We start from the raw sequence: 72,089 nt of genomic DNA on the forward strand, positions 1-72,089 counted from the left end.
CCCTCATCAATCAAATATGATGAGGCAGTCAGGCAAGTGGAATACTCCTCATTTAAAGAATGCAGCGTTAGCCTCCCGACATGATTCTCAAGAAACAGCAAGGCTAGATGAAGATAGTGAACGTAGCTCTGTAGTTGATTACCGCATTTCCCCTACACTAGCATCGCAGGTGCTTGCTCTAACTTGGCAGCGTGATATGTGGTTGCATGTTGCATATGGTGTCTAGATTGTAATTCTTCCAATCTGGTTAAACTGCATGTGCTATTCTGCTTAGCTTATACATTATACCTGTTAATGTGACATGCCTTCCTGTATTTAGTACATAGTACATCTGTCTATTAAGCATGTCCTCACATAAAACTATTGTTTTTTTGTATCCCGCATAAATCAATATGACAAGACACCTTCAGTATATGCAGTGTGATATTAGTTTCATCTTTGATATGATTTATAGCATGCGCTGCTTCTAATTTGTTGAAATGCCATTTATGATGGGACACTTTCAACTTGGCAGAGTCATATTGGTTGCATCTTTTACGTGGTGTCTAGCTTGCATTGCTTCTTATTTGGTGAAATGGTTTCTACTTAGTTTACACAAATAGTTGTGAATATGCCATGCCGTCCTGTTTTTCGTATTATTCCATCATGGAATCATGTGTTTGCCTTACATCAAAGTAGTGATTGTCAGTATCATGCACGAATGAGTTCTAAAGAGTGAATTTTATTGCTTTTTCTTGTCGGTTTTACTTGACAATTCAAAATCAATAGAGCGGAAGGAAGTTAGCAAGGCAGCAGATGAAGGTGCTCCTTCCAAATGGAGGGCCTCTACAGATTCTACTCCTCCATCCCCCCAAGATGATTTTCAAGACAACACATGCATAGACACTCAATGTAGCTGTGTTGGTGATGAGCACGTCTCCCCTAGTGCACCATCAAAGGTGCTCCCTCTAACTTGGCACTGTTATATGTGGTTGCATGTTATATATGATGTCTAGCTTGTATTGCTTCTAATTTTGTTGAATTGCATCTGCTTACTTTACACATTATACTTGTGAGTAAGACACGTGTTCCTGTTTCTAGAACATACAATATCTGTCTATCACACCATGTTCTTACATCAAAGTACATTTGTTCTGAAGAACTAAACTATTATTTGTTTTTCTTGTTGGCTTGACTTAACATGGCACAGAGAAAGAGGAAGCAAGATAGAACGACAGGGAAAGGGAAGAGCAACAATCCTGCAGATTCTGCTGGTACTGATGGTGCAATAGAAGGTCAAAGTCCAGCGGAAAATTGTACCAACAGGGTTATCCCATGCTACACGAGCTGCAGAACAAGCCAAACAGAAACACATAGCTGCCACCAAACAAGCAGAGACAACCCTAGTTGTTGCAACACCTTCCACAGTACCACCAGCTGCACGATTTACTCGTTCGTCAACTCAGCTAGCAGCACATTCCCACGCTCCCTTGCCACCTGACACTACTTTCGAAGCACTCTTGACACAAGATGAGTTGGCAAGATCAAATGAACTTTGTGAGCTTCAACAGCAAGAAGGTAGTTGCTGGAGTCAAGTTACAGTTGCATGCTTCTTTATATGTAGTCTCACAGTTTGATGTACACTAACACTTCCTATGTTTGTTGTTGGACTAGCACCTAGGCGCAAGAGAAACAAACATCAGGGATAATGCTCGGTAGGTTAACTAAATCTAGAGGAGGAAGAATGGAGATCCGTTTTGAGGCAGGTTTAAAAAGGCCACGTGATGCTACAGAGTCAGCCAAGTTAGTATCAGAGGCAGCGGTTGCTGTTAGGTGTCATGTACGTATCCTCCCAACATGGATTCAGTACAGGAATGACAAAGACGAAACCCAGTTCAACACCTTCCTCGACCATTTATCTGTAAGTATGGTTATGTATGGAAACTAGTAATATCGTCTTGCTCTGTCCAATACTTTCTAGGTTGCTGATAATGAGACTCCCATAATTTTCAATAGATGAGGTTCAAGTTGGATAGCCAAGATGATGCAACTAGACAAGCTTGCACCCATGTTTTCAAGTCTGCTCTGCGACAGTATCGGTATAACTTGAGGAAAACTAACTTTGAAGGCAAGGCTAAAAGTGAACTTGCCCAAACATCTCCAGTGGAAAATATATCTGATGAAGACTGAGAGGCCTCGTTAAACACTGGTCTGATCCGAAGTATCAGGTACATTATATACTCCCTCTGTTTCTTTATATAAGGTGTATTTGTTTTTTGAAAAGTCAAACGAGTGCAAGTTTGACTGAGTTTTTAGAAAAAATATATCAACATTCACAATTCAAAATTTATATCATTTGATCCACCATGAAAAGTAGTTTCATATTTTATCTACTAGGTATTGCAGATGTTGTTATTTTATTCTAAAATCTTGGTCAAACATTCAAATGGTTGACTTGCATGGAAACCAATACACCTTATATTCTGGAACGGAGGGAGTATATGTCATCAGATCACATGTTGAAGTCCTATTTACGCATGTGCCACACAAATCTATCTTCTTGTAGGTGAACTGTTCAAAGAACAAGGCCAACCGTACGAAAGTGAAATTCCAACAGACGACAGGATCTCGTAGCTATATTGCACACTGTGAGGCTCTTGTAATTAGCTGTTGTTTCACCCTTTTCGCTGTACCATATTATCATATCTATATTGACTTGTTCCAAATGCAGAGGAAAGCCCGCAAGGACCAAAAAGTACCTGAACCAAATGTTGTGGAAATCTTCAAGGACTGTCACACCAGCAAGAAGAAGGGCATGACTACACCAGTCAAAGCCGTTGTTGTAAGTCCTTAATCCTCATGCCTTTTAATTACTACTTACTCTGACTTGTGCCTTGAACTGCATGGTTTGCAGCCAATGTCTATTACTCTTTTCAATTTTATACACAATTGTCTTAGCGTATCATTGCACCTTACAAGTTTTAAAAGAGAGGAGTGACGTTCCTTTGATCTTAACCTGTAATCTAGTTCCGCGCTGGACTTGCCCACACAACGTTACAATTGCCTATTTGTCTATTCTCAGTTGTTTTGTAATATGAATGATGTCATACTATGCTTACCGTATTATAAACTTCGTCTCTTTATCCTTAGCCCTCAATACAATGTGAAGAAATAGACAATACATTAGCGATGGTACATGGTCATATGTTTCGAACCTGGTTTTATTATGTACTTTGCAATAAAATACAACTATTATTTTACATGGGTTCACCAGAATAAGTTCTGTATATAGACCAAACCTATTTTGTTTGGTTTTGCTGCCTCCTTAATATCTTCTGTTCTGGTACTACTAATGTAAAACCACAACTTTTCAGCGAGCTATGGAAAAAATGGTGGAACCGCCACCTTCTGAAGGTGGCGAGGCAACTATAACCGCAATGTCAGCTCTTGCTGCAGTGGGTCAGTACCTGTCCACTAACAGTGCCAAAAGCACGTTCCTGCGTAATACTGGGTTGGTTGTTAAGGCAATCTCGTCCAAACTGCCTCATGATCAAGATATGCAAGCTCAAAACAATGTTGTATCTGCGCTCCAGACACAAGTCCATTCCCTAACAGAGACCGTTTGTGAAACAAGGAGAGACATTGTTCGATGTTGTCAAGATATGCATGGTTTTGAAACCAGACTATCAGACATTTGCTATGTTTTTCAGGAGTCTAGAAGAACTGAAGGCGAAGGTTATGGTGCTCCATCGGACAATACAGTATGAAAACGTAACAGTCAGGTCAAATGAACTGAGCTTCTGAACTTCTGGTGGTGCATTTATCTGTTAGACGGTTAACTTTTATGCCAACCTTCCTTTTGTTTTATAGTTGTAATTTGTTTTGGTGCGATACAAAATTTGTTCTTAACGTGCAGCCACCGGCTGAAGAAAACAGCAAGCCATTTTTGTATAGTGTAGGGTGTTCCCTATATTTGCACTGGTGGTGAACTTTGATGCCCATCGGCTGTAGTTAACATGGGCCTCCTACGGGCCGTAGAAACAATGGGCCTTCTAAGGGCCGTAGAAACAATGGGCCTTCTACGTGGCGTAGAAACAATGGGCCTTATACGGGTCGTAGACACAATGGGCCTTCTATGGGCCGTATCATCAATGGGCCTTCTACGGGCTTATGATCGGTTGGCCAAACATGGGCCAATAACAGCCCACATTATGGCCGTATATGGGCTAGAGTTAAATTGTCTGTTCATGGGCCAACCATAACGGGCCATCGTTAATCGGCCGTATTTTGATGACGCTATGAAAACGGCCCAACGTATTAACGGGCCACAAACGGGCCGACTGTAACCACGGGATGAATTTGGCCCACAAGCAGAAAATGACAGTAACGGGCCGTAAGTAAATGAATGTGGAAATGAGCCCAAGAATAAATGGGCCCCGAGAAGGCCGAAAGATAACATGGGCTGGAAACGGCCCAACGGAATAATGGGCTGTAATGGGTATAAAGTGATACACTGTTCATTACGGGCCAGTTTCACCACGGGCCGTACACTGTTCATTACGGGCCAGTTTCACCACGGGCCGTTAATGGGTATAAAGTGATACACTGTTCATTACGGGCCAGTTTTACCATGGGCCGTTAATGGGCTGAGAGTAATAAGGGCCTCATATGGGCCGAAAGACGTCATGGTCCATACATGGGTCGGAAGTTAAAACGGGCTAGAATTATATTGGACGGCCCAGATGACGCTACTGGGCCTAATTCGGTTAGGCCGTAAACGGGCCCTGGGTTAGCGGCTGTAAATCGGCTATATGCGAACATGCCGTTAACAGGCTTGCCATGGGCCGGCCCGCCACCTTTTGACCAAGTCAAACGGGCCGGCCTTTTCACAGGAATGGGCCTCTGTTGGGTCGTGCCATGTGTCGACGTATCATAGGCGCTTTGTGTCCAATGAATGGATGACATCTGTCCCAACGGTGAGCCGACACGTGTTTCCTCCAGCCAATGATGATTTTACACGTGGAAAATCCCCATTGGTCGGGGCTGTTAACGGGTTATCGGATCCAAAACCGGACCTGATAGCTTAACGGCGTTCCGTTACGGTGGATGCCCTTGACGAAAGCACTTCTATGACGCGTGATTTATCGTCATGGAAGTGGACACTTCGGTGATGATAATTTTGGTAATGTCAAGGAACACTTCTACGACAGCACAGGTATGACTATCTTGATTCTGTCATAAATTTGTCATGGATGTACATGCATGACAAAAAATGCGACCTACTGTGACAAACACGTATCATCACGGAAGTGTATTTTGTAGTGTTGGCCATGGACGTGGACAGTTCTGTCTCCCGCATCCTACTCTATGAGTCCATCGCCTAGCCGTGGACATGGACGATTCCGTCTCCCATGTCCTACTTTTCGTCTTAGTCTACCGCCTGGTTGTGGACGGTCTGGCTTCGTGGTCGTTGCGCCCAGGCGCGAACGACATGGAGTTACCGACGTTGGCAGCATTCCAGTCCATGATCGTTCGCACCGTCCTCGCGTCCACCTCCATCGCGAGCTAGCTGCTCGAACAGGATGCCACACTCTGCTTCCATGATGCAAAACCGCTACTGCTCACCGCGGATGGTGCAGGCGTTGCACGTGAACTCGTACACCGCTCGTTGCTTATCCACGAAGGCCAGGTTCTCCGTGACCTCCTTGCTTGCCTACTGGCCAGTGCTACACGAGAAGTTGCAGGCAAGACTGAGGTGCATAGCCAGTAGGGAGGCGAGCGTCACCCCCCCCCCCCCCCTCGGCCACCCTGAAGCTAGACTTTATTACTAAATAACCAATGTTCAGGTCATGTGGATGACCCACTCAAGTGTGGCCGCTTGATCTAAAGAAAGTGAATGTCAAGCTAAATTGTGAGCTTCGAAATTATTGTTTGTGCTTTCAAAACTAAACGTACATGAAATAAAAGAATGCTTCCAATCTCGTTGATAACCATTCCATAAGCAGCATACGATCCATCCTGGATGTCCTTCACCACCGACTTGCAATCAGATGCGACATATAAATTTTAAATGCCAAGGTCAGGGCACTATAATTTCAGTACTGGATTGTAACTTGTGATTAATTAGTATTGTCAGTCATCATTAGCAGACCCAACAGCTGGAAAAATTGAAATAAACCAGAGAAAAAGGGCTTGCGCGGGGTTCGATCCTTAGATTTGTTGCGCCGCTAGCCAGTAAGCCATCACTAAGTTCACGTTAGGTAAGTAGGACGCGAACAACTTGAAGTGACCGGATTTCCACTAGCTTTTCCGGTTTTCTATTTTGTTTTTTTCTTGTTTTTACCGATTTTATCCGTTTATTTTCTCCGCTTTACAGGTTTCTTTTTTTTCATAGGTTTTCTTTGGTTCTTTATCGTTTTCAATGGTTTTTTATTTTCTTTAATTTTTCTCTATATTTTCTTTTGTATTTTTTGTTTCTTTCTCATTTTCATCTATTTTTATTTTTTCTTTCAATGATTTCTAATACATTTTTATTATATTTCCAATACATTTTTATACATGTTTATCATTTTTCAAATACAAGTTTAACATTTTTTTAAATACATGATCAACATTCTTTCTATACATATATTTCTTAGCATTTCTCAAATTCTTGATTAACATTTTTCAAATACAAGATTAACATTTTTTTAATACATAGTCAACATTTCTCCTATACATTTTTCACATTTTCCTAAATGTTTGGTTAAAACATTTCAAATAAAATATTAACATTTTTTAATACATGGTCAATATTTTTCTATACACAATTAACATTTTCCAAATGCTTGATTAAAGATTTTCAAGTACGTGTTCAATATTCAAATGCTTCATTAACATTCCTGTATACATGATCAAATTTTTTTCATCATTTTTTAATACATGGTCAACATTTTTTCCCTACACATTTAACATTTTTCCAGTGTTTGATTAACATTTTTCAAATACATGTTCAACATATTTTTCAACTGCTTGATTATCATTTTTTTCAAATACATGATCAATGTTTTTCAAACACATTGTGTTTTTAATATATTTTTCGGACACATGATAAACATTTTCTCTGCACAGATTTTGAAGGAAATATGCCCTAGAGGCAATAATAAAGTTGTTATTTATATTTCGTTATATCATGATAAATGTTTATTATTCATGCTAAAATTGTATTAACCGGAAACTTGATACATGTGTGGATACATCAACAAAACACCGTGTCCCTAGTAAGCCTCTACTAGACTAGCTCGTTAATCAAAGATGGTTAAGTTTCCTAGCCATAGACATGTGTTGTCATTTGATGAACAGGATCACATCATTAGATGGACAAGATCCATCCGTTAGCTTAGCATGTTGATCGTTCAGTTTTATTGCTATAGCTTTCTTCATGTCATATACATATTCCTTTGACTATGAGATTATGCAACTCCCGGTACCGGAAGAATACCTTGTGTGCTATCTAACGTCACAACGTAATTGGGTGATTATAAGGATGCTCTACAGGTATCTCCGAAGGTGTTCATTGGGTTGGCATAGATCAAGATTAGGATTTGTCACTCCGAGTATCGGAGAGGTATCTCTGGGCCCTCTCGGTAATACACATCATAAGAAGCTTGCAAGCAATGTGACTAATGAGTTAGTTGCGGGATGATGTATTACGGAACGAGTAAAGAGACTTGCCGGTAACGAGATTGAACTAGGTATGAAGATGCCGACGATCGAATCTTGGGCAAGTAACATACCGATGACAAAGGGAATGACGTATGTTGTCATTACGGTACGACCGATAAAGATCTTCGTAGAATATGTGGGAACCAATATGAGCATCCAGGTTCCGCTGTTGGTTATTGACCGGAGATGTGTCTCGGTCATGTCTACATAGTTCTCGAACCCATAGGGTCCGCACGCTTAACGTTCAATGACGATTTTGTATTATATGAGTTATGTGATTTGGTGACCGAATGTTGTTCGGAATCCCGGATGAGATCACGGACACGACGAGGAGTCTCGAAATGGTTGAGAGGTAAAGATTGATATATAGGACGATAGTGTTCGGACACCGGAAGTGTTCCGGGGGTACCGGGTACGTATCGGGACACTAGAAAGGGGTTCCAGGCACCCCCGGCAAAGATATGGGCCGAATGGGCCAAGAGGGGAAATGCAGCAGCCAACTTGGGCTGCTGCGCCCCGCATATAGGCCGAACCTGGAGGGGAAGGAAAGAGGGGAAGAGAGAAAGGAAGGGGAGGGATCCGGCCTCCCCCTTCCTTCCCTCCTCCCTCATCCTTCCTCCCCCCTCCGGAAATTATGGTAAGGGGGGCCAAATAGGACTAGGGCCCCAAGTAGGATTCCTCCTACTTGGGCGCCCCCTTGGCTGCTCCGTCTCCCTCCCACCTATATATATGAGGGGGGAGGCGCCTAGAACACACAACAACATTTGTTAGCCGTGTGCGGCGCCTCCCTCCATAGATTACACCTCTGGTCATATCTTCGTAGTGCTTAGGCGAAGCCCTGCGTGGATCACTTCACCATCACCGTTACCACGCCGTCGTGCTGACAGAACTCTCCCTCGACACTTTGCTGGATCAAGAGTTCGAGGGACGTCATCGAGCTGAACGTGTGCAAAACTCGGAGGTGTCGTACGTTCGGTGCTTGATCGGTCGGTACGAGAAGAAGTTCGACTACATCAACCGCGTTGTCAAACGCTTCCGCTTTCGGTCTACGAGGGTACGTGGACACACTCCCCCTCTTGTGTCTATGCATCTCCTAGATAGATCTTGCGCGAGCGTAAGAATTTTTTGAAATTGCATGCTACGTTTCCCAACAGTGATATCCGAGCCAGGTCTATGCGTAGATGATATGCACGAGTAGAACACAAAGAGTTGTGGGCGGTGATCGTCATACTGCTTACCACCAATGTCTTATTTTGATTCGGTGGTATTGTTGGATGAAGCGGCCCGGACCAACCTTACATGGCCACCTTCATGAGACCAGTTCCACCGACAGACATGCAACTAGTTTTGCATAAATGTGGCTGGTGAGTGTCCGTCTCTACAACTTTAGTTGAATCGAATTTGACTACGGCCGGTCCTTGTTGAAGGTTAAAATAGCGAACTTGATAAATCACCGTTGTGGTTTTGATGCGTAGGTAAGAACGGTTCTTGCTAGAAGCCCGTAGCAGCCACGTAAAACTTGCAACAACAAAGTAAAGGACGTCTAACTTGTTTTTGCAAGGCATGTTGTGATGTGACATGGTCAAGACATGATGTGATACACATTATTGTATGAGATGATCATGTTTTGTAAAAGTTATCGGCAACTGGCAGGAGCCTTATGGTTGTCGCTTTATTGTATGAAATGCAAACACCATGTAATTGCTTTACTTTATCACTATGCATTAGCGGTAGTTGTAGAAGCAATAGTTGGCGAGACAACCACGACGCTACGATGGAGATCAAGGTGTCAAGCCGGTGACGATGGAGATCATGACGGTGCTTTGGAGATGGAGATCAAAAGCACACGATGATGATGGCCATATCATTTCACATATTTTGATTGCATGTGATGTTTATCTTTTATGCATCTTATTTTGCTTAGTACGGAGGTAGCATTATAAGATGATCCCTTACTAAAATTCAAGGTATAAGTGTTCTTCCTGAGTATGCACCATTGCGACAGTTCGTCGTGCTGAGACACCACATGATGATCGGGTGTGATAGGCTCTACGTTCACATACAACGGGTGCAAGACAGTTTTGCACATGCGGAATACTCGGGTTAAACTTGACGAGCCTAGCATATGCAGATATGGCCTCGAAACACTGAGACTGAAAGGTCGAGCGTGAATCATATAGTAGATATGATCAACATAGAGATGTTCACCATTGAAGACTACTCCATCTCACGTGATGATCGGACATGATTTAGTTGATTTGGATCATGTATCATTTAGATGACTTGAGGGATGTCTATCTGAGTGGGAGTTCTTAAGTAATATGATTAATTGAACTTAATTTATCATGAACTTAGTCCTGATAGTTTTTGCATATCTATGTTGTACATCAATGGCGCGTGCTACCGTTCCCTTGAATTTTAATGCATTCCTAGAGAAAGCTAAGTTGAAAGATGATGGTAGAAACTACATGGATTGGGTCCGTAACTTGAGGATTATCCTCATTGCTGCACATAAGAATTATGTCCTTGATGCACCGCTAGGTGAAAGGCCTACTGCAGGAGCAGATGCTAATGTTATGAACGTCTGGCAAGTTCGGTATGATGACTACTCGATAGTTCAGTGTGCCATACTTTACGGCTTAGAATCGGAACTTCAAAGACGTTTTGAATGTCATGGAACATATCGGATGTTCCAGGAGTTGAAGTTAATATTTCAAGCAAATGCCCGAGTTGAGAGATATGAAGTCTCCAACAAGTTCTATAGCTGCAAGTTGGAGGAGAACAGTTCTGTTAGTGAACACATACTCAGAATGTCTGGGTATCATAACCACTTGACTCAGCTGGGAGTTAATCTTCCAGATGATAGTGTTATTGACAGAGTTCTTCAATCACTGCCACCAAGCTACAAAGGATTTGTGATGAACTATAATATGCAAGGGATGGATAAGACAATTCCCGAGCTCTTCGCTATGCTCAAAGCTACGGAGGTAGAAATCAAGAAGGAGCATCAAGTGTTGATGGTTAACAAGACCGCTAGTTTCAAGAAAAAGGACAAAGGAAAGAAGGGGAACTTCAAGAAGAATGGCAAGAAAGTTGCCACTCCCGGGAAGGAGCCCAAGTCTGGACCTAAGCCTGAAACTGAGTGCTTCTACTCCAAAGGGACTGGTCACTAGAAGCGGAACTGCCCCAAGTATTTGGCGGATAAGAAGGATGGCAAAGTGAATGAAGGTATATGTGATATACATGTTATTGATGTGTACCTTACTAATGCTCGTATTAGCGCCTGGGTATTTGATACTGGTTCGGTTGCTCATATTTGTAACTCGAAACAGGGGCTACGAATTAAACGAAGATTGGCTAAGGACGAGGTGATGATGCGCGTCGGGAATGGTTCCAAGGTCGATGTGATCGCCGTTGGCACGCTACCTCTACATCTACATGCGGGATTAGTTTTAGACCTGAATAATTGTTATTTGGTGCCAACGTTGATCATGAACATTATATCTGGATCTTGTTTAATGCGAGACGGTTATTCATTTAAATCAGAGAATAATGGTTGTTCTATTTATACGAGTATTATCTTTTATGGTCATGCACCCTTGAAGAGTGGTCTATTTTTGTTGAATCTCGATCATGGTGATACACACATTCATAAAGATGCAAAGTTGATAATGATAGTGCAACATATTTGTGGCACTGCCGTTTAGGTCATATTGGTGTAAAGCGCATGAAGAAACTCCATGCGGATGGACTTTTGGAATCACTTGATTATGAATCATTTGATAATTGCGAACCATGCCTCATGGGCAAGATGACTAAAACTCTGTTCTCCGAAACAATGGAGCGAGCCACTGACTTATTGGAAATAATACATACCGATGTATGTGGTCCGACGAGTGTTGAGGCTCGCGGCGGGTATCGTTATTTTCTGACCTTCACAGATGACCTTAGCAGATATGGGTATATCTACTTGATGAAACACAAGTCTGAAACGTTTGAAAAGTTTAAAGAATTTCAGACTAAAGTGGAGAATCATCGTAACAAGAAAATATATTTTCTACGATCTGATCACGGTGGCGAATATTTGAGTTACGAGTTTGGCCTTCATTTAAAACAATGTGGAATAGTTTCACAACTCCCGCCACCTGGAACACCACATCGTAATGGTGTGTCCGAACGTGATAGCCGTACTTTATTAAATATGGTGCGATCTATGATGTCTCTTATCGATTTACCACTATCGTTTTGGGGTTATGCATTAGAGACAGCTGCATTCACGTTAAATGGGGAACCATCTAAATCCGTTGAGACAACTCCATATGAACTGTGGTTTGGCAAGAAACCTAAGCTGCCGTTTCTTAAAGTTTGGGGTTGCGATGCTTATGTGAAAAAGTTTCAGCCTGATAAGCTCGAACCCAAATCGGAGAAGTGCGTCTTCGTAGGATACCCAAAAGAAACTGTTGGCTACACCTTCTATCACAGATTCGAAGGCAAAATCTTTGTTGCTAAGAATGGATCCTTTCTAGAGGAGGAGTTTCTCTCGAAAGAGGTGAGTGGGAGGAAACTAGAACTTGATCAGGTAACTGTACCTTCTCTCAAATTGGAAAGTAGCTCATCACAGAAAACCATTCCCGTGATGCCTACACCAACTAGAGAGGAAGCTAATGATAATGATCTTGAAACTTCAGCTCAAGTTACTACCGAACCTCGTAGGTCAACCAGAGCACGTTCCCCACCAGAGTGGTACGGTAATCCTGTTCTGGAAGTCATGTTACTAGACCATGACGAACCTACGAACTATGAAGAAGCGATGATGAGCCCAGATTCCGGTATAGCTTGAGGCCATGAAATACGAGATAGGATCCATGTATGAGAACAAAGTGTGGACTTTGGTTGACTTGCCCGATGATCGGCAAGCCATAGAGAATAAATGGATCTTCAAGAAGAAGACTGACGTTGATGGTAATGTTACTGTCTACAAAGCTCGACTTGTCGTGAAAGGTTTTTGATAGGTTCAAGGAGTTGACTACGATGAGACTTTCTCACCCGTATCGATGCTTAAGTCTGTCCGAATCATGTTAGCAATTGCCGCATTTTATGATTATGAAATCAGGCAAATGGACGCCAAAACTGCATTCCTTAATGGATTTCTTATAGGAGAGTTGTATATGATGCAACCAGAAGGTTTTGTCGATCCTAAAGATGCTAACAAAGTGTGCAAGCACCAGCGATCCATTTATGGACTGGTGCAAGCATCTCGGAGTGGGAGCTCTGTAGCATTTCTAATATTGTATGTGGATGACATATTGTTGATTGGAAATGATATATAATTTCTGGATAGCATAAAGGATACTTGAATAATAGTTTTTCAATGAAAGACCTCGGTGAAGCTGCTTATATATTGGGCATCAAGATCTATAGAGATAGATCAAGACGCTTAATTGGACTTTCACAAAGGACATACCTTCATAAAGTTTTGAAAAGGTTCAAAATGGATTAGTCAAAGAAAGGGTTCTTGCCTATGTTACAAGGTGTGGAGTTGAGTCAGACTCAATGCCCGACCACTTCAGAAGATAGAGACAAAATGAAAGCCATTCCCTATGCCTCAGCCATAGGCTCTATCATGTATGCTATGTTGTGTACCAGACTTGATGTGTGCCTTACTATAAGTCTAGCATGGAGGTATCAAACTAATCCAGGAGTAGATCACTGGACAGCGGGCAAGAACATCCTGAAGTACCTAAAAAGAACTAAGGATATGTTTCTCGTTTATGGAGGGTATACAATAGATCTGGTACACAGCATGGCATACTTTATAGAACCTATGGCCAAGGCATAGGGAATGACTTTCATTCTCTTTCTATCTTCTGCCGTGGTCGGGCTTTGAGTCTTACTCAATTTCACACCTTGTAACACAGGCAAGAACTCTTTCTTTGACTATTCTATTTTGAACTACTTCAAAATCTTGTTAAGGTATGTACTCATTGAAAAAACTTATCAAGCGTTTTGATCTATCTCTATAGATCTTGATGCTCAATATGTAAGCAGCTTCACCGAGGTCTATCTTTGAAAAACTTCTTTCAAACACTCCTTTATGCTTTGCAGAATAATTCTACATTATTTCTGATCAACAATATGTCCTTCACATATACTTATCAGAAATGCTGTAGTGCTCCCACTCACTTTCTTGTAAATACAGGCTTCACCGCAAGTCTATATAACACTATATTCTTTGATAAACTTATCAAAGTATATATTCCAACTCCGAGATGCTTGCACCAGTCCATAGATGGATCGATGGAGCTTGCATATTTTGTTAGCATCTTTAGGATTGACAAAACCTCCTGGTTGCATCATATACAACTCTTCTTTAATAAATCCATTAAGGAATGCAGTTTTGTTTATCCCTTTGCCATATTTCATAAAATGCGGCAATTGCTAACATGATTCGGACAGACTTAAGCATAGATACGAGTGAGAAACTCTCATCGTAGTCAACATCTTGAACTTGTCGAAAACCTTTTGCGACAATTCTAGCTTTGTAGATAGTTACACTACTATCAGTGTCCGTCTTCCTCTTGAAGATCCATTTAATCTCAATGGCTCGCCGATCATTGGGCAAGTCAATCAAAGTCCATACTTTGTTCTCATATATAGATCTTATCTCAGATTTCATGGCCTCAAGCCATTTTGCGGAATCTGGGCTCACCATCGCTTCTTCATAGTTCGTAGGTTCGCCATGGTCTAGTAACATGACCTCCAGAAGAGGATTACTGTACCACTCTGGTGCGGATCTTACTCTGCTTTACCTACGAGGTTTGGTAGTAACTTGATCTGAAGTTACATGATCATCATCATTAACTTCCTCACTAATTGGTGTAGGAGTCACAGGAACAGATTTCTGTGATGAACTACTTTCCAATAAGGGAGCAGGTACAGTTACCTCATCAAGTTCTACTTTCCTCCCACTCACATCTTTCGAGAGAAACTCCTTCTCTAGAAAGGATCCATACTAAGCAACGAATGTCTTGCCTTCGGATCTGTGATAGAAGGTGTACCCAACTGTCTCCTTTGGGTATCCTATGAGGATACATTTCTCCGATTTGGGTTTGAGCTTATCAGGATGAAACTTTTTCACATAAGCATCACAACCCCAAACTTTAAGAAACGACAACTTTGGTTTCTTGCCAAACCACAGTTCATAAGGCGTCGTCTCAACGGATTTTGATGGTACCCTATTTAACGTGAATGTAGCTGTCTCTAATGCATAACCCCAAAACGATAGTGGTAAATTGGTAAGAGACATCATAGATTGCACTATATCCAATAAAGTACGGTTATGACGTTCGGACACACCATTATGCTGTGGTGTTCCAGGTGGCGTGAGTAGTGAAACTATTTCACTTTGTTTTGACTGAAGGCCAAACTCGTAACTCAAATATTTTACCTCTGCGATCATATCGTAGAAACTTTTATTTTCTTGTTACGATGATTCTCCACTTCACTCTGAAATTCTTTGAACTTTTCAAATGTTTCAGACTTGTGTTTCATCAAGTAGATATACCTATATCTGCTCAAATCATCTGTGAAGATCAGAAAATAATGATACCTGCTGTGAGCCTCAATATTCATCGGACCACATACATCTGTATGTATGATTTCCAACAAATCTGTTGCTCTCTCCATAGTTCCGGAGAACGGCGTTTTAGTCATCTTGCCCATGAGGCACGGTTCGCAAGCATCAAGTGATTCATAATCAAGTGATTCCAAAATCCCATCAGTATGGAGTTTCTTCATGCGCTTTACACCAATATGACCTAAACGGCAGTGCCACAAATAAGTTGCACTATCATTATTAACTTTGCATCTTTTGGCTTCAATATTATGAATATGTGTATCACTGAGATCCAACAAACCATTTTCGTTGGTGTGTATGACCATAAAAGGTTTTTATTCATGTAAACAGAACAACAATTGTTCTCTAACTTAAATGAATAACCGTATTGCAATAAACATGATCAAATCATATTCATGCTCAACGCAAACACCAAATAACACTTATTTAGTTTCAACACTAATCCCGAAAGTATAGGGAGTGTGCGATGATGATCATATCAATCTTGGAACTACTTCCAACACACATCGTCACCTCGCCTTTTACTAGTCTCTGTTTATTCTGCAACTCCGTTTTCGAGTTACTACTCTTTAGCAACTGAACCAGTATCAAATACTGAGGGGTTGCTATAAACACTAGTAAGTACACATCAATAACATGTATATCCAATATACCTTTGTTCACTTTGCCATCCTTCTTATCCACCAAATACTTGGGGCAGTTCCGCCTCCAGTGACCAGTTCCTTTGCAGTAGAAGCACTTAGTCTCAGGCTTAGGACCAGACTTAGGCTTCTTCACTTGAGCAGCAACTTGCTTGCCGTTCTACTTGAAGTTCCCCTTCTATCCCTTTGCCCTTTTCTTGAAACTAGTGGTCTTGTTAACCATCAACACTTGATGTTTTTCTTGATTTCTACCTTCGTCGATTTCAGCATCACGAAGAGCTTGGGAATTACTTTCGTCATCCCTTGCATACTATAGTTCATCACGAAGTTCTACTAACTTGGTGATGGTGACTAGAGAATTCTGTCAATCACTATTTTATCTGGAAGATTAACTCCCACTTGATTCAAGTGATTGTAGTACCCAGACAATCTGAGCACATGCTCACTAGTTGAGCGATTCTCCTCCATCTTTTAGCTATAGAACTTGTTGGAGACTTCATATCTCTCAACTCGGGTATTTGCTTGAAATATTAACTTCATCTCCTGGAACATCTCATATGGTCCATGACGTTCAAAACGTCTTTGAAGTCCCGATTCTAAGCCGTTAAGCATGGTGCACTAAACTATCAAGTAGTCATCATATTGAGCTAGCCAAACGTTCATAACGTCTGCATCTGCTCCTGCAATAGGTCTGTCACCTAGCGGTGCATCAAGGACATAATTTTTTCTATGCAGCAATGAGGATAATCCTCAGATCACGGATCCAATCCGCATCTTTGCTACTAACATCTTTCAACATAATTTTTCTCTAGGAACATATCAGAAATAAACAGGGAAGCAACAACGCGAGCTATTGATCTACAACATAATTTGCAAAATACTATCAGGACTAAGTTCATGATAAATTTAAGTTCAATTAATCATATTACTTAAGAACTCCCACTTAGATAGACATCTCTCTAATCATCTAAGTGATTACGTGATCCAAAGCAACTAAACCATGTCCGATTAACACGTGAGATGGAGTAGTTTCAATGGTGAACATCGCTATGTTGATCATATCTACTATATGATTCACGCTCGACCTTTCGGTCTCTGTGTTCCGAGGCCATATCTGTACATATGCTAGGCTCGTCAAGTTTAACCTGAGTATTCCGCGTGTGCAACTGTTTTGCACCCGTTGTATTTGAACGTAGAGCCTATCACACCCGATTAACACGTGGTGTCTCAGCACGAAGAACTTTCGCAACGGTGCATACTCAGGGAGAACACTTTTGTCTTGAAATTTTAGTGAGAGATCATCTTATAATGCTACCGTCAAACAAAGCAAGATAAGATGCATAAAGGATTAACATCACATGCAATCAATATAAGTGATATGATATGGCCATCATCATCTTGTGCTTGTGATCTCCATCTCCGAAGCACTATCATGATCACCATCGTCACCGGCTCGACACCTTGATCTCCATCGTAGTATCGTTGTCGTCTCGCCAACTTATTGCTTTTACGACTATCGCTACCGTTTAGTGATAAAGTAAAACTATTACATGGCGATAGCATCTCATACAATAAAGCGACAACCATATGGCTCCTGCCAGTTGCCGATAACTCGGTTACAAAACATGATCATCTCATACAACACATTATATCACATCATGTCTTGACCATATCACATCACAACATGCCCTGCAAAAACAAGTTAGACGACCTCTACTTTGTTGTTGCATGTTTTACGTGGCTGCTACGGGCTTAGCAAGAACCGTTCTTACCTACGCATCAAAACCACAACGATAGTTTGTCAAGTTGGTGCTGTTTTAACCTTCGCAAGGACCGGGCGTAGCCACACTCGGTTCAACTAAAGTGAGAGAGACAGACACCCGCCAGTCACCTTTAAGCAACGAGTGCTCCGAACGGTGAAACCAGTCTCGCGTAAGCGTACGCGTAATGTCGGTCCGGGCCGCTTCATCTCACAATACCGCTGAACCAAAGTATGACATGCTGGTAAGCAGTATGACTTATATCGCCCACAACTCACTTGTGTTCTTCTCGTGCAAAGCATCAACGCATAAAACCAGGCTCTGATACCACTGTTGGGGAACGTAGTAATTTCAAAAATTTCCTACGCACACGCAAGATCATGGTGATGCATAGCAACGAGAGGGGAGAGTGTTGTCCACGTACCCTCGTAGACTGACAGCGGAAGCGTTATCACAACGCGGTTGATGTAGTCGTACGTCTTCACGATCCGACCGATCAAGTACCGAACGTACGGCACCTCCGAGTTCTACACACGTTCAGCTCGATGACGTCCCTCGAACTCCGATCCAGCCGAGTGTTGAGGGAGAGTTTTGTCAGCACGACGGCGTGGTGACGATGATGATGTTCCACCGACGCAGGGCTTCGCCTAAGCTCCGCAACGGTATTATCAAGGTGTAATTTGGTGGAGGGGAGCACCGCACACGGCTAAGAGATCTCAAGGATCAATTGTTGTGTCTATGGGGTGCCCCCCTGCCCCCGTATATAAAGGAGCAAGGAGGAGGCAGCCGGCCAAGGGAGAGGCGCGCCAAAGGGGGGAGTCCTACTCCCACCGGGAGTAGGACTCCTCCTTTCCTTGTGGGAGTAGGAGAAGGGAAGGGGGAAGGAGAAAGAAGGAAGGGGGCGCCCCCCCTCCCTAGTCCAATTCGGACTAGCCCATGGGGAGGGGTGCGGCCACCCTTTGGGGTCTTTCTCTCCTTTCCCGTATGGCCCATTAAGGCCCAATACGAATTCCCATAACTCTCCGGTACTCCGAAAAATACCCGAATCACTCGGAACCTTTCCGAAGTCCGAATATAGTCGTCCAATATATCGATCTTTACGTCTCGACCATTTCGAGACTCCTCGTCATGTCCCCGATCTCATCCGGGACTCCGAACTCCTTCGGTACATCAAAATACATAAACTCATAATAAAACTGTCATCGTAACTTTAAGCGTGCGGACCCTTCGGGTTCGAGAACTATGTAGACATGACCGAGACACCTCTCCGGTCAATAACCAATAGCGGGACCTGGATGCCCATATTGGCTCCCACATATTCTACGAAGATCTTTATCGGTCAGACCGCATAACAACATACGTTGTTCCCTTTGTCATCGGTATGTTACTTGCCCGAGATTCGATCGTCGGTATCTCGATACCTAGTTCAATCTTGTTACCGGCAAGTCTCTTTACTCGTTCCGTAATACATCATCCCGTAACTAACTCATTAGTCACAATGCTTGCAAGGCTTATAGTGATGTGCATTACCGAGTGGGCCCAGAGATACCTCTTCGACAATCGGAGTGACAAATCCTAATCTCGAAATACGCCAACCCAACAAGTACCTTTGGAGACACCTGTAGAGCACCTTTATAATCACCCAGTTACGTTGTGACGTTTGGTAGCACACAAAGTGTTCCTCCGGTAAACGGGAGTTGCATAATCTCATAGTCATAGGAACATGTATAAGTCATGAAGAAAGCAATAGCAACATACTAAACGATCGGGTGCTAAGCTAACGTAATGGGTCATGTCAATCACGTCATTCTCCTAATGAGGTGATCCCGTTAATCAAATGACAACTCATGTCTATGGCTAGGAAACATAACCATCTTTGATTAACGAGCTAGTCAAGTAGAGGCATACTAGTGACACTCTGTTTGTCTATGTATTCACACATGTATTATTTTTCTGGTTAATACAATTCTAGCATGAATAATAAACATTTATCATGATATAAGGAAATATATAATACTTTATTATTGCCTCTAGGGCATATTTCCTTCAATACTTAGTGCATCGGGTCCAATGAATTTTTTTGTGACAATACTAGAGCAATTGCCTTGGAGACGGAATCCAGATTTCACAAAAGAACCAAACACATCAACAGACGCTTCAACACCATCCGTGATCAAGTCAAGGAGGGAGACATAGAGATTTTCAAAATACATACGGATCTGAATGTGGCGGACCCGTTGACTAAGCCTCTACCACGAGCAAAACATGATCAGCACCAAGTCTCCATGGGTGTTAGAATCATTACAATATAATCTAGATTATTGACTCTAGTGCAAGTCGGAGACTGAAGGAAATATGCCCTAAAGGCAATAATAAAGTTGTTATTTATATTTCCTTATATCATGATAAATGTTTATTATTCATGCTAGAATTGTATTAACCGGAAACTTGATACATGTGTGGATACATAAACAAAACACCGTGTCCCTAGTAAGCCTCTACTAGACTAGCTCGTTAATCAAAGATGGTTAAGTTTCCTAGCCATAGACATGTGTTGTCATTTGATGAATGGGATCACATCATTAGGAGAATGATGTGATGGACAAGATCCATCTGTTAGCTTAGCATGTTGATCGTTCAGTTTTATTGCTATAGCTTTCTTCATGTCATATACATATTCCTTTGACTATGAGATTATGCAACTCCCGGGTATCGGAAGAATACCTTGTGTGCTATCTAACGTCACAACGTAATTGGGTGATTATAAGGATGTTCTACAGGTATCTCCGAAGGTGTTCATTGGGTTGGCATAGATCAAGATTAGGATTTGTCACTCCGAGTATCGGAGAGGTATCTCTGGGCCCTCTCGGTAATATACATCATAAGAAGCCTTGCAAGCAATGTGACTAATGAGTTAGTTGCGGGCTGATGCATTACGGAATGAGTAAAGAGACTTGCTGGTAACGAGATTGAACTAGGTATGAAGATACTGACGATCGAATCTCGGGCAAGTAACATACCGATGACAAAGGTAATGACGTATGTTGTCATTACGGTACGACCGATAAAGATCTTCGTAGAATATGTGGGAACCAACATGAGCATCCAGGTTCCGCTGTTGGTTATTGACCGGAGAGGTGTCTCGGTCATGTCTACATAGTTCTCGAACCCGTAGGGTCCGCACGCTTAATGTTCGATGACGATTTTGTATTATATGAGTTATGTGATTTGGTGACCGAATGTTGTTCGGAAACCCCGGATGAGATCACGAACATGACGAGGAGTCTCAAAATGGTCGAGAGGTAAAGATTGTAGGACGATAGTATTCGGACACCAGAAGTGTTCCGGGGGTACCGGGTACGTATCGGGTCACCGGAAAGGGGTTCCGGGCACCCCAAGCAAAGATACGGGCCTAATGGGACAAGAGGGAAAATGCAGCAGCCAGCATGGGCTGCTGCGCCCCCCATATAGGCCGAACCTGGAGGGGAAGGAAAGAAGGGAAGAGAGAAAGGAAGGGGAGGGATTCAGCCTCCCCCTTTCTTCCCTCCTCCCTCCTCCTTCCTTCCCTCTTTGAAAATCTCTACTCCTAATGTCTCAGTTGGTAGTCTCCGCGGTTAAATTTCGTCCTAGCAGACCCGGTTTTTTTCGTCCTCATTTCCACCTCCCACGTATCAGCGATCCCGCCCTGGTTCCAGCGCCGAACAAAAAAACGATTCCTCCGTGGAGGTAGCGATGCCTCCAGCCTCCCGGTAGCGAGCGAGGCCTCCACGTCAAAAAAAAAACCCTACGAAAATAAACCTACGAAAGAAAACCATCGAAAAAAACCACGAGCGAGGCCTGCGGGGTGCCCTCGAGCGAGAACCATGCCAGCCGCCCTCGCACAGTCGCACTCCATCCCTTCGCCGCCGGCCTCGCGCTCGCAGGATCGAGGCCTCCCCTCGATCCCTACGCTACTTCCGTTCCCCGCCACCGATCCTTTCACCGCCGCCGATCTCATCGCTACGATCCCCTTGGGGAGCCGCCGCCGATCTCGTCGGTACGATCCACGACCGAGACAATGAAAACAGCACCCAAGTCGCCCACCCGTGCCCACTCCCAGCCTTTCCTCTGGACGCGATGCACAGGATCGGCGGAGCACCACCGAGTGTAGCACCGACCACGACCTCCATTTTTCTTTGTGGGCTAGAGAAAATATTCTGCCAGATCTCTCCTAGCGCGTCCACTTTCTTCCGTGGCCAGCAGCAGCGACAAAAAATCTGGGCACTTAGGGTGAGATAGACAAGCATGATTTTCCTTTTTGTGATGATATTTGCATTCCAGAAGTAGTTCTTGCTTCATGAGATTCTGCTTATGTTTATTTTCAGATTTCAGGACTGACGTAGAGGATATGATTAGTACTTTGAGCTGATCGTGGACCTGTGGTAGTTGATATGCTTGATTGTTCTGCTCTAGATAGTTATACTATTGTTCTGTATATATAGAGATCGGAGAAGAGAGCAGCAGCCTATTACTACTGATTTTGTTCAAGCTGCTACTTGCTTACTGTTACACATCTACACAGGCAAGGCTGCTGCTTGCTGATTGCAATCCATTCATGATATGTAGATATGTATGCTTCTGCTAGGTACTTGTGAACAGGGAGACAATGAATGGACGCTTCAGTGCTAGCCGGCCGGTGGCCACGCATTGACAGCCACTGCTTGGATACATAACTCCAGCCAGCTATGGTGAGCAGACTTTGATCTTGATATGTTAGTCTGAGTGGATAAACATTACTAGATGTTCAATGTGATGTGACTGTATTGATTTTTTTTCCAGTTGCCATATGATAGAAATCAGTAGCTTGATTTGCTGTTCAACAAACGTTCATGGTACATGTGTGTGCTTGCTTTTGCCGATTCTCAAGAAAATGCTCGCTTTTTGGATGTGGTTCTTAGTTGTGGGTATTTGGTACTTATGACATTGAGAACAAAAATTGATCCTATGATCTTGTACCTTTAAATAAGAAGTTTTGGCTGTGATTAGGAGTAATCAGATTATTTACAAATCATGTGCAGAAAACTTGGATCGGTTATGGTAAAACCTCTCATGCCATATGTATCATGTGGAGACCTATGCATGATATTTTTTTCCAGTGCTATTAGAAAAGATGTTGCTTTTGAACCTTCCATCTTGAGAAACTAAAAATAGTATTTCTGTGTTTTACCTTGCTCTAATATTTGTTCCCCAGGTTGAGAATGGCAAGAAGATGCTTATACTCCATGGTACAAAGTGCTATTGGTGCAGTTTTGAACTCCTTGCTGACAGATCATTTTCACCTGATGCACGATCGTTATGTGAAGTGCGCCAACAATAACATCATCAAGCCATTTGAGTGTAATGGTGGAACTCCCTGGAGGTATTCTCCCTTAAATCTTATTGTAACCCTTATTCACATTTCCTATTGTGTAGTTGGTGACAATAAGGAATTGTTATTCACTATGTTAAAGATTAAATCGATGTTGCTACCTAAAGTAAAATGACTTCATGAGCTAGATAGTGAATTTCTGAGCACCAATATAGAACATATCTGAATCCTTTCCCATATCTGTCATAATGATCTTTTCATTTTTCTAGAGAATATTATTCTACATTATTTTCAACCGCTACCTTTTATCTGTTTGCAGTATGACTGTATGGTTTTCATTCAAAGAAGAGGCCCAACAATATCTTTTGGGACTTTTTATCACCACATATATGATCTTATTGAACTAGGAGTCGAGAATTACAGTTCCCCAAAAGATCATATATGCTTGATGTGTGTGAACATATTGCAGGCAGACGGTTCCAGTGATGACTCAGTTCCCTGCACAGCTTCACCAAGAGGCATCTGTTGCATGAGATGTTGTATTCTCACCTCTCAAACTATCTGTATTCTGATTTTCTCACTAGGTGTTTGATAAAATGCCCGCCCGAGCAAACAATTTGTTGTGTGCTACCTAAGAGATGCAAGTTGGATGTGGAGGAGAATCATGTACAATCCTTAGGTTCTATGGTTAATCTGTTTAACCTAGGAGGTGGTCATCAAGTTTGAGATGGCAAGTGTAGGTGCTATATGCTGTTTTCCATGAACCAATAAAATGCATTGGCTATTTTTCTACTCAGATTTGTTTGTTATTTCTGATGGAACATGAAAATACTTCTGAAAGGATTATAATTTCTACCTGAGATTTCAGTTGTTTTTGTAGACAGTAAAACTCCAGCTGTTATTTTGCTAGATGGGTCGGTATCATCCCAACATTGAACACGGAAGTTAAGGAATTGAGGTGATGTTGCTTCTTCCCAGTTACTTATAGGGTGATATATAAGTATGCCTATGCTTTCCAAGTATGCTCATATGTTTGAACCAATAAATCTTCCAACTACTGATAGCTATATTTGGCTAAGTAGCACAGCATGATAGCAGGCAGTAAAAGGAGTACTGCTACCATAGATATATGGAAATTTGTGGTTGTATTTTGTATGACCAGTGGAAAAAAAATACTGGGAATAATCATGTACGCAATGACGGCGTACGTTCTTTAGTTTTGAAATGGTTCTCGAGATGGGCGTCTATACGATGAGACATCATGTAACACCCACGATGCGGCCATATCTCCCATGTGTCGAGGCACGACTTAGAGGCATAACCGGATTGTGGTTTTGTCGCAAGAAGGGCCATCTTCACACAATCCCAAGTAATGAACAAGAAAGGGATAAAGAGTTGGCTTACAATCGCCATTTCACACAATACATAATAAAAATCATACATCAATCAGAGTACACACATGGACCGACTACGGTCAAAGCCAAAAGAAAAGAAGATAACCCCAAATGCTAGATCCCCGATCGTCCCAACTGGGCTTCACTACTGATCAACAGGAAAACGAAACACAGTAATGGCCAAGGTCTTCGTCGAACTCCCACTTGAGCTCGGTTGCGTCATCTGCACTGGTATCATCGGCACCTGCAACTGTATTGGAAGTATCTGTGAGTCACGAGGACTCAGCAATCTCACACCCGCGAGGTCAAGACTATTTAAGCTAATAGGAAGGATGGGGTAATGAGGTGGAGCTGCAGCAAGCACTAAGCATATATGGTGGCTAACATACGCAAATAAGAGCGAGAAGAGGAGCAACGGAACGGTCGTCAACTAGTAATGATCAAGAAGTGATCCTGAACTCCTACTTACGCACAACCATAACACAAGAACCGTGTTCACTTCCCGGACTCTGCCGAGAAGAGACCATCACGGCTACACACGCGGTTGATGTATTTTAATTAAGTCAAATGCCAAGTTCTCTACAACCGGACATTAACAAATTCCCATCTGCGACATAACCACGGGCACGGCTCTCGAAAGTTTATACCCTGCAGGGGTGTCCCAACTTATCCCATTATAAGCTCTCACGGTCAACGAAGGATAAACCTTCTCCCGGGAGGACCCGATCAGTCTCGGAATCCCGGTTTACAAGACATTTCGACAATGGTAAAACAAGACCAGCAAAGCCGCCCGATGTGCCGACAAATCCCGATAGGAGCTGCACATATCTCGTTCTCAGGGCAACACCGGATGAGACATCCTACGAGTAAAACCAGACCTCGAGTTTCCACGAGGGGGCCCCGCAGTCTACTCAGTTCGAACCAACACTCGAAGGAGCACTGGCCCGGGGGGTGCTAAAATAAGATGACCCTTGAGTCTACAGAACCCAAGGAAAAAAGAGATAGATGGTAGCAAATGGTAAACCAAGGTTGGGCCTTGCTGGAGGAGTTTTATTCAAAGCGAACTGTCAAGGGGGTCCCATAAATCACCCAGCCGCGTAAGAAACGCAAAATCAAGGAACATAACACCGGTATGACGGAAACTAGGGCGGCAAGAGTGGAACAAAACACCAGGCATAAGACCGAGCCTTCCACCCTTTATCAAATATATAGATGCATTAATTAAATAAGAGATATTGTGATATCCCAACATAACCATAATCCAACATGGAGCAATCTTCATCTTCTCCTGCAACTAGCAACGCTATAAGAGGGGCTGAGCAAAAGCGGTAACATAGCCAAACAATGGTTTGCTAGGAAGGGTGACAAAGGTTAGAAGTGGTTTCATGGCAATTTGGGAGGCATGATATAGCAAGTGGTAGGTAGTGCAGCATAGCAATAGAGCGAACAACTAGCAAGCAAAGATAGAAGTGATTTCGAGGGTATGGTCATCTTGCCTGAAATCCCGCTAGGAAGAAGAACAAGTCCATGAAGAAGACAAACGGACGAAGTCGAACAAATCCTCACAACTCCGGAACGAAACCGAAGCTAACGAGAGAAGCAAACCGGAAAGAAACAAACAACATAGTAAACAAACAATCATAAACATGGCATGATGCACAATCAAGTATGATGCATGTCCAGTTTAAAGAGGCATGGCATGGCAAAGTGCACAAACGAAACTACAAATTAAGTGGAGCTTAATATGCAACGAGTTGCATATTGACGAAACACCACATCAATTATTTAGTTCTCTCTCATTATGTACTCGACCATATTAAATGTTGATTAACATGGCAAGAGGGTGAAGCATAAATAAACTAACTATTTAGGCAAGTTTAAATGAGGCCGGAACAACAAACAACAATTCCGGAAAAATCCTCATATGCATAAAGCAATCTAAATGCAAACACGATTTTAAACATTTAAATGTTTTTATCATGATGCGAATGACATATGCAGGTTTTATGCAATTTTATGAAAATGTTGACATGAGCATGTTATGAAGCATTTGACACCGTGGTGGAAGAAAGGGGTGCCACGGCAACGAATCCGAAAATGATGCCACGGCAACATATCGGTTCCGATAGCTCACGGAGATACCGGTGCAAAAGAAGTGGGCGTGAGCGTGTCATGCAAGGATGGTGGGGTGCTCCCGGATTCCGGGTACCCACGGTACGGCGGCATGGCAATCGAGGAACGTGCAAAGACCTCTCTCGGACACGGTGCACACACGAGCAACTCATAACAACACATGCATTCGTTCTCGGGCGGCGTCTCGGGGTTATACCTTTGAAGCGTGCGTTTCAGAACGGATCAAGTCGGTGCGATGTAGAGGAAGTAGACGTTCTCGGAACGGTCGTAGGAAGTAGTTGTACACGTTTCGTAGATGAACTTGGCGTAACCGTGCGGTAGTCGAACTTGGCGACGGTAGTGGTACACGTTGTCTTGTCGAAACCGAGCGACGGTAGTCGTACACGTCGTCTTGACGAATCCGAGCGACGGTAGTCGTACACGACATGTTATGGAAGTAGTGGTACACATATCATAGAGGAACTTGACAGAATCCAGTCCCCGGGGTCGTCGCGGTACTTGTAGCTCGTGTAACTCCACCGTTCGTTGCGTAATCGTACATGGGTCTCGGGTCTTGGTCCTTCTTCTTCTGCTTGCTTCCGTCGGACTTGGCATGCTTGGACGATGGCAGTGGAGCCTGCAGCTCTAGGTCAAGGGAGGGGTTGCAGGGGGCGCGGTTCCGGCGAAGCGGAGGCAGCGGCGGCGAGGCTTGGGGCTGGCGACGAGGATCCGGGCGAGGACGACGTCCAGCAGAGGCCAGCGGCAGCGCACGTCCATGGCCCACGCGAGGACGAGCAGGACGTCGAGGAGGGCAGCTGAGGCGACGGGCGAGGCCGAGACGAGGTCAACGACGGCCGGGACGGAGGGTAGCGTGCGGCGGACGGAGCAGCGGCGGGGCGGGCGGAGCAGCTCCGGCGGTGGCGGGGTACACGGCGAGGACGAGCAGGCCGTTGTGTTGGAAATAGGCCCTAGAGGCAATAATAAATGGTTATTATTATATTTCTTTGTTCATGATAATTGTCTATTATTCATGCTATAATTGTATTGTCCGGAAATCGTAATACATGTGTGAATACATAGACCACAACGTGTCCCTAGTAAGCCTCTAGTTGACTAGCTCGTTGATCAACAGATAGTCATGGTTTCCTGACTATGGACATTGGATGTCATTGATAACGGGATCACATCATTAGGAGAATGATGTGATGGACAAGACCCAATCCTAAGCATAGCATAAAAGATCGTGTAGTTTTGTTTGCTAGAGCTTTTCCAATGTCAAGTATCTTTTCCTTAGACCATGAGATCGTGCAACTCCCGGATACTGTAGGAGTGCTTTGGGTGTGCCAAACGTCACAACGTAACTGGGTGACTATAAAGGGGCACTACGGGTATCTCCGAAAGTGTCTGTTGGGTTGGCACGAATCGAGACTGGGATTTGTCACTCCGTGTGACGGAGAGGTATCTCTGGGCCCACTCGGTAATGCATCATCATAATGAGCTCAATGTGACTAAGGCGTTAGTCACGGGATCATGCATTGCGGTACGAGTAAAGAGACTTGCCGGTAACGAGATTGAACAAGGTATTGGGATACCGACGATCGAATCTCGGGCAAGTAACATACCGATTGACAAAGGGAATTGTATACGGGATTGATTGAATCCTCGACACCGTGGTTCATCCGATGAGATCATCGTGGAACATGTGGGAGCCAACATGGGTATCCAGATCCCGCTGTTGGTTATTGACCGGAGAGGCGTCTCGGTCATGTCTGCATGTCTCCCGAACCCGTAGGGTCTACACACTTAAGGTCCGGTGACGCTAGGGTTGTAGAGATATATGTATGTGGAAACCCGAAAGTTGTTCGGAGTCCCGGATGAGATCCCGGACGTCACGAGAGGTTCCGGAATGGTCCGGAGGTGAAGAATTATATATAGGAAGTCCAGTTTCGGCCACCGGGAAAGTTTCGGGGGTTATCGGTATTGTACCGGGACCACCGGAAGGGTCCCGGGGGTCCACCGGGTGGGGCCACCTGTCCCGGAGGGCCCCGTGGGCTGAAAGTGGAAGGGAACCAGCCCCTAGTGGGCTGGGGCGCCCCCCTTGGGCCTCCCCCCATGCGCCTAGGGTTGGGAACCCTAGGGGGAGTTCCCCCTTGCCTTGGGGGGCAAGGCACCCCTTCCCCCCCACTTGGCCGCCCCCCCCCCTTGGATTTGATCTCCAGGGCCGGTGCTCCCCCAGGGGGCCTATATAAAGGGGGGGGAGGGAGGGCAGCACACAACAGCCTTGGGCGCCTCCCTCCTCCCCTGCAACACCTCTCTCTCTCTCTCGTAGAAGCTCGGCGAAGCCCTGCACGAGACCCGCTACATTCACCACCACGCCGTCGTGCTGCTGGATCTCCATCAACCTCTCCTTCCCCCTTGCTGGATCAAGAAGGAGGAGACGTCGCTGCACCGTACGTGTGTTGAACGCGGAGGTGCCGTCCGTTCGGCACTCGGTCATCGGTGATTTGGATCACGGCGAGTACGACTCCGTCATCCACGTTCATTGGAACGCTTCCGCTCGCGATCTACAAGGGTATGTAGATGCACTCCCTTCCCTTCGTTGCTAGTATACTCCATAGATGCATCTTGGTGAACATAGGAAAATTTTAAAATTATGCTACGATTCCCAACAGTGGCATCATGAGCGAGGCCTATGCGTAGTTACTATGCACGAGTAGAACACAAAGCAGTTGTGGGCGTTGAGTTTGCCAATTCTTCTTGCCGCTACTAGTCGTTTCTTGTTTCGGCGGCATTGTAGGATGAAGCGGCCCGGACCGACCTTACACGTACGCTTACGTGAGACTGGTTCCACCGACTGACATGCACAAGTTGCATAAGGTGGCTAGCGGGTGTCTGTCTCTCCTACTTTAGTCGGAACGGATTCGATGAAAAGGGTCCTTATGAAGGGTAAATAGAAATTGGCAAATCACGTTGTGGTCATACGTAGGTAAGAAACGTTCTTGCTAGAAACCTACAAACCACGTAAAAACTTGCAACAACAATTAGAGGACGTCTAACTTGTTTTTGCAGCAAGTGCTATGTGATGTGATATGGCCAGAAGATGTGATGAATGATATATGTGATGTATGAGATTGATCATATTCTTGTAATAGGAATCACGACTTGCATGTCGATGAGTATGACAACCGGCAGGAGCCATAGGAGTTGTCTTTATTATTTTGTATGACCTGCGTGTCATTAAATAAACGCCATGTAAATTACTTTACTTTATTGCTAAACGCGTTAGCCATAGAAGTAGAAGTAATCATTGGCGTGACGACTTCATGAAGACACAATGATGGAGATCATGATGATGGAGATCATGGTGTCATGCCGGTGACAAAGATGATCATGGTGCCCCGAAGATGGAGATCAAAGGAGCATGATGATATTGGCCATATCATGTCACTATTTGATTGCATGTGATGTTTATCATGTTTTTGCATCTTATTTGCTTAGAACGACGGTAGTAAGTAAGATGATCCCTTATAATAATTTCAAGAAAGTGTTCACCCTAACTGTGCACCGTTTCGAAGGTTCGTTGTTTCGAAGCACCACGTGATGATCGGGTGTGATAGATTCTAACGTTCGAATACAACGGGTGTTGACGAGCCTAGCATGTACAGACATGGCCTCGGAACACACGCAATACACTTAGGTTAACTTGACGAGCCTAGCATGTACAGACATGGCCTCGGAACACGGAGGACCGAAAGGTCGAGCATGAGTCGTATAGAAGATACGATCAACATGGAGATGTTCACCGATCTTGACTAGTCCGTCTCACGTGATGATCGGACACGGCCTAGTTGAATTCGGATCATGTTTCACTTAGATGACTAGAGGGATGTCTATCTGAGTGGGAGTTCATTAAATAATTTGATTATATGAACTTAATTATCATGAACTTAGTCTAAAATCTTTACACTATGTATTATAGATCAAATGGCCAACGTTGTCCTCAATTTCAACGCGTTCCTAGAGAAAACCAAGCTGAAAGATGATGGCAGCAACTATACGGACTGGGTCCGGAACCTGAGGATCATCCTCATAGCAGCCAAGAAAGATTATGTCCTAGAAGCACCGCTAGGTGAAGCACCAATCCCTGAGAACCAAGACGTTATGAACGCTTGGCAGCAGCGTGCTGATGATTACTCCCTCGTTCAGTGCGGCATGCTTTACAGCTTAGAACCGGGTCTCCAAAAGCGTTTTGAGAAACATGGAGCATATGAGATGTTCGAGGAGCTGAAAGTGGTTTTTCAAGCTCATGCCCGGGTCGAGAGATATGATGTCTCCGACAAGTTCTTCAGCTGTAAAATGGAGGAGAACAGTTCTGTTAGTGAGCACATACTCAGAATGTCTGGGTTGCACAACCGCTTGTCTCAGCTGGGAGTTAATCTCCCGGATGACGCGGTCATTGACAGAATCCTCCAGTCGCTTCCACCGAGCTACAAGAGCTTTGTGATGAACTACAATATGCAGGGGATGGAAAAGACCATTCCCGAGGTATATTCAATGCTGAAATCAGCTGAGGTAGAGATCAGAAAAGAACATCAAGTGTTGATGGTGAATAAAACCACTAAGTTCAAGAAGGGCAAGGGTAAGAAGAACTTCAAGAAGGACGGCAAGGGAGTTGCCGCGCCCGGTAAGCCAGTTACCGGGAAGAAGTCAAAGAATGGACCCAAGCCCGAGACTGAGTGCTTTTATTGCAAGGGAAGTGGTCACTGGAAGCGGAACTGCCCCAAATACTTAGCGGACAAGAAGAAGGCCGGCAACACCCAAGGTATATGTGATATACTAGTAACTGATGTGTACCTTACCAGTACTCGTAGTAGCTCCTGGGTATTTGATACCGGTGCGGTTGCTCATATTTGTAACTCAAAACAGGAACTACGGAATAAACGGAGACTGGCGAAGGACGAGGTGACGATGCGCGTCGGGAATGGTTCCAAGGTCGATGTGATCGCCGTCGGCACGCTACCTCTGCATCTCCCTACGGGATTAGTTTTAAACCTCAATAATTGTTATTTAGTGCCAGCTTTGAGCATGAACATTGTATCTGGATCTCGTTTAATTCGAGATGGCTACTCATTTAAATCCGAGAATAATGGTTGTTCTATTTATTTGAGAGATATGTTTTATGGTCATGCCCCGCTGGTCAATGGTTTATTTTTGATGAATCTCGAACGTGATGTTACACATGTTCATAGTGTGAATACCAAAAGATGTAAAGTTGACGACGATAGTCCCACATACTTGTGGCACTGCCGCCTTGGTCACATTGGTGTCAAGCGCATGAAGAAGCTCCATGCAGATGGACTTTTGGAGTCTCTTGATTACGAATCATTTGACACGTGCGAACCATGCCTCATGGGTAAGATGACCAAGACTCCGTTCTCCGGAACAATGGAGCGAGCAACCAACTTATTGGAAATCATACATACCGATGTGTGCGGTCCAATGAGTGTTGAGGCTCGCGGAGGATATCGTTATGTTCTCACTCTCACTGATGATTTAAGTAGATATGGATATGTCTACCTAATGAAACACAAGTCTGAAACCTTTGAAAAGTTCAAGGAATTTCAGAGTGAAGTCGAGAATCAACGTGACAGGAAAATAAAATTCTTACGATCAAATCGTGGTGGAGAATATTTAAGTCACGAGTTTGGTGCACACTTAAGGAAATGTGGAATAGTTTCACAACTCACGCCGCCTGGAACACCTCAGAGAAATGGTGTGTCCGAACGTCATAATCGCACTCTATTGGATATGGTGCGATCTATGATGTCTCTTACCGATTTATCGCTCTCATTTTGGGGCTATGCTTTAGAGACTGCCGCATTCACTTTAAATAGGGCACCGTCTAAATCCGTTGAGACGACACCGTATGAATTATGGTTTGGGAAGAAACCTAAGCTGTCGTTTCTAAAAGTTTGGGGATGCGATGCTTATGTCAAGAAACTTCAACCTGAAAAGCTCGAACCCAAATCGGAAAAATGCGTCTTCATAGGATAACCTAAGGAAACTATTGGGTATACCTTCTACCTCAGATCCGAAGGCAAGATCTTCGTTGCCAAGAACGGGTCCTTTCTGGAGAAGGAGTTTCTCTCGAAAGAATTGAGTGGGAGGAAAGTGGAACTTGATGAGGTGATAGTCACCCCTTCCGAACCGGAAAGTAGCGCAGCGCGGGAAAATGTTCCTGTGGTGCCTACACCGACTGGGGAGGAAGTTAATGATGATGATCATGAAGCTTCAGATCAAGTTGCTGAACTTCGTAGGTCCACAAGGACACGTTCCGCACCAGAGTGGTACGGCAACCCTGTCCTGGAAATCATGTTGTTAGACAACGGTGAACCTTCGAACTATGAAGAAGCGATGGCAGGCCCGGATTCCGACAAATGGCTAGAAGCCATGAAATCCGAGATAGAATCCATGTATGAAAACAAAGTATGGACTTTGGCTGACTTGCCCGATGAGCGGCGAGCCATAGAAAACAAATGGATCTTTAAGAAGAAGACGGACGCAGATGGTAATGTGACCATCTACAAAGCTTGACTTGTCGCTAAGGGTTATCGACAAGTTCAAGGGGTTGACTACGATGAGACTTTCTCACCCGTAGCGAAGCTGAAGTCCGTCCGAATCATGTTAGCAATTGCCGCATACTATGATTATGAGATATGGCAGATGGACGTCAAAACGGCATTCCTTAATGGCTTCCTTAAGGAAGAGTTGTATATGATGCAGCCGGAAGGTTTTGTCGATCCTAAGAATGCTAACAAAGTGTGCAAGCTCCAGCGCTCAATCTATGGGCTGGTGCAAGCATCTCGGAGTTAGAACATTTGCTTTGATGAGATGATCAAAGCGTTTGGGTTTACACAGACTTATGGAGAAGCCTGTGTTTACAAGAAAGTGAGTGGGAGCTCTGTAGCATTTCTCATATTATATGTGGATGACATATTATTGATGGGAAATGATATAGAATTCTTGGAAAGTATAAAGGCCTATTTGAATAAGTGTTTTTCAATGAAGGACCTTGGAGAAGCTGCTTATATATTAGGCATCAAGATCTATAGAGATAGATCAAGACGCCTCATTGGTCTTTCACAGAGTACATACCTTGACAAGATATTGAAGAAGTTCAGTATGGATCAGTCCAAGAAGGGGTTCTTGCCTGTATTGCAAGGTGTGCAATTGAGCACGGCTCAATGCCCGACCACGGCAGAAGATATAGAACAGATGAGTGTCATCCCCTATGCCTCGGCCATAGGGTCTATTATGTATGCCATGCTGTGTACCAGACCTGATATAAACCTTGCCGTAAGTTTGGTAGGAAGGTACCAAAGTAATCCCGGCAAGGAACACTGGACAGCGGTCAAGAATATCCTGAAGTACCTGAAGAGGACTAAGGATATGTTTCTCGTTTATGGAGGTGACGAAGAGCTCGTCGTAAAGGGTTACGTCGACGCTAGCTTCGACACAGATCTGGATGACTCGAAGTCACAGACCGGATACGTGTATATTTTGAATAGAGGAGCAGTAAGCTGGTGCAGTTGCAAGCAAAGCGTCGTGGCGGGATCTACATGTGAAGCGGAGTACATGGCAGCCTCAGAGGCAGCACAGGAAGCAGTCTGGATGAAGGAGTTCATTACCGACCTAGGGGTGATTCCCAATGCGTCGGGCCCAATGACTCTCTTCTGTGACAACACTGGAGCTATTGCCCTTGCGAAGGAGCCCAGGTTTCACAGGAAGACCAGGCATATCAAGTGTCGCTTCAACTCCATTCGTGAAAGTGTTCAAAATGGAGACATAGATATTTGTAAAGTACATACGGACCTGAATGTAGCAGATCCGTTGACTAAACCTCTCCCTAGGGCAAAACATGATCAACACCAGGACGCAATGGGTGTTCGATTCATCACAATGTAACTAGATTATTGACTCTAGTGCAAGTGGGAGACTGTTGGAAATATGCCCTAGAGGCAATAATAAATGGTTATTATTATATTTCTTTGTTCATGATAATTGTCTATTATTCATGCTATAATTGTATTGTCCGGAAATCGTAATACATGTGTGAATACATAGACCACAACGTGTCCCTAGTAAGCCTCTAGTTGACTAGCTCGTTGATCAACAGATAGTCATGGTTTCCTGACTATGGACATTGGATGTCATTGATAACGGGATCACATCATTAGGAGAATGATGTGATGGACAAGACCCAATCCTAAGCATAGCATAAAAGATTGTGTAGTTTCGTTTGCTAGAGCTTTTCCAATGTCAAGTATCTTTTCCTTAGACCATGAGATCGTGCAACTCCCGGATACTGTAGGAGTGCTTTGGGTGTGCCAAACGTCACAACGTAACTGGGTGACTATAAATGGGCACTACGGGTATCTCCGAAAGTGTCTGTTGGGTTGGCACGGATCGAGACTGGGATTTGTCACTCCGTGTGACGGAGAGGTATCTCTGGACCCACTCGGTAATGCATCATCATAATGAGCTCAATGTGACTAAGGCGTTAGTCACGGGATCATGCATTGCGGTACGAGTAAAGAGACTTGTCGGTAACGAGATTGAACAAGGTATTGGGATACCGACGATCGAATCTCGGGCAAGTAACATACCGATTGACAAAGGGAATTGTATACGGGATTGATTGAATCCTCGACACCGTGGTTCATCCGATGAGATCATCGTGGAACATGTGGGAGCCAACATGGGTATCCAGATCCCGCTGTTGGTTATTGACCGGAGAGGCGTCTCGGTCATGTCAGCATGTCTCCCGAACCCGTAGGGTCTACACACTTAAGGTCCGGTGACGCTAGGGTTGTAGAGATATATGTATGCGGAAACCCGAAAGTTGTTCGGAGTCCCGGGTGAGATCCCGGACATCACGAGAGGTTCCGGAATGGTCCGGAGGTGAAGAATTATATATAGGAAGTCCAGTTTCGGCCACCGGGAAAGTTTCGGGGGTTATCGGTATTGTACCGGGACCACCGGAAGGGTCCCGGGGGTCCACCGGGTGGGGCCACCTGTCCCGGAGGGCCCCGTGGGCTGAAAGTGGAAGGGAACCAGCCCCTAGTGGGCTGGGGCGCCCCCCTTGGGCCTCCCCCCATGCGCCTAGGGTTGGGAACCCTAGGGGGAGTTCCCCCTTGCCTTGGGGGGCAAGGCACCCCTTCCCCCCCACTTGGCCGCCCCCCCCCCTTGGATTTGATCTCCAGGGCCGGTGCCCCCCCAGGGGGCCCATATAAAGGGGGGGGGGAGGGAGGGCAGCACACAACAGCCTTGGGCGCCTCCCTCCTCCCCTGCAACACCTCTCTCTCTCTCGTAGAAGCTCGGCGAAGCCCTGCACGAGACCCGCTACATCCACCACCACGCCGTCGTGCTGCTGGATCTCCATCAACCTCTCCTTCCCCCTTGCTGGATCAAGAAGGAGGAGACGTCGCTGCACCGTACGTGTGTTGAACGCGGAGGTGTCGTCCGTTCGGCACTCGGTCATCGGTGATTTGGATCACGGCGAGTACGACTCCGTCATCCACGTTCATTGGAACGCTTCCGCTCGCGATCTACAAGGGTATGTAGATGCACTCCCTTCCCTTCGTTGCTAGTATACTCCATAGATGCATCTTGGTGAACGTAGGAAAATTTTAAAATTATGCTACGATTCCCAACACGTTGGTGATGACTGGAGGCGGAGGCGCGGCGAACTGCAGAGGAGACGAGGCGGCGCTTGGGACTCGGTGTCGCGGGGAAGGAGCAGCTCCGGTGCTGCGGCGACGGAGACGGCAGTGGAGCGACGTCCTGGGCAGCGCGGCGAGGCGAAGCCCGGCGGCAGCGAGCGGGCTCCGGTGTCCGGCTGGAGGTACGGAGGCGACGGGGTTTGGAGGAGGACGAGTGAGGGGAGCGAGAGGAGGGAGAGATGGGGATCGGGCGCGAGGCCCCTGCGTGCGTGGGTGGTGGCGGCGGAAGGGAACGAGGAGGAGGGGTCAAGGGATCGAGAGAGAGCAGGGAACCGGCTAGGGTTAGGATGGGTTTTAGTGGGCTGCGGCTACAGGAGGCCCAAGTGGCCGGCTGGGGGTCTCTCTCTTCTCTCTCCCTTATTTCTTTGGCAGAAAAGAATTAGAGAAAGGAAAAGAAAGAGAGGGTTAGAGAAAGAATTTGCGCATGCGGACAATTTTCCCGGGCTCACAAAAATGTGCTTGCTCCGAGAAAATAGAAAAAACCAGATTGAAAATTATAAATTCAAATTCATTTGATTTAAATACAAATGATTTGAATAGGAAGTGAGGGTTGGGAAGGTCCAAAAATGTTCGGATTTTTGGTGGAGCTCCGAAATATGATGAAAGAAATATATGGCGAGGATGGAGACCAAGAATTAAGATAACAAAGGCATTGGGATAATTCGCAAGTGTGTTATGGAGATTTCCAAATTAATAAATATTTAATATAGCTCCCTAATATTGGGAGGATATGTTGTAAAGAGAAGTCACCATGTGCATTTCCCTCGATTTAAATGGATCGAAGATCCATGCAATTTACTTAGTTGAGTTTTTAAAAATTAAATGACATGATGGCATGATGACATGATGCAATGCAAAGATAAAAGAGCAAGCACAATTGAAACACACAGTGATCACAAAAAATATGGAAGTCTTTTGAAGCGTCGGTCTCGGGGCGTTACAACACTCCACTACTACAAGAGGATCTCGTCCCGAGATCTAGGATGCCGCCAGAGAGAAAAGAGGAAGAGGAAGAGGTAAAACAAAGTTGCTTCTTTGACAAACGAGTGAAACCAAAGAATCTTGAGAGGTCGCAAAGCTTGAGGAAATGACACAACGGAGATAAGCGAATTGAGAGCACTCCATAGTAAACGGAAAACAAGGAACACCATGAGAACCTTGAGGTTAGGTGACACGATAGATATTTAAACCACTCCGGTTAAAACAAGATAGGGAAGGAATAAGAACGATATAATTTGGACAGCACTCCGATTGTAAATGGAAGGAATTGAACATGATCTTGACAAGATGAAAGGAAAACTCGATGAATTAACAACACAATGCCTCCGGAACTAATGAAAGAATGGCACAAGGGGTAAGAAAGATTTCATACAACACTCCGGTTAAATGGATAAGCAAGAAAAGAATATGATCTTGGCAAAACGAGATGATGGGTCGAAGAAAACATCACAATGCCTTCGAAAGAAGGAATAGAAGATAGATCATTGGAATAAAGGAATGGAGAAGAAAATGCCAACTTCTGCCACAAATGATCTTGGAAAGCACCCTTCCAAGAAGGTTAGAACGGAGTTGTTGGAAAATCAACAACGAAAAGAACAAGCTTGTTGAGGGCTTATGGAACACATCTCAAAATTATGAGGTGACAACCCGCCACTAACGGAAACAGTTGATTGGATTGAGATCAACAAGGAGATGAAAAACTTCTCTCGCCGAGAGGATAGCAGAAAAACTTGGAACATTGATAGACACCACAATTAGCAACATTCCTTAGGGAAGGCTGTAGGTGAAATATAACCCAAGATAAATCCAACGAAGAGATTGGTGGATTTAAAATATCTCATTCTTGACAACATGTGAATCATGAAACGCGAACTCAAATTGTCAAGAATGACATAACACCACCTCAAAAGATATTGATAGAGAGAATTGCACTTCGGAATGCAAGATGAAGAATGCTTGAACTCCCCAAAACAAAACATGTCCTGAATACCATGTTTAATTTAGAGTATAGCTTGACGGATCTTAACTCCGAGAGAAATCTAGAAGAACAATTGAAGAATGAAAAAGGGATCCTTGATGAACCACCATGTAGATCCTCCATGAAGAACTCCGATAATAAAAGAATGATCAAACGAAAGGGAAAATTGAAAAGAACTCCGGGAGAAGCTTTGCAATGATTAGATGAAGCTTTGAAATGATATAATTGAAATAACTTGGAGCTCCGGAAAGAAAAATGAACAACTGAGATCAAGAATTTTTTTTATGAATCACTTGGATGAAACAAGAATAAGAATTATGTTATGCATATCCTTCACCAATTTAGATTGATGACAAGCAACGGATTTGGCATACTACTTATTCTCGTAGAAAGGATTAAGATAGATATAGCGCAAACTTGAGAAAAGTCTTCAACGAACCACCGGTAGGATTGAAACAACGAATAAATTTATATGATAACCAAGGAAGAGAACTCTTAAACGAACCACCGTAAGAATCTGAAAATCAACGAAGATAAGATAAAGAAACACCGGGAAGAATTAGAAAACGAATAAAGATACTTGACAGAATTTAGATACAAGTGAAACGAAGAGATCATGAATTGACTAGAGGATATTTGAACGATGCACCGGTAAGATTTGGAGAACGAGAGCTGAATGTTGAGAACGAATAAATCTTCTGAAATGATGGCCTTCGAAGAATCAAACTGAAAAATACTCCTGAAATGCTTCGGATGGGTAAAAAGAATTCTCACAACCGCAAACAATTATGAGAGGATAGCAACACGCTTGAGCTTCGCATCTTTGAGAGAACGGATAAGATTGAAGAAAAACTCTTCTTCGGTCTTCAAATGTTGAGAATGATGAGAAGAAACACCACCATGAATTGTTGAGGCACTCCGGAATGAAAAATTAGAAAGGTTGAACCAACGATGAAAAAAATTTGAATTATCTTGGAGAAAGACACATGACTGATGATAATTAATTCTTATGTCAAACTTTACAATGAATTTGAGAATAACTCCAGAAAAATTAGAAGAGTCAGATAAGATCCTGGAAAAAGACCTGTGGGTTAGGGCCCACTCAAAAGATACATCGTTGAATGATTAAAAGAAAGATTGCGCCGGTTGAATTAAATGGCTTGAATGAGATTATAACCTCGAAATAGTTTGAACGGATTGGGAATGGAAATGTGAATCTTCTGAGATATCTTGTACACTCCGGAACCAATGAAAATAGTGAGAGGTGAATGATTGAGAGGTGCACCGGTATGACAAAGCATTGAAGCGAGGAAAGGAATATGATCAACACTGAAAGCTTGAATTTAGTCCACCGGAGAAGAAAAAGAATGAAGAATGATAAACTTGAAGAACATCTTCATGAGAACCACCGGGTAAGAACATTGATTGAAAAGAATGAAGGGACTTCACATGAATAAAATGGATACTTGGTTAACAAATCTGAGTCCTTGAAGAAAAGGGTGGGAGGGCGGGAAAAAACAAAGGCAACTTGGGCAGATGGAATAAACACCGTTGAGAAAAAGCTTAGAATTGATCTTGCGAATGTTGGAATGATCGGATCCACTTGAAGAGAAGCACGCCGGTTGGAAAAGAATTTAACATGACGACCTCGATGATCAAGAAGGATTAGTATTCACATAGAAATATGAGAACACCGCTTAGAATAAGGTATGGAATCAACACTTGACTTCGAAGCAACTCGAATACCACAAATAAAACAAAACAAAGGATTTGGCTTGCAGAATAAGCCGGAACAAACATATGATAGAGATTTCGTCCGAAGTTTTCATGGTGGGGCCCACACAGGCTCGATCGTACAGCACCATCATGTACAAGGCAGTGCACATGACATACGAAGCGTCCCCGAGTCGGCAAAGCCATGGACTCTTTAAGACACTACGAGACCACTGTAAAACCAACCGTGGAAAGGCGGACCACTAGACGTCGAACCCCAATCTCATATCATGCATCTGTCGGAAAGATATCCTAGGAGCTACTTGAATTCCCACTTAAAAACTCCCGAAACTTTCTGGTTATGCAATCAGGTGTTGGGGATACAGGGGACACAAAATATATCACCCAAACTAACAATACCTAGATCCAGCTGTATCCATCCTTCAACACATAACCAAGAAACCTTCGGAAATCTTTACCTCAACCTTCGAAAAGCATCCGTTATACGAGTTATGGCAATACTCCCGAACTCCCGCCCCAGTACTGGGTGGCGTCGAGGTGATCTCACCAACAACTGCATAAAAGAGATTTTCGATGTCGGCGAAACTCAGGTATTCCAGAACTGCAATGATAAAATTGTGATGACAACACCTCGGAGCTCAACTCCCCGGGACACTGCCACAACCCCTAAATGTCAGGAGGCACCAAGAACAATGTTCTCGTCACAAAACCATCGGAACGATTCCAAGATACCCGCGTGATCCTAAAAAAAAATTTAGTGAAATTTGAGGAGAGGAAAGTCAAAACATCTACGTCAGGAGACCTCACCAGAGCGACGAAGGGACCGAGGAGTAAAAAGAATCCTACTCTCCGATATATATATATATATAATCCTAAGACTCAAAACATTTTTGTTCTAGACCCAACAACGCCAGCGATTCGATCAAGCAGGGGGCTCCTAAGTCGGGGATGGCTCTGATTACCAACTTGTAACACCCACGATGCGGCTATATCTCCCACGTGTCGAGGCACGACTTAGAGGCATAACCGGATTGTGGTTTTGTCGCAAGAAGGGTCATCTTCACACAATCCCAAGTAATGAACAAGAAAGGGATAAAGAGTTGGCTTACAATCGCCACTTCACACAATACATAATAAAAATCATACATCAATCAGAGTACGCACATGGACCGACTACGGTCAAAGCCAAAAGAAAAGAAGATAACCCCAAATGCTAGATCCCCGATCGTCCCAACTGGGCTCCACTACTGATCAACAGGAAAACGAAACACAGTAATGGCCAAGGTCTTCGTCGAACTCCCACTTGAGCTCGGTTGCGTCATCTGGACTGGTATCATCGGCACCTGCAACTGTATTGAAAGTATCTGTGAGTCACGAGGACTCAGCAATCTCACACCCGCGAGGTCAAGACTATTTAAGCTAATAGGAAGGATGGGGTAATGAGGTGAAGCTGCAGCAAGCACTAAGCATATATGGTGGCTAACATACGCAAATAAGAGCGAGAAGAGGAGCAACGGAACGGTCGTCAACTAGTAATGATCAAGAAGTGATCCTGAACTCCTACTTACGCACAACCATAACACAAGAACCGTGTTCACTTCCCGGACTCTGCCGAGAAGAGACCATCACGGCTACACACGCGGTTGATGTATTTTAATTAAGTCAAATGTCAAGTTCTCTACAACCGGACATTAACAAATTCCCATCTGCCACATAACCGCGGGCACGGCTCTCGAAAGTTTATACCCTGCAGGGGTGTCCCAACTTAGCCCATTATAAGCTCTCACGGTCAACGAAGGATAAACCTTCTCCCGGGAAGACCCGATCAGTCTCGGAATCCCGGTTTAAAACACATTTCGACAATGGTAAAACAAGACCAGCAAAGCCGCCCGATGTGCCGACAAATCCCGATAGGAGCTGCACATATCTCGTTCTCAGGGCAACACCGGATGAGACATCCTACGAGTAAAACCAGACCTCGAGTTTCCACGAGGGGGCCCCGCAGTCTACTCAGTTCGGACCAACACTTGAAAGAGCACTGGCCCGGGGGGTGCTAAAATAAGATGACCCTTGAGTCTACAGAACCCAAGGAAAAAAGAGATAGATGGTAGCAAATGGTAAAACCAAGGTTGGGCCTTGCTGGAGGAGTTTTATTCAAAGCGAACTGTCAAGGGGGTCCCATAAATCACCCAGCCGCGTAAGAAACGCAAAATTGAGGAACATAACACCGGTATGACGGAAACTAGGGCGGCAAGAGTGGAACAAAACACCAGGCATAAGACCGAGCCTTCCACCCTTTACCAAATATATAGATGCATTAATTAAATAAGAGATATTGTGATATCCCAACATAACCATAATCCAACATGGAGCAATCTTCATCTTCTCCTGCAACTAGCAACGCTATAAGAGGGGCTGAGCAAAAGCGGTAACATAGCCAAACAATGATTTGCTAGGAAGGGTGACAAAGGTTAGAGGTGGATTCATGGCAATTTAGGAGGCATGATATAACAAGTGGTAGGTAGCGCAGCATAGCAATAGAGCGAACAACTAGCAAGCAAAGATAGAAGAGATTTCGAGGGTATGGTCATCTTGCCTGAAATCCCGCTAGAAAGAAGAACAAGTCCATGAAGAAGACAAACGGACGAAGTCGAACAAATCCTCACAACTCCGGAACGAAACCGAAGCTAACGAGAGAAGCAAACCGGAAAGAAACAAACAACATAGTAAACAAACAATCATAAACATGGCATGATGCACAATCAAGTATGATGCATGTCCGGTTTAAAGAGGCATGGCATGGCAAAGTGCACAAACGAAACTACAAATTAAGTGGAGCTCAATATGCAACGAGTTGCATATTGACGAAAAACCACATCAATTATTTAGTTCTCTCTCATTATGTACTCGACCATATTAAATGTTGATTAACATAGCAAGAGGGTGAAGCATAAATAAACTAATTATTTAGGCAAGTTTAAATGAGGCCGGAACAACAAACAACAATTCCGAAAAAATCCCCATATGCATAAAGCAATTTAAATGCAAACACGATTTTGAACATTTAAATGTTGTTATCATGATGCGAATGACATATGCAGGTTTTATGCAATTTTATGAAAATGTTGACATGAGCATGTTATGAAGCATTTGACACAGTGGTGGAAGAAAGGGGTGCCACGGCAACGAATCCGAAAATGATGCCACGGCAACATATCAGTTCCGATAGCTCACGGAGATACCGGTGCAAAAGAAGTGGGCGTGAGCGTGTCATGCAAGGATGGTGGGGTGCTCCCGGATTCCGGGTACCCACGGTACGGCGGCATGGCAATCAAGGAACGTGCAAAGACCTCTCTCGGACACGGTGCACACACGAGCAACTCATACAACACATGCATTCGTTCTCGGGCGGCGTCTTGGGGTTATACCTTCGAAGCGTGCGTTTCGGAACGGATCAAGTCGGTGCGATGTAGAGGAAGTAGACGTTCTCGGAACGGTCGTAGGAAGTAGTTGTACACGTTTCTTAGATGAACTTGGCGTAACCGTGCGGTAGTCGAACTTGGCGACGGTAGTGGTACACGTTGTCTTGTCGAAACCGAGCGACGGTAGTCGTACACGTCGTCTTGACGAATCCGAGCGACGGTAGTCGTACACGGCATGTTATGGAAGTAGTCGTACACATATCATAGTGGAACTTGACAGAATCCAGTTCCCGGGGTCGTCGCGGTACTTGTAGCTCGTGTAACTCCACCGTTCGTTGCGTAATCGTACATGGGTCTCGGGTCTTGGTCCTTCTTCTTCTGCTTGCTTCCGCCGGACTTGGCATGCTTGGACGATGGCAATGGAGCCTGCAGCTCTAGGTCGAGGGAGGGGTTGCAGGGGGCGCGGTTCCGGCGAAGCGGAGGCAGCGGCGGCGAGGCTTGGGGCTGGCGACGAGGATCCGGGCGAGGACGACGTCCAGCAGAGGCCAGCGACGGCGCACGTCCATGGCCCACGCGAGGACGAGCAGGACGTCGAGGAGGGCAGCAGAGGCGACGGGCGAGGCCGAGACGAGGTCGGCGACGGCCGGGACGGAGGGTAGCGTGAGGCGGACGGAGCAGCGGCGGGGCGGGCGGAGCAGCGCCGGCGGTGGCGGGGTACACGGCGAGGACGAGCAGGTCGTTGGTGATGACTGGAGGCGGAGGCGCGGCGAACTGCGGAGGAGACGAGGCGGCGCTTGGGACTCGGTGTCGCGGGGAAGGAGCAGCTCCGGTACTGGGGCGCCGGAGACGGCAGGGGAGCGACGTCCTGGGCAGCGCGGCGAGGCGAAGCCCGGCGGCAGCGAGCGGGCTCCGGTGTCCGGCTGGAGGTACGGAGGCGACGGGGTTTGGAGGAGGACGAGTGAGGGGAGCGAGAGGAGGGAGAGATGGGGATCGGGCGCGAGGCCCCTGCGTGCGTGGGTGGTGGCGGCGGAAGGGAACGAGGAGGAGGGGTCAAGGGATCGAGAGAGAGCAGGGAACCGGCTAGGGTTAGGATGGGTTTTAGTGGGCTGCGGCTACAGGAGGCCCAAGTGGCCGGCTGGGGGTCTCTCTCTTCTCTCTCCCTTATTTCTTTGGCAGAAAAGAATTAGAGAAAAGAAAAGAAAGAGAGGGTTAGAGAAAGAATTTGCGCATGCGGACAATTTTCCCGGGCTCATAAAAATGTGCTTGTTCCGAGAAAATAGAAAAAACCAGATTGAAAATTATAAATTCAAATTCATTTGATTTAAATACAAATGATTTGTATAGGAAGTGAGGGTTGGGAAGGTCCAAAAATGTGTTCGGATTTTTGGTGGAGCTCCGGAATATGATGAAAGAAATATATGGCGAGGATGGAGACCAAGAATTAAGATAACAAAGGCATTGGGATAAATTGCAAGTGTGTTATGGAGATTTCCAAATTAAGAAATATTTAATATAGCTCCCTAATATTGGGAGGATATGTTATAAAGAGAAGTCACCATGTGCATTTCCCTCGATTTAAATGGATCGAAGATCCATGCAATTTACTTAGTTGAGTTTTTAAAAATTAAATGACATGATGGCATGATGACATGATGCAATGCAAAAATAAAAGAGCAAGCACAAATGAAACACACAGTGATCACAAAAAATATGGAAGTCTTCTGAAGCGTCGGTCTCGAGGCGTTACACATCGAGTGCACAAGGTTCCTATCGCATATATAGGAGTAGTGAATTTCACCTTATCTCAAAATATTATCATGACCATTATCTGCTAGACAAACACATTCTCAAGAACCTAATGCAAGTAAAGTTTTTAATTGGTAAATTATTTTTGAGGTTTCTAAACATATTGTTTTGAGCACAAGGTTTCTAAACACATACTTCTATATTCTACGATGGAATCCATGACTTTTTTGCTTTTAGAAAATGTGAAGCCACTAAAATATGTTTTTGTAGAACTAGCCACTAAAATATGTATGTCCACGTTGTAACGCACGGGCCCTTTTACTATAATATAGTTCAACTGTGAAGCAGCAACACTGCCAAAGAAACAAAACTAAAAAATATACAGACATTAGAGCATTGAGAAGAAGAATTTCAACTGTTTTGAATATAGTCAGGAGGCTACTCACGGATAGTGAAAAGAGAATGGTGGTGTTCTAATACCTGGAGTGTTGCTGCTGTCACAGTGTCAAGCAAAGTATTGGAGGTATAGCTGTTTGACTTCAGCCGTATTAGCTTTGCTTCAAAATATACCGAAGTCTTGGCACAAATCACAAATACAGTTGAATCCAAAACCTAAATAAGCAAAGTGTCAACCATTAGAATACCCTCACTACTGCGTACCATAACAATGATGAGAAAATATAACAATAAGCTTCTGCAAAAATGCTGACGAACACACCTCCCATTTCGTCAGTGTATCAAGGGATAAATCCTTAGGGTCCTGCTTGTGCTGGGATTAAGCATGCGGAACCCATCGAGACCAATCTGCACCTCCTCTTGATACTCTGCCCCTCCTCTGTTTCTATCACTTTGAGCTACAGGAAAGGGAAATTACAGGCAGAGGAAATAGCATATGGGGGTAGCACTCACCTCTGCCTGTGAGCTTGCATCGAGCTCCAAACTTGAAATGAGTCTACATGAGCTCCTGCTGTATCTCGATGTACCTGCTCACCGCCCACGCATGCTGTTCGGCGCGGAACAACGACATGGAGCAACTGCCACAACTTAGGCAGTGGCTTAGGCACGCCGGACGCAAGCGGTGCTACACACCATAGCTCTCGCCGTGCCGCCGGCGACGGCGACGGCCTCGGACGGCAGACCGCATCTCACCTTGTGTGAATTGTCTCCGAGCTCGAACTGACGGGAACATAGGCAAGGGAGAAGCTGCCACACTTTAGGCCCGGGCTTGGGCGCGCCGGACGGAGGCCCTGCTAACCGCAAGGTGTCCCTACTTGCTGCCGGCGTCGGCGAGGGCCCCAGACGGTGGTCTGCATCTCACGGTCTCACCTTGTAGCCTTGTGGGAAACGCCTCATGGTCATGGAGCTGGAACTGAGGCAACTAGAAGAGTCCAGGAGATAAGTTAAGGGAAAGGAAATAAGAAAAACAATGATACAAAATATCATTGTTTGAGGATCAGAACACCTGTTGGTCGCGGGACCCGTACAGGGAAGGGGGGAGGGCACGCCACACATGCATAAAAGAGGACATGCACGCCGCATTTACCCCTTGAATTGGCTATAATTAAACGGAATTGTGTGCTGGTTGCCTCTAATAAAATAGATTTATGTGCTGGCTTATGAAAATTAGCTAGAAAGTATCGTATAGAAATCGCACTAAAAGTATTGCATCTGTAGTATGGTTCTTAATTCATGGAGGCGTGTGCCTCCCTGTGGCATGATGTACGTTTTGATGAGCACGCCCATTATTATTCTGTTGCAACGCATGGATATATGTCCTATTATACTAACAAATACTTAACATCTCTTTACCGGGAATTTGTTAATTAGTGACAATCTATTCAAATTATTTTACGCAATAATTCTAATCTGGATCGACTAACATATTTCAGAAGGATTCCCTCTGATCAATGCTGATTGACACTCTGACAGCAAAGTGCCCTCGATCAGATCTGACACTCTAACAGCAAAGTCCCTGCAAAAGAGCTTATCACTATGTGTGTTCTGGTTATATATCAACAAGAATAGCAGAGGAATCGATGGCAAAGATAAGGAACAATATTCTTCTTATTTCCAAGAAAGGCATTTAGTTGATTCATGTCAGTTCTTGGAACTAAAGCATCATACAATGATATATAACCAGTAAGATACTTGACACATCTGAAGCTGAAAGTGTTCTCTTATATTTCGTAAACTTTTTCATTGTATTATATTCTATAAGAGCGTCAAAGTCGTGTTCTGTTTTTTTGGATACAGCAATGATGTTTTGATCATTGCTTTAGTAAAACATACATATGAAGTATGATAGTGAAGCTAAATGCATGCCCAATGGTCAATTCAAGACTTCAAGGTTAATTTGTTTTGTGTGTGTTGCTTAAAATGTTAAAGCAGGCCTACATCAATTTTTGCAGGTGGGCTGGTCCTCTCGGCATAATACTTTTTATGCAGTTGTGTTAGAACATGTTTTCATTGAGATGTTATCCAGTATTTTTCAGCTCCTAAAGGTTGTGCACTTGTGCCATAATTTTTGTGCGTGAAACTATAACAAAATTGTGTAAGGTGAAATTTTGGTAGTTGCGTAAGCTGACCAATTTACTCTTTTCTTTCTTAAGATCACATTATAGTACTTGCATAAGCTGAACCATGATGCTTTCTTGCTACTGTTGTAGTATGTAATGAAATTCTGAGATAATAATGTAGTTAAGCAACTTTCTGTAACTGACTCTGTAGGTCTTAGTAGTGCAGATTCCTTTTGGACTGCAAGGAGTTTACTGAGATACAAATCATTGTGTGCGGTATAATCATATGAATATTCCTGCTTAGTTGTAGATATGTAGGTTTAGTAGCTTCTCGGGTTCCCATCTAATCCTAACATGCAGTTATTTGTATTTGCATGTACCATTGTTTCTTGGAATAGTCTATCAGTCATGTCTGAACCTAGCGTTCCTTAACAGATAGGCTCCTCATTTCAAAAGGATTAAATGAGTCTAAATGGCCATGGCTTGTCGTCCGTCTTGAAGCGGATTCAGAGCCTGGTAGGATCGCACACCATATGGCTTGGACATTGGAAGAAGATACAAGATTGGTAATGATATTACTTGCCTCAGTGCTCAATTTATATTTTATGATCCTATTAATTTGAACTTATTTACTTGGTTGTCTCAGCTAATTTATTTGTCCTCAAATGCAGACAAGTGTTCGGTCAAAAAACTCAAATTATTCCATCGATAGAATAACATGAAGAACAAGTACTGGGATAACATGGTTGTTACTACAATAGTAAAAGGCCAAGTCACGGGAGGAGAGATGCTCAGCGTGTATGATGGACATGGTGGCTCGGAGGTGAGGTTATCTTCTCTTGAAAATCTTGACCCACAAAAGAAACTAACCATGACGCTGTGGGAACCAGGAAAGCGTAGATCACGAATGGCCCCACAATTTGGTGGTGTGATACGTCTCCAACGTATCTATAATTTTTTATTGTTCCATGCTATTATATTATATGTTTTGAATGTTTATGGGCTTTATTATATATTTTTATATTATTTTTGGGACTAACTTATTAACCCAGAGCCCAGTGTCAGTTTCTGTTTTTCTCCTTGTTTCAGTGTTTCGCAGAAAAGGAATATCAAACGGAGTCCAAACGAAATGAAACCTTCGGGAGAGTTATTTTTGGAACGGAAGCAATCCAGAAGACTTGGAGTGTACGTAAGGGAAGCAACGAGGAAGGCACGAGGCAGGGGGCGCGCCCACCCCTCCTGGGCGCGCCCTCCACCCTCGTGGCCCCCTCGTGGCTTCCCTGACCGACTTTTTCGCCTATATATATCCATATACCCTAAAACCATCGGGGAGCACAATAGATCGGGAGTTCCGCCGCCTCAAGCCTCTGTAGCCACAAAAAACCAATCGGGACCCTGTTCCGGCACCCTGCCGGAGGGGTATCCCTCACTGGTGGCCATCTTCATCATCCCGACGCTCTCCATGACGATGAGGGAGTAGTTCACCCTCGGGGCTGAGGGTATGTACCAGTAGCTATGTGTTTGATCTCTCTCTCTCTCTCTCGTGTTCTTGAGGTGGTACGATCTTGATGTATCGCGAGCTTTGCTATTATAGTTGGATCTTATGATGTTTCTCCCCCTTTACTCTCTTGTAATGGATTGAGTTTTCCCTTTGAAGTTATCTTATCGGATTGAGTCTTTAAGGATTTGAGAACACTTGATGTATGTCTTGCCGTGCTTATCTGTGGTGACAATGGGATATCACGTGATCCACTTGATGTATGTTTTGGTGATCAACTTGCGGGTTCCGCCCATGAACCTATGCATAGGGGTTGGCACACATTTTCGTCTGGACTCTCCGGTAGAAACTTTGGGGCACTCTTTGAAGTACTTTGTGTTGGTTTGAATAGATGAATATGAGATTATGTGATGCATATCGTATAATCATACCCGCGGATACTTGAGGTGACATTGGAGTATCTAGGTGACATTAGGGTTTTGGTTGATTTGTGTCTTAAGGTGTTATTCTAGTACGAACTCTATGATAGATCGAACGGAAAGAATAGCTTTGTGTTATTTTACTAAGGACTCTTGAATAGATCGATCCGAAAGAATAACTTTAAGGTGGTTTCGTACCCTACCATAATCTCTTCGTTTGTTCTCCGCTATTAGTGACTTTTGAGTGACTCTTATTTGCATGTTGAGGGATAGTTATATGATCCAGTTATGTTATTATTGTTGAGAGAACTTGCACTAGTGAAAGTATGAACCCTAGGCCTTGTTTCCTAGCATTTCAATACCGTTTGTGCTCACTTTTATCATTAGTTACCTTGCTGTTTTTATATTTTCAGATTACAAAAACCTATATCTACCATCCATATTGCACTTGTATCACCATCTCTTCGCCGAACTAGTGCACCTATACAATTTACCATTGTATTGGGTGTGTTGAGGACACAAGAGACTCTTTGTTATTTGCAGGGTTACTTGAGAGAGACCATCTTCATCCTGCACCTCCCACGGATTGATAAACCTTAGGTCATCCACTTGAGGGAAATTTGCTACTGTCCTACAAACCTCTGCACTTGGAGGCCCAACAACGTCTACAAGAAGAAGGTTGCGTAGTAGACATCAAGCTCTTTTCTGGCGCCGTTGCCGGGGAGGTGAGTGCTTGAAGGTATATCTTTAGATCTTGCAAATCTTCAGGGAGATGAGACGATGGGATGTGGCCGCGCCGTGCTACCTGTTGTTGTTGTGCTAGCTTTGTTGTGTGTGTGTGTGTGTGTGTGTGCGCGCGCGTGTGTGTGAGAGAGAGAGGGAGGGATGGAGGGCATTGGCTGATAGGGGATGGTTATGTTGTTGCTAGATATGAGCAATGTTCTATCTATGTCTTTAGAGAAGCCTTTTGCTTTAGTTTAACTGGGGTGGAGAGTGGGTACTGTTGTGACAAAGTTGCATGTTACTAGATTATCAAACATGTTGTTTAGGTGAATATCTACCGTCGAAAAGAGAACAATGGTACTCTGATTATACTGTTTTATGCTCGATGTTAAAGAATACTCTTACAAGTAGTTAGCGACAAGCTGATGGTGCATTATATTGTATAGAAGATTCTTTTGATCCCACAATGCCAATTGTGCATTTATTGTTCTATACCTATTTTGTCCCTCATGAATCTCTATATTTAAAAATTATTGGTAGTAACTATTGATTAACTCCGTGCTTACCTCTCAAGTTCTTTGCGTAATTTTTGTAATTATTAGTAGTACATCAAGTTTTGAATAAGAATTATTAGTAAGTACATGTTGATCACTGCTTATAATGAAAATAAACGTCCATGGTTTAAAGGAGCTTTATTGTTTCACTCCATACCAAGTTATCTGTGGGTTATACTGAAGCTTATATTGTCTCTGGTTAATCTGCATATCAAATATTCTAAGCTTCCTTTTTATGAGCAAACGGGTGAACTAAGAAAGGAAAACTTGTTCTCTGCCTGAACTAGCTGAACATTGCCAACTTAGTAAAATGATATGAACTTGTGTGTAATGCACATAGCAGGTCGAAAAACTACCATTGTATTTGCATATACTGTTTGAGGCACTATTTTTCTGAAAACATGTTGGTGGTCAGTGGTCATGAGAAGCTTTCAACATTCTGCATGGTGTTAATATTCTTGAATTTGTTTTGGTTGACTGCATAACTGAGTAACATTTCTCTTCATATTCTTACTGTATAATTTCAAACACATTTTTTCTGGAAAGTTGGCATGTGACGAGGGAGTATTGTTCACAGACCCTCCTATACACTACATGGATCTAAGATTTTGTGTAAGTTATCATAACTCTTCATTCCATGTGGCATTAGTATCAACATGTTGAAACAATATTCATTTTTTACTTAATTCATTATGCTAGAGTCAACACGAGGTAAGAAGTTTTGCGAGAAGGAAACTATCCAGACGTTGGCAACATTATTTGATAACTGGCCTGGGATAGACAATGACATCTCATCGTGCAAGATGATAAGTAAAGTATTTTGTCTATTGTTATCATGGTTTATTTGTTGTTTCTAATAACTCCACTTGTAGATTTATCTTCCCTATGCATCCATCAGCCGATCCATCTTATACGTCATCGACAAAGAGGCACGTCGTCTATATATTATGGACCCTATTCAAACATCACAATCGTTAGAGGATAATAATTTGAGGCATGCACTGAAATCTAAAAGTTTTGCAAGGGGTTTCAAAGAAACACTCGAAATAAAGCTACCTGGTTGGAATTCCGATATATCTAAATGGCAACATTTATTTCCGGTTGGTATTTCAACGAGTATAGACGGGTAATGAATTCATAATAAAAACATTTATTTTTGTTTCACTATATTCTTTATATTATTAATTTAAAAAACTGCAGGAATGTGTGGCTATTTTGTTTTTCATTTTATGCTCTGGTGGAACGATAAAGAATTGGTCAAGCCGGTTTGCGGGGTGAGTATTGTCCGTTACATGTTTTAAGACTTTCGACGTGAAATTTTCATACTAACTACATATATTGTTTGTGCAGGATGGGTATGAGTTGAGGAAACAATTTTTATTATACTTGCTAAAACATCGTGAGAATGAAGCTAAAGGCAACTTTCCTAATGTTGTGAAAGAATTTTTAAGAACATCATCTAGATATTGATAGTTTTGTAATAGATGTTAAGGTCGACCATCCCTCAGTTTGTTACATGGACATGTCGTTAATCTTTCTTTTTGTTATTAATTTACATTGCAAAAATGGACTTTAATTATTCAATAATTGTGTTTGTGTTATATTGTTTGTACATGTGAAATTTAACATGTAACTCTTGCAAACTATTTCAAGAGCCCGCGGCAACGCACGGGCACTCTACTAGTTATGGTAAGGGGGGCGAATAGGACTAGGGCCCCAAGTAGGATTCCTCCTACTTGAGCGCCCCCTTGGCTGCTCCCTCTCCCTCCCACCTATATATATGAGGGGTAAGGCGCCTAGAACACACAACAATATTTGTTAACCGTCTGCGGCGCCTCCCTCCACAAAATACACCTCCAGTCATATCTTCGTAGTGCTTAGGCGAAGCCCTGCGCGGATCACTTCACCATCACCGTCACCACGCCGTCGTGCTAATGGAACTCTCCCTCGACACTTTGCTGGATCAAGAGTTCCAGGGACGTCAACGAGCTGAACGTGTGCAGAACTCAGAGATACCGTACGTTCGGTGCTTGATCGGTCGGAACGAGAAGAAGTTCGACTACATCAACCGCGTTGTTAAACGCTTCCGCTTTCGGTCTACAAGGGTACATGGACACACTCTTCCCCTCTCGTTGCTATGCATCTTCTAGATAGATCTTGCGTGACCGTAAGAAATTTTTTGAAATTGCATGCTACGTTTCGCAACAGATTTAACATTTTCAAATGCTTGGTCAACATATTTCAAATGTTATATATATATATATATATATATATATATATATATATATATATATATATATATATATATATATATTAGTATAAACAAAAGCAAAAAATAAAGCAAAAAACAAAAACTGAAAACATAGAAAAATAGGAAAAAACGAGGTTGTGACCTCTAGCATGCCTGGGCCGGCCCAACTTGCTCTATACTTGAGCAAGAGTTCCATAGGTCTCGGTCTTGTTGTTCTCAAGAAAAAATAGAAGTTCCCGGTCTCACTGAACGCGAGATATAGGGGCGCCCTTAGTTCCGTTCCGATAACCTTTTTCTGCTTTTCTTTGGTTCGCGCTACGATAAGCCTTGTTACGTTTGGGTAATTTGCCTCTAGTCGCTTTTTTTCCTTCTTCTCTTCTTTCCTTCTTTCTGTTAGGTTCGTTCCTTTTCTTTTCAAACAATATGTCTTATCATACACAATATATTCAGTACTCCCTCGTCCCGAATTATTTGTCTTAAATTTGTCTAAATACGGATGTATCTAGACGGAGGTAATATATTCTAGAGATACATGAAAACCTAATTTATCTGTAACGTTCATGTATTTAATTGAAAAGTGTCCATATGCTTAAAAAAATATTCATGTTTTTTAGAAAACACGTATTTTAGAGGTACATGAAAACCTAATTTATCTTTAATGTTAATGTATTTAATTGGATAGTGTCCATATGCTTCAAAAATATATGCATGTTTTTTAGAAAAACATGCATCTTTATAAAAGTGGTCTCTATATTTTAGAAAAATGTTTATTACATATTGAAAGAATATTCACCAAGTAATACGGAATTGTATTTGCATTGCAAAAACTGTTCATTGGGTGTTAAAAATAATTTATTGAGAAAATATTCATTATTTATTTAAAAAATCACTTAATATAATTAAAAAAGTATATTTTGGAAAATTGTTAACATGTATAAAAAATTATGTTTATACAAAAATGTACAATGTGTATGAAAAAATGCAATCATGTATTTGAAAATGTTTCATATGTATACAAAAAATTATACTATGTATAAAGAGTCTAGACAACAAAACTTATATTTGAAAAAAATCATGTACCCAAAAAGTGTTAAACGTGCATAATGAAAATGTAGCATGCAGAAAATGTAGAATGAAAAAAACGTGAATATGTATTTAATTATATATATTAATCATGTCTTATAAAATGATCCTAATGTATACAAATAATGTAGAATGTGGAATAAAAAATTAGAGATAAAAAGTAGATTGAAAAAATGTTAATTATGTATTTGAAAAATGTTAAATAAATACATATACAAAAAAAATCTGTTATATGCAGAAAATGAAGTATGTGTTTGAAATAAGTTGGCATAAAAAATATATATGAAAAAATGTTTATCAAGTATTTCAAAAAATATTGAAAATTTTATAGAAAAGTTCCTGTTCTACAGAAACGAGAAATAAGAAAATCAATGAAAACAAAAAAAAGAAACATATAAAAGCAAAGAAAACCAATAAAAACAAAAAATAAACAATGAAAACCAAAGAAATAAGAAAGATTAAAATAAAAACAAAGAAAACCATTGCAAAAGAACGAAAAACAGTGAAACCTACAAAGAAACAAAGAAAAACCATGAAAACCAATAAAGAAACAAAGAAACCCTAGAAAAAAATGAACAAAATAAGAAAGAAAATAAAAAACCAAGAAGTAATAAAAAACAATGGAAAATGCGGAAAAAGAAAAGACAAAGGAAAAACGAGTGCAAACCCATAAACAACTATAGAAAACTAGTGAAAAACAAAGAAATGAGAGAAAATAAAAAACAGAGAAAGAAACAAATAAAACTGAGAAAAGAAAAGCAAACCATAAAACCTCGAGGCCGCGAGGCGTTTGTGTCTCAACTGTTGGCTGAGTGGGATGTGTTGGCATGGGGTTTGGTGAGCTCCGGGTGAAAACCTCGCACGATCTTTGGTTGTTGCCGGCGACGATGGCGTCCTCAAACATCATTGCCCTCCTAGGAGGCATTGTCGTGAAGCTCCTTCACCTCCCCTGTCCTCTAGGTCTCATGCTCTCCGGTTGAAAATCCAAGTTCCATCCTTGGTTAGAGTAGGCGTGGGGAGTCATTCTTGTCGCTTCCGCGTCGCCTTGGAGGTTTAGCCTACTTTCGGACGACACCCAACCTTGGAGGTTTAGCCTACTTTCGGACGACACCCAGCCTTGGAGCTTTAGCCTACTTTCGGACGACAGTTGCTTGTGCATGGCCTTGGGGTCAGTGTGGAAGCTGGAGTGGTTACTCCGGTGTTGGCTAGGTGTCGTCTCAGGTTTGCTTGGGCAGCAGAATCATCAGCCCATCCGCTACGTGGCCTGGGAGGCGGTGTGGGTGAGTGTTGTTGTGGATTGTATGCCGGAACAACGGCTCCGGGTCGTGTCGTAGGGTACCATCTCTGGCTGCTTGGGCGGCAGAGTCATCTGCTCGTTCGGTACGTGACCTCGGGGTGATTTGTGGATGTTGTAGTGGGTTGTAAGTCAGAGTGGCGGCTCCGAATCATGTTGTGGGGTGTCGTCTCTAGTTGCTTGCGGGGCAAAGTCACTGACTCGTCCGGTACGCGGCCTTGGGGCCGGTGTGTGTGTGTGTGTGTGCCGGAGAGGCGGCTCCGGGTCATTGATACGTCCATTTTGCATCATGCTTTTATATCGATATTTATTGCATTATGGGCTGTTATTACACTTTATGTCACAATACTTGTGCCTATTCTCTCTTATTTTACAAGGTTTACATGAGGAGGGAGAATGTCGGCAGCTGGAATTCTGGGCCGGAAAAGGAGCAAATATTATAGACCTATTCTGCACAACTCCAAAAGTCCTGAAACTCCACGAAAGTTATTTTTGGAAATAATAAAAAATATTGAGCGGAAGAAGTACGTCAGAGGGGGTCCCACCTGTCCACTAGGGTGGGGGGCGCGCCCTACCCCCCAGGGCGCGCCCCCCTGCCTCGTGGGCCCCCTGTTAGCTCTCCGGTGGCCATCTTCTGCTATATGAAGTCTTTCGTCAAGGAAAAAATCATAAGCAACCTTTCGGGACGAGACTCCGCCGCCACGAGGCGGGACCTTGGCGGAACCAATCTAGGGCTCCGGCAGAGCTGTTCTGCCGGGGACACTTCCCTCCGGGAGGGGGAAATCATCGCCATCGTCATCACCAACGCTCCTCTCATCGGGAGAGGGCAATCTCCATCAACATCTTCACCAGCACCATCTCCTCTCAAAACCCTAGTTCATCTCTTGTATCCAATTCTTGTCTCCAAGTTCGGGATTGGTACTAGTAGGTTGCTAGTAGTGTTGATTACTCCTTGTAGTTGATGCTAGTTGGTTTATTTGGTGGAAGATCATATGTTCAGATCTTATATGCATATTAATACCCCTCTGATTATGAACATGAATATGCTTTGTGAGTAGTTACGTTTGTTCCTGAGGACATGGGAGAAGTCTTGCTATTAGTAGTCATGTGAATTTGGTATTCGTTCGATATTTTGATGAGATGTATGTTGTCTAGCCTCTAGTGGTGTTATGTGAACGTCGACTACATAACACTTCACCATTATTTGGGCCTAGAGAAAGGCATTGGGAAGTAATAAGTAGATGATGGGTTGCTAGAGTGACAGAAGCTTAAACCCTAGTTTATGCGTTGCTTCGTAAGGGACTGATTTGGATCCATATGTTTCATGCTATGGTTAGGTTTACCTTAATACTTTTGTTGTAGTTGCGGATGCTTGCAATAGAGGTTAATCATAAGTGGGATGCTTGTTCAAGTAAGAACAGCACCCAAGCACCGGTCCACCCACATATCAAATTATCAAAGTACCGAACGCGAATCATATGAACGTGATGAAAACTAGCTTGACGATAATTCCCATGTGTCCTCAGGAGCGCTTTTCTCTATATAAGAGTTTGTCCAGGCTTGTGCTTTGCTACAAAAAGGATTGGGCCGCCTTGCTGCACTTTATTTACTTTTGTTACTTGTTACTCGTTACAAATTATCCTATCACAAAACTATCTGTGACCACTTATTTCAGTACTTGCAGAGAATACCTTGCTGAAAACCGCTTATCATTTCCTTCTGCTCCTCGTTGGGTTCGACACTCTTACTTATCGAAAGGACTACGATAGATCCCCTATACTTGTGGGTCATTAAGACTCTTTTCTGGCGCCATTGCCGAGGAGTGAAGCGCCTTTGGTAGGTGGAATTTGGTAAGGTAAAATTTATATAGTGTGCTGAAATTTACTGTCACTTGTTACTATGGAAAGTAATCCTCTGAGGGGCTTGTTTGGGGTATCTCCACAAATCACCCCGAGAGTTGCTCCTCAACCTACTGAACCTACTGAAAATGAAAATGTTCCCTTTGAAGTTCCTTCGGGTATGTTAGAAAAACTGCTAGCTAATCCTTTTGCAGGAGATGGAACAAAGCATCCTGATGAGCACCTAATCTATGTGCATGAAGTTTGTGGATTATTTAAGCTTGCAGGTATACCCGATGATGTTGTTAAGAAGAAGGTCTTCCCTTTATCTTTGAAGGGAGATGCATCGACATGGTATAGGCTATGTGATGATACGGGGTCATGCAACTACAAACGATTGAAATTGGAATTTCATCAGAAATTTTATCCTATGCATCTTGTTCATCGTGATCGCAATTATATACATAAGTTTTGGCCTCGCGAAGGAGAAAGCATCGCTCAAGCTTGGGGGAGGCTTAAATCAATGTTATATTCATGCCCCAATCATGAGCTCTCAAGAGAAATAATTCTTCAAAGTTTTTATGCTTGGCTTTCTGATAACAATCGCACCATGCTCGATACTTCTTGTGCTGGCTCTTTTATGATGAAGACTATTGAATTCAAATGGAGTTTATTGGATAGAATTAAACGCAACTCTGAAGATTGGGATCTCGACGAAGGTAAGGAGTCAAGTATGACACCTAAGTTTGATTGTGTTAAATCTTTTATGGATACCGATGTTTTCCGTAAATTTAGCACTAAATATGGACTTGACTCTGAGATAGTAGCTTCTTTCTGTGAATCTTTTGCTACTTATGTTGATCTTCCCAAAGAGAAGTGGTTTAAATATCATCCTCCCATAGAAGTAAAAGTAGTTGCACCTATTAAAGTTGAAGAAAAAACTATCACTTATAATGATCCTATTGTTCCTACTTCTTATGTTGAGAAACCACCTTTCCCTGTTAGAATAAAGAATCATGCTAAAGCTTCAACTGTGGTTCGTAAAAGCAATATTAGAACTTATACCCCTCCTGAGCAAGTTAAAGTTGAACCTAATATTGCTATTGTTAAAGATCTCTTGGCTGATAATATTGATGGGCATGTTATTTATTTCTGCGGTGGAACTGCTAGAATTGCCAAACCTTGTGCTAAAGATAAACATAGACTTGTGGTAGGCATGCCTGTTATTTCTGTTAAAATAGGAGATCATTGTTATCATGGCTTGTGTGATATGGGTGCTAGTGTTAGTGCAATACCTTATGACTTATACAAAGAAATTATGCATGATATTGCACCTGCTGAGATAGAAGATATTGATGTCACAATTAAACTTGCCAATAGAGATACTATTTCACCAATGGGAATTGTTAGAGATGTTGAAGTCTTGTGTGGGAAAACTAAATATCCTGCTGATTTTCTTGTTCTTGGCTCCCCACAAGATAGCTTTTGTCCCATAATATTTGGTAGACCCTTCTTGAACACAGTTAATGCTAGGATAGACTGTGAAAAGGATGTTGTTACTATAGGCTTGGGTGATATGTCTCATGAGTTTAATTTCTCTAAATTTAGTAGATAACACCGTGAAGAAGAATTACCTAGTAAGGATGAAATTATTGGTCTTGCTTCTATTGCCGTACCTCCTAGTGATCCTTTAGAACAATATTTGCTAGACCATGAAAATGATATATTCATGAATGAAAGAAGGGAAATAGATGAAGTATTCTTTAAACAGGAACCCATTCTGAAACACAATTTTCCTGTTGAAATCCTAGGGGATCCTCCTCCACCCAAGGGTGATCCCGTGTTTGAGCTTAAACCGTTGCCTGATACTCTTAAATATGCTTATCTTGATGAGAAAAAGATATATCCTGTTATTATTAGTGCTAACCTTTCAGAGCATGAAGAAGAGAGATTATTGAAAACTCTGAAGAAGCACCGAGCTGCTATTGGATATACTCTTGATGATCTTAAGGGCATTAGTCCCACTCTATGTCAACATAAAATAAATTTGGAAGAAGATGCCAAACCAGTTCGTGATCATCAACGACGGTTGAATCCTAAAATGAAAGAAGTGGTAAGAAAGGAAATACTAAAGCTCCTTGAGGCAGGTATAATTTATCCCGTTGCTGATAGTCAGTGGGTAAGTCCTGTCCATTGTGTCCTTAAGAAGGGAGGTATTACTGTCGTTCCTAATGATAAAGATGAATTGGTTCCGCAAAGAATTATTACAGGTTATAGGATGGTAATTGATTTCCGCAAATTAAATAAATCTACTAAGAAAGATCATTATCCCTTACCTTTTATCGATCAAATGCTAGAAAGATTATCCAAACATACACATTATTGCTTTCTAGATGGTTATTCTGGTTTCTCTCAAATACCTGTGTCGGCCAATGATCAATCAAAGACTACTTTTACTTGCCCTTTTGGTACTTTTGCTTATAGACGTATGCCTTTTGATGATAGCTTGAGCAACCTTGATCGAGTTTTGCAGAGATGTGAAGAAACTAATCTTGTCTTGAATTGGGAAAAGTGCCACTTTATGGTTAATGAAGGTATTGTCTTGGGGCATAAAGTCTCTGAAAGAGGTATTGAGGTTGATAAAGCCAAGGTTGATGCTATTGAAAAGATGCCATGTCCCAAGGACATCAAAGGTATAAGAAGTTTCCTTGGTCATGCCGGATTTTATAGGAGGTTCATTAAGGACTTCTCAAAAATTTCTCGGCCTCTGACTAATTTATTACAAAAAGATATACCATTTGTCTTTGATGATGATTGTGTAGAAGCATTTGAAATACTTAAGAAAGCATTGATCTCTGCACCTATTGTTCAGCCACCTGATTGGAATTTACCCTTTGAAATTATGTGTGATGCTAGTGATTATGCTGTAGGTGTTGTTCTAGGGCAAAGAGTTGATAAGAAATTAAATGTTATTCAATATGCTAGTAAGACTCTAGACAATGCTAAGAGAAATTACGCTACTACTGAAGAAGAATTCTTAGCAGTCGTATTTGCATGTGATAAGTTCAGACCTTATATTGTTGATTCTAAAGTAACTATTCACACTGATCATGCTGCTATTAAATATCTTATGGAAAAGAAAGATGCTAAACCTAGACTCATTAGATGGGTTCTCTTGCTACAAGAATTTGATTTACATATTGTTGATAGGAAGGGAGCTGAGAACCCCGTTGCAGACAACTTGTCTAGGTTAGAAAATGTTCTTGATGACCCACTACCTATTGATGATAGCTTTCCTGATGAGCAATTAAGTGTCATAAATGCCTCTCGTACTACTCCATGGTATGCTGATTATGCTAATTATATTGTTGCTAAATTTATACCACCTAGTTTCACATACCAGCAAAAGAAAAAGTTTTTCTATGATTTGAGACATTACTTTTGGGATGACCCACATCTTTATAAAGAAGGAGTAGATGGTGTTATTAAACGTTGTGTACCTGAGCATGAACAGGAACAGATCCTACGCAAGTGTCACTCCGAAGCTTATGGAGGGCACCACGCTGGAGATAGAACTGCACATAAGGTATTGCAATCCGGTTTTATTGGCCTACTCTCTTCAAGGATGCCCGTAAGTTTGTCTTATCTTGTGATGAATGCCAAAGAATTGGTAATATTAGTAGACGTCAAGAAATGCCTATGAACTATTCACTTGTTATTGAACCATTTAATGTTTGGGGCTTTGATTATATGGGACCTTTTCCTGCCTCTAATGGATACACACATATTTTAGTTGCTGTTGATTACGTTACTAAGTGGGTAGAAGCTATTCCAACTAGTAGTGCTGATCATAACACTTCTATCAAGATGCTTAAAGAAGTTATTTTTCCGAGGTTTGGAGTCCCTAGATATTTAATGACTGATGGTGGTTCACATTTTATTCATGGTGCTTTCCAAAAAATGCTTGCTAAGTATGATATTAATCATAGAATTGCATCTCCTTATCACCCACAGTCTAGTGGTCAAGTAGAATTGAGTAATAGAGAGCTCAAATTAATTTTGCAAAAGACTGTTAATAGATCTAGAAAGAATTGGTCCAAGAAACTTGATGATGCATTATGGGCCTACAGAACTGCATATAAAAATCCTATGGGTATGTCTCCGTATAAAATGGTTTATGGAAAAGCATGTCACTTACCTCTCGAACTAGAACATAAGGCATATTGGGCTATTAAAGAGCTCAACTATGATTTCAAACTTGCCGGTGAGAAGAGGTTATTTGATATTAGCTCACTTGATGAATGGAGAACCCAAGCTTATGAAAATGCCAAGTTGTTTAAAGAAAAAGTTAAAAGATGGCATGACAAAAGGATACAAAAGCGTGAGTTTAATGTAGGTGATTATGTATTGCTATACAACTCTCGTTTAAGATTTTTTGCAGGAAAACTTCTCTCTAAATGGGAAGGCCCCTACGTTATCGAGGAGGTCTATCGTTCCGGTGCCATAAAAATCAACAACTTCGAAGGCACCAATCCGAAGGTGGTGAACGGTCAAAGAATCAAACATTATATCTCAGGTAATCCCATAAATGTTGAAACCAATGTTATTGAAACCGTAACCCCGGAGGAATACATAAGGGACACTTTCCGGAACGTTTCAGACTCCGAAAAGGAATAGGTATGTGGTACGGTAAGTAAACCGACTCCAAAACAGTTTTTAAGGCAATATTTCTCCGTTTTGGAATATTTAGAAAAATAGAAAAATAAGAAGCAGTCCGGGAAGGACACGAGGGCTCCACGAGGGTGGAGGGCGCGCCCTACCCTACTGGGCGCGCCCCCTACCTCGTGGGCACCTCGTGTGCTCTCCGGACTCCGTTTTCTTGCACAATACGTATTTTGGTCGGTAAAAATTCATTATATAATCTCCCGAAGGTTTTGACTCCCGTATCACGCAAATATCCTCTGTTCTTGTTTCGAGCTATTTTTCTGACAGATCTATATTATCATGACGTCTCCAAGTGCCCCCAAGGACAAGTTCTTCGAGAAGGTCATCAACCCTTACCTCGCGGAGGTGCTACGACACCCTCAAACCATTGAGATGCGTGATGGGTTGCTGCACATCCGCGATGTTGAGGGACCAAAGGGGACCGGAAGCATGGAGACAAGGCTCGAAGCAATGGAGCAACAAGTTTTCAAGTGCCAGGGGATGGTGGAACGTAGACTCAACTCCAACCACATGATGATCGCGGAGTTCACCAACAACCACAAGCTGGATGCTGACAACATCGGGGAGACCATCTTCAAGCTTCACGAGAAGATCGAGCACCTTCAAGCCCAAATCTATGACCTGCAAAACCAAAACTATGAGTATGAATATAGATTCAAAAGGATGAGTTTGGCTGCAGATTTGAGGATCCCGGAGACTCGATCACCCTTCTATGATGGTGAGCCTATGCCTTGTAATATGGACGATAAGCCCGCATCGTCAACAACACCGCCACCTTCTTCATCAGCAAAGGAGATATAATCACATGGGTATGGGCACTCCCCTTGGCAACTGCCAGGCTTGGGGGAGATGCCCCGGTATCATATCACCATCACACTCCTATCTTTACCGTTTTTCTTAGTTTGATCCCATTAGTAGTATCTTGATCTAGTAGAATAAAGTTTTTGGTATGATCTAGTTTTGAGTTTTGCTTTATGATCTCTCTATGTAATCGAGTCCGTGAGCTATATAATAAAGATTAGTGTTGAGTCAAGGGCTTGATTATTTTGCTATGATCTTGAGTGAATAAAAGAAAAGAGAAAAAGAATAAAAAGAAACAAAGAGATCATATTGATCTTATCGAGAGTAATGACTTCACATAAAAAGAGTATGATGATTAAAAATTGTTGAGAGTTGACAAGCATAGCTTTGGTCATCGTTGCAATTAATAGAAGTAATAAAGAAAGAGAGGTTTCACATATAAATATACTATCTTGGACATCTTTTATGATTGGGAGCACTCATTAAAATATGACATGCTAAAGAGTTGATGTTGGACAAGGAAGACAACGTAATGGGTTATGTTTTCCTATATCTGAGATAAAGTATATTGTCATGGATCATCCAACATGTTGAGTTTGCCTTTCCCCCTCATGCTAGCCAAATCGTTAGCACCAAGTAGAGATACTACTTGTGCTTCCAAAAACCCTTAAACCAGTTTTGCCATGAGAGTCCACCATATCTACCTATGGATTGAGTAAGATCCTTCAAGTAAGTTGTCATCGGTGCAAGCAATAAAAATTGCTCTCTAAATATGTATGATTGATTGGCGTGGAGGAAATAAGCTTTATACGATCTTGTGACGTGGAAGAAATAAAAGCGACGGACTGCATAATAAAGGTTCATATCACAAGGGGCAATATAAAGTGACGTTCTTTCGCATTAAGATTTTGTGCATCCAACCCTGAAAGCGCATGGCAACCTCTGCTTCCCTCTGCGAAGGGCCTATCTTTTATTATTATCTTCTACCTTATGCAAGAGTCATGGTGATCTTCACCTTTCCTTTTTACATTTTATCCTTTGGCAAGCACAGGGTGTTGGAAAGATCCTGATACATATATCTAATTGGATATGGGTTAGCATGAATTATTATTGTTGACATTACCCTTGAGGTAAAAGGTTGGGAGGCGAAACTATAAGCCCCTATCTTTCTCTGTGTCCGATTAAAACTCCGTAACCACAAGTATTGCGTGAGTGTTAGCAATTGTGAAAGACTAAGTGATAGTTGAGTATGTGGACTTGCTATAAAGCTCTGACATAGACTCTTTCTGATGTTATGATAGATTGCAATTGCTTCAATGACTGAGATTATAGTTTGTTGGTTCTCAATAAATTTTCTGATTCATACTTTTGCATTGTGAATAGGTTATTACTTGAGCATAAGAAATCATATGACAATATCCATTTATGTTGCTGTTATGAGAATAATCATGATGCCCTCATGTCCGTATTTTATTTTATCGACACCTCTACCTCTAAACATGTGGACATATTTATCGTTATCGGCTTCCGCTTGAGGACAAGCGAGGTCTAAGCTTGGGGGAGTTGATACGTCCATTTTGCATCATGCTTTTATATCGATATTTATTGCATTATGGGTTGTTATTACACGTTATGTCACAATACTTATGCCTATTCTCTCTTATTTTACAAGGTTTACATGAGGAGGGAGAATGCCGGCAGCTGGAATTCTGGGCTGGAAAAGGAGCAAATATTAGAGACCTATTCTGCACAACTCCAAAAGTCCTGAAACTCCATGAAAGTTATTTTTGGAAATAATAAAAAATATTGAGCGGAAGAAGTACGTCAGAGGGGGTCCCACCTGGCCACGAGGGTGGGGGCGCGCTCTACCCCCCAGGGCGCGCCCCCTGCCTCGTGGGCCCCCTGTTGGCTCTCCGATGGCCATCTTCTGCTATATGAAGTCTTTCATCAAGGAAAAAATCATAAGCAACCTTTCGGGACGAGACTCCGCCGCCACGAGGCGGAACCTTGGCGGAACCAATCTAGGGCTCCGGCAGAGCTGTTCTGCCGGGGACACTTCCCTCCGGGAGGGGGAAATCATTGCCATCGTCATCACCAACGCTCCTCTCATCGGGAGAGGGCAATCTCCATCAACATCTTCACCAGCACCATCTCCTCTCAAAACCCTAGTTCATCTCTTGTATCCAATTCATGTCTCCAAGTTCGGGATTGGTACTAGTAGGTTGCTAGTAGTGTTGATTACTCCTTGTAGTTGATGCTAGTTGGTTTATTTGGTGGAAGATCATATGTTTAGATCTTATATGCATATTAATACTCCTCTGATTATGAACATGAATATGCTTTGTGAGTAGTTACGTTTGTTCCTAAGGACATGGGAGAAGTCTTGCTATTAGTAGTCATGTGAATTTGGTATTCGTTCGATATTTTGATGAGATGTATGTTGTCTAGCCTCTAGTGGTGTTATGTGAACGTCGACTACATAACACTTCACCATTTTTTGGGCCTAGAGGAAGGCATTGGGAAGTAATAAGTAGATGATGGGTTGCTAGAGTGACAGAAGCTTAAACCCTAGTTTATGTGTTGCTTCGTAAGGGACTGATTTGGATCCATATGTTTCATGCTATGGTTAGGTTTACCTTAATACTTTTGTTGTAGTTGTGGATGCTTGCAATAGAGGTTAATCATAAGTGGGATGCTTGTTCAAGTAAGAACAGCACCCAAGCACCGGTCCACCCACATATCAAATTATCAAAGTACCGAACGCGAATCATATGAACGTGATGAAAACTAGCTTGACGATAATTCCCATGTGTCCTCATGAGCGCTTTTCTCTATATAAGAGTTTGTCCAGGCTTGTGCTTTGCTACAAAAAGGATTGGGCCACCTTGATGCACTTTATTTACTTTTGTTACTTGTTGCTCGTTACAAATTATCCTATCACAAAACTATCTATTACCACTTATTTCAGTACTTGCAGAGAATACCTTGCTGAAAACCGCTTATCATTTCCTTCTGCTCCTCGTTGGGTTCGACACTCTTACTTATCGAAAGGACTACGATAGATCCCCTATACTTGTGGGTCATCAGTCATGTGGTAGAATGTCGACTCTGGTTCGGCAGAGTAGCCGGCTCGCATGAGGCGCAGCCTCAGGGCTAGCATAGTTGGCAATGTATCGGTTCTGTTGGTGCAATAATAGGCCCCTTATGGTTTGGAGTTTGTTGACATAAACAGTATGGGACTTATGTATTTGCTAGTGCACACAGAGTAACAGGTCCCTGAAGTATCGAGGAGTTTGATGCATACAACGAAGATAATCTCCCTGCGCGGTAGTGAAGGTTATCATCGAAGATAAAGCTAACAAGAGTGACCCCTAAAATTGCTGAAGTTTAAGCAATTGGTTCGGTGCATGTTCGAAGCAAATGACTACGCTCGAGGAAGAATGAAGACGAGATGAAGATGTAGCATTTATTTTGTTGTATTCTTCTTTCATTGAGTCATAGGACCACCATAGTATTAAAAGGGGTGTAGCGTTCGAAGCTTTGATTCTCTGATACAAAACCCAAATCCTATGAAAGCTGTGTGAGAAATCCCTTTGTGCTCCAAGTAAATACTTGCCAGCAAGAGACTATGATCTTCTTCGCAGCAAGAGATTTGCCTCGGACCGAGGGGTTAGCATTACTTGTTCCTCATGTAATGTTACCGTTGCTCCAAAATCTGACCGTTGTGAACGTGTCAGTTGGCCATTGGCTGGACCTCGTGTCCAAAATGGTCATTTCCCATCTGGGAAGGCTGCGGCTATAAATAGCCACCCCGCGCCGGCTTTGTCCGGTGGCTGCTCCGTTTGATTCCTGAGAAGATTGTTGAGCAACCCACTCTGAGCGATTTGAGTTTAAAATCCACCGAGAAAAAAACTCTAGAGCCAAAGAATTAGATAGTGGTTCAGTATCACTAGAATCTAAGTTTAGTACGCTTCGCCTATTACTCTTGAGAGCTGCAAACTCTCTAGACGGTTAGGTGTCAATTTCTTTAGAGACCAAGAGTGATTGTGGTTCTCGAAGAAGAAGTTTGTAAAGGTTTGGAGATCGCCTTCAAGTATCTACCACGAGTGATCGACATCGGTTGACGAATCGATTGTCGAGGAGAATAGGGTGAAGAGAGTTTACCTTCCATGTTAAGTCACAACCCCTCCAACCAGACGTAGTCCTTGTGCAGAAGGACGAACTGGTTGAACTAATATCTTGTAGCTATTGAGCATCTTCGGTTACCTCCATCACTTATGTTTACATTTGATGTATTTCATTCATGTGATTTACTTCGATACATGTTTTAGTTTCCCTTTAGTTCTCCGTAGTAGTTCTTCGTTGTCTGTTTTTCATTCATTCCGCTGATGGGTTCTGAGAGATTTAAGTTTCTCGAAGAAAAATTAAAACTCCCATTCACCCCCCCCCCCTCTGGTAGACATATTTCATTCCTACAATTGGTATCAGAGCGAGGTACTCCCTGACTCTGCTCATTTTAGTCTAATGACTTTGGAGTTTAAGTATGTCTTCAGTGAAATATAAGTTGTATCTCAAGATTCCCATATTCGATGGGACGGACTATCCCTTCTGGAAGGAGAAGATGAAGATCCGTCTTCGAGCTATATATGATGATATGTGGATGTGGTGCATATCGGGTTCACAGTTGTTATTCCTCAAGCTCCTACTGATGAAGAAAAGAAGCTCATTCAACTGGATGCTCAAGCCAAAGATGAAATTGGTGGCCATCTCTCTTGAGCACAATTCCTTCGGTATCACCAGTGTTAAACTGCAAAGGAGCTGTGGGATGTCCTAGAAAAGATCAATGAAGGAGTTTCAACTCAGAAAGAAAGCTTGAATTGATACACTTCGAGTGAAGTTCAATCGCTTCAAGCGCATTGGAAATGAGAGCTGTCAGCAAACCTTCGACCGCCTCAGTGACATAGCAAATGAACTTCAAGAACTCGGCGCCAAAGATATCACTGACCATGAAGTTGTGAAGAAACTGCTTCGATCTCTTGACACTTCATTTGACATGCTTGTTCTGATGATTCGAGAGCATCCTGATTTCAAAAGCCTCAACTCTGTTGATGTCATGGAAAGACTAAACACTCACGAGGAACAAGAAGAAGAGAAAAGAGATCTGCATGGCTCAACTTAACGCAAAAATCATGCTCTCAAAGTTGTGACTGATTCCTCCTCAGATGGAAATGCCAAAGAAGATTCAGATGATCCAGAATGACTCAGCAAAGATCTCACACTGATCACGAAATGATTCCAACGTTTCCACAAGAAGAGCCAGTTCCAGAAAAGAAGTTCAAGCAACTTCGGGGATTCAAAATCATCAAAACCTTCCGGAGAATACACCTGCTTCAAGTGCAAAAAGCCTGGACACTTCATTTCAAACTGCCCTCTCTGGGAAGCTGAAATCCGTGCTAGTGGGAGATATGATTCGGGTAATCATCGAGGCAAAAGCAAGACCAAGAATTACGACTCCGATGATGAGAAGAAAACGAAGAAATTCTTCAAGAAGAAGGACAACTCCACGTAAAAATCTTTGTCAAGATCCTCGTCAAGAAATCCTTCCAAGTCCTCCTCCAACCGCAAGAATACCTCTCGCAAGGCCAAGGCATACATCGGCAAGGAAATGGATTCTGATGAAGAAGAATCGTCAGGTTCCGAAGAAGAAGAAGAATCCGATGAAGATTCCGACTCTGGCATGGCGGGCATAGCATGTGCCTCCTCTGCTACGACAAACTTCTTTGGGAATCCTTCAAGCGACAACGAATATCCTGCCTACTGCTTCATGGCCAAGGCTTCGAAAGAGAAGGTATCCTCGAAACATCATAAGGTTCACTCCAATGATCAATATTCTTCTGATGAGGATGACCATGCTAAGTTGATCAAAATTGCTATTCAACAAAATTCTCTTGAGAAATTTGAGAAAACCCTCAGGAAATCTGAAGGGTTGTTGGTTGAGGAGATGAAGAAAAACCAGTCGCTGACCGAACAGTATTCCACTCTCAAGTCACGAATGGATGAACTCTCAACTCGTCATGATTTTCTCTCAGCGGACCACGAAAGGTTGACCTATGATTACTTGAAAAGGAAACATAAACTCGAGGCGTTGAGAGAGGCTCATGAGGATTTGATGAGAGAAAATTCTCTTCTCACCCAACAACTTAAAGAGAAACCTGAAGTGTTTGAGCCACCATGTTTAAAATGCATTGAATGAACTAATGTTGAATCAAATGTTGAATCTTCTGTGAAGGCTAACCCCTCTATCGAGGAGAATGGTTCTGTTTCTAATGAAAATGCTAGGTTAAAGGATCTTCTTCAGATAGGAATGTTCAAATCTCTCAAAGGGCATCAAAACCTATGTGATGTTTTAAAGAAATCCATTCTTCACAAAAATCCCAGAAAGGAAGGTGTCGGTTTCGAAAGGAAACTGAATGCGGATGGTTCTCACTGGGAACCACATCAATATCTTCAAACTGTGTGGGTTCCTGCAAAGACCAAAACGCTCGATCCAGCATTACTTTCAGGATATACAACTCTCCTATTTCTAAATATCCTGATGATGATTCCCTGGGCAACTATAAGTTGTTCAAGAATCAACATGGTGAGACTGTTGCTCGCTATGTTGTACCAAACAACAGAAATGGCCCTCCTAAGAAACCAATTTGGGTGCAAAAGAAAACTGTTGATGCTTTGCCTATTTCCGCTCGACTGACCATGCAGGCACAAAGAATTCGACAGAATGAGTACATGCATACTGGATACAATCACTTGCTCATGCATCTGGAAAGAATTTTAATGCTTACTCTTTCAATTATGCTCGCTCCTCGTCGAGTAACAACTATGCTTATCGAAAGAAATCATATCCTGCTCATTCATTTGTTTCGAAGCTACCTACAAAGATGTGGGTGGTTAAGAAAGCCTAATTCTTCTGCAGGACTATGTCTCCGCGTGCACTGAATGGATTATGGACAGTGGATGCACCAGTCATATGACCAGAGACAAGTCGTTGTGTGTCGACCCCAACTTAACTGCTTCTCCTCTGAAGTATATCACTTTTGGGCGACAAGAACAAAGGAAAGGTAATTGGGCTAGGTAAAATTGCTATATCCAAGGACAAACCTATTGATGATGTGCTACTTGTTCAATCCCTTGGATTCAATCTTATGTCAGTTGGCAAGCTATGTGATTTAGGCATGCTAGTCTTATTCTCTATTACCAAATGCATTGTCTTCATGGCCTCTGACAATTCCTTCATCTTTGAGGGAATTAGAAAGGGTGATCTTTATATCATGGATTTCTCTAAGGGTCCCTCAGTCCAAACTTGCTTTCTTACGAAAGCAACCGAAGGTTGGCTGTGGCACCGTAGACTTGGTCATGGAGGTATGAGAAATTGGCAGACTCTGGTGAAGAAAAATCATCTCCGTGGGATTCCTGATGTAAAATTCGACAAGAATCATCTCTGTGTTGCCTGTGAGGCTGGTAAATTGGCTAAGAATCATCATTCATCCAAGACAGTTTTGACCACAACAAGACCACTGGAAATTTTTCATATGGATTTATTCGGACCTCAAAACTATGCAAGCTTCGGTGGCAGTCACTATGGTCTGGTTATTGTTGATGATTTCTCTCGATACACTTGGGTATTCTTTCTCGAAGACAAGACTTGTACTCAAGATATCTTCAAAAGCTTCGCTAAGAAGGCCTAGAATGAATATGTTGTGCGAATTAAGCATGTCAGAAGTGACAATGGAACTGAGTTCGAAAATAGTCACGTTGCTGAATTTCTCGATGATCATGGTATCACTCATGAGTTCTCTGCTACATACACTCCCCAACAGAATGGATTTGTTGAACAAAAGAACATAACTCTCATTGAAATGGCAAGAACTATGCTCAGTGAGTACAAAACTCCCATTCGCTTATGGGCTGATGCTATTAACACTGCTTGTCATGTTATCAATCGTGTTTATCTTCACAAGTTCCTTAAGAAAACTTCATATGAGCTTATCACCGGCAAGAAACCAAATGTTTCTTATCTACGTGTTTTGGTGCACCTTGTTACATTCTTGATATGAATCATTCCTCCAAGTTTGCACCTAAAGCACACGAAGGTTTTCTTCTTGGTTATGGTTGAAAACTCGCATACGTATCGTGTCTATAACTCTCACCACTTGAAAGTTATGGAAACGGTAAATGTGCGTTCTGATGAATCTAACGGCTCTCAAAAGGAGCACCTACCAAATGTGATAGATGAACCACTGATATCAGATGCTATTCGGCAAATGGCCATTGGGGTGCCAAGCCTGTTGAAGGAAATGTACTTGAGTCCTCTGATGATGATGCTCCTATGACTCGAAGCAGAACTCGTCAAGCCACTGCCGAAGCAAATGCTCCTCCTAATGGAAATGGGAATCAAGATCAAAATGTCGATCAAAATGGCAATCCTGAAGGGAATGATGATACAAATGCTGCTGCTGCTGATGATGATGATGATCCCGAAGAAAATGCTCATCCTCGTGTGGCAAATCGAGTTGATCCTTCACTAATTCTTGATGAAATTGAGAATCCAGGTTATTGACCCACAACTCGTTCTCACACTCGTTTGGCTAACTAATGTGGAAGTTTCTCCTTTGTCTTATTGGCAGAACCTACCAAGTATGAAGAGGCCATGAATGATCCAGACTGGATGAATGCCATGCAAGAGGAGTTGGTGCAATTCGAATTGAATGATGTATGGGAACTGGTTGACAAACCGAATCCCAAGAAGTACAATATCATCGGCACAAAATGGATTTTCTGCAATAAGCAAGATGAAAATGGTATTGTGGTAAGAAACAAAGCACAAACTGTTGCTCAAGGGTATACACAGGTAAAAGGTATTGATTTCGGTGAAACATATGCTCCTGTTGCATGCCTTGAGGCAATTCGCATTCTTCTTGCTTATGCAAATTACAATGATATCTTCCTATATCAAATGGATGTGAAAAGTGCCTTCCTCAATGGTGAAATTGATGCGGAAGTTTATGTTAGATAACCACCTGGCTTTGAACACCCTGAGTTTCCTAACAAAGTTTTCAGGTTGAAGAAAGCTTTATATGGGCTAAAGCAAGCCC

General features: G+C 42.8%; 2 long non-coding RNA genes across 5 annotated transcripts; one reads left to right on the top strand and one right to left on the bottom strand.

Moving 5' to 3' along the window:
• The first annotated feature begins 21,548 nt into the window (after positions 1–21,548).
• LOC123494337 (uncharacterized) lies at positions 21,549–52,546 on the top strand. 4 transcript variants are annotated; one of them, XR_012187400.1, is made up of 12 exons: positions 21,549–21,989; positions 22,345–22,447; positions 22,951–23,118; positions 23,387–23,803; positions 23,952–24,025; positions 47,125–47,374; positions 48,150–48,317; positions 48,423–48,574; positions 51,492–51,557; positions 51,645–52,071; positions 52,146–52,219; positions 52,296–52,546. It is a non-coding gene; the product is annotated as an uncharacterized lncRNA (long non-coding RNA). The 4 variants fall into 4 exon arrangements; XR_012187397.1 differs by lacking the exons at positions 51,492–51,557; positions 51,645–52,071; positions 52,146–52,219; positions 52,296–52,546 and adding an exon at positions 22,085–22,141 and having other exon boundaries at positions 21,562–21,989; positions 48,187–48,317; positions 48,423–48,832; XR_012187399.1 differs by lacking the exons at positions 51,492–51,557; positions 51,645–52,071; positions 52,146–52,219; positions 52,296–52,546 and having other exon boundaries at positions 48,423–48,832.
• Positions 41,195–46,089, bottom strand: LOC109752403 (uncharacterized). Its single transcript, XR_005759695.3, has 4 exons — positions 45,954–46,089; positions 45,716–45,847; positions 42,664–42,754; positions 41,195–41,416 (listed from the first exon to the last, which is right to left on the bottom strand). It is a non-coding gene; the product is annotated as an uncharacterized lncRNA (long non-coding RNA).
• Positions 52,547–72,089: the final 19,543 nt, after the last annotated feature.

Source organism: Aegilops tauschii, chromosome 6, assembly GCF_002575655.3.
Source record: "Aegilops tauschii subsp. strangulata cultivar AL8/78 chromosome 6, Aet v6.0, whole genome shotgun sequence".
NCBI lineage: Eukaryota > Viridiplantae > Streptophyta > Magnoliopsida > Poales > Poaceae > Aegilops > Aegilops tauschii.